The sequence below is a fragment of the Dermacentor albipictus genome, chromosome 7, assembly GCF_038994185.2.
Source record: "Dermacentor albipictus isolate Rhodes 1998 colony chromosome 7, USDA_Dalb.pri_finalv2, whole genome shotgun sequence".
NCBI classification, from domain to species: domain Eukaryota; kingdom Metazoa; phylum Arthropoda; class Arachnida; order Ixodida; family Ixodidae; genus Dermacentor; species Dermacentor albipictus.
This window is the reverse complement of record NC_091827.1, coordinates 8,530-80,618: the sequence shown is the minus strand read 5'-3', so window position 1 is coordinate 80,618 and position 72,089 is coordinate 8,530. Positions and strand designations below refer to the sequence as shown.

Below are 72,089 nucleotides of genomic sequence, written 5' to 3'. Positions count from 1 at the left end.
ATATGCTTTACATTTTGTATTTCTCATGATTTTGGCACATCCACCATGATAATTGATCAAACCCTGTAAGATCACTACCTTGTCTCAGTTTGTATTCGCCTGGTGCCACTTTCGCAAACTCAGCCCGTCCTTTTATTGTGTGAAAGACTGTACACGTGCCCGTGATGCAGGCATTATCGACCACCTAGAAACTTGTCTGATTGATTTTGTTGATACAGATGTTTACAGTTTGTAGGAAAAGTTTAAGCTCATCGTTATACCGGTCAAACGTAAGAAGATGCATAAACATATGCCATGGATGACCGGAAGCATCGTTCACCTCAAGCGTAAAGCGAAAAGATTAAAGAGAAAGCATGCTGACCCCAAACTTATATGCAACACTCTAAATAACCTTGCACATGCGGTCATCACTTTCATGGAATACTATTTCAATGCACCACTCCCAAACTTCATAACAAATGATCCAAATAATTTTTGGAACTATATCAGAAAAACAAAAACAAATCACAGGTTTTTGTTGATGGCTCAATGGCGCCTGATCAGACCGCTGTTGTTAAACACTTCAGTGACTTTTTCCATAGTGTATTTTCAGCCCCTAGTGATTCTCTACCCACCAGAAACCTGGACAGTGCTTTAAATGTAAACTTCATTTCTTTTCCTGATGTCGTTGCTATGTTGCTCGACTCGAAGACTAACTTCTTCCGGTGCCAACAATATACGCAACATATTTTTTCGTCGCTTTGCCGAATCTGTTGCTAAATGCTTATTATTTTTCGTGCCTCTGTTATCACAGGAATTGCCAGATGACTGGAAGTCGGCATGAGTTGTGCCAATATTCAAGAAAGGCTGCAAAATTATCGTCTTATATCCTTAACATCTTTCTGTTGTAAACTTATTGAACACATATAACAGCTCAAAATTTAAATGAATTCTTAGAACATTCAGTTTTATCAAATCGATGGATTTCGAAATGGATTTTCTAGTACAACAAAATTACTTTTTTATTTTATTTATAGAAATACTGTTAACCATCTTCAGGGTCATTACAGGGAGGGAGGACAATCTGCATGCAGATGTTTACACATATGCACACACTTATATACATATGTGTATAAAATAAGCAATACAACCGAACAGCAAGACCATAGCTGAACCTCAAACTAATCATCAGAATCAGTGACATAAATGCCGATCAAGTAAATGCATGAAGTCAGAAACATCATTTGTATTGACCACATATTTCGGGAGGCCGTTCCATGCCTCTTGCATCAGGAAAAAAGAATACCGAAACACATTCATTCGACTGAAAGAAGGCCAAAGCGCTCCTGTATGATTCACCCTCTGACTTTGCTTCCCAAGCAATAGTAAGTAGTTGTTCTTGTTAATCCTAAAATTGTCTTCCATCAATTGAAAAAGAAACTTAATCCTATTTTTAAATTTGCGTTTGTTTAGCGATTCTAAATTGCACAATTTTAACATCCATGTAACTGAGTCATCCTTTCATGTATTTTGAACATATAAAATGGGTTGCAAGACGTATCCTTTATAACTTATTTTTCAATATTTTCTGATGAGAACTCGATACAACACTTGCATATTCAAGTATCGGTCATAGAAATGTCTGAAAAGCAATATAAGCTTTACGTTCCTACTTGTGCCTGGCAGTTCTTTTTTATAAAGTATAGCATCTGTGATGCTTTGGAGCATATGTTATCGATGTGTGCGTGCTACTTTAACTTATGGGTAATTGTAACATCAAGGTACTTGAAACCATCTGCATTCAACAAGGCATAATTTCCTATGTGATATTCAAAGGCAATTATCTTTTCCTTTTTTGAAACGAGTAATTGTTGACATTGAGTTTATTTACATTCCCAAAGTTTCACACGACAAGTGACACTACCACAAGCCTGTAGACACTGGTTAATTTTTATCTGATGATCCCCATTAGCTATTTGTGTCTAAATTAAACAATCACCTGCAACCAGTTTGAGCTTTACAGGAGGCTTTCCTATCTCTGCAATATCATTAATATATATCAAAAATAATAACGGCCCGAGAACTGAGTCCAGCGGGACTCCTGAAAATACTTCTAGTGAACCAGACACGACATCTTCTATTTTCACGTATTGTTTCCTATCTTTCGGTAAGTTTCCATTCAACACAGCACAGATTGACTAAGTCTGGCGTGACTCAGCTTAATCATCAATCTATCATGAGGCACCTTATCGAAAGCTTCAGCAAAATCTACACGTGACACCTAATTGTCGTTGCATATCCAAAGCAGTCGCAAAAACATGAATCGCTTCAATAAGCTGCATTGTAGTTGAAACAGTGCTCCTGAAAGCATGCTGGCAAGAATAAAACCAATTCTTGCTTTCTAAAAACGCGGTCATGTGCTTGGCTGTGTCGTGTTCTAATATTTTGCAGGAAACGGATGTAAGTGAAACCTGTTGGTAATTGTTTGCAGAGAATTAATCACCACTTTTAAACACAGGAATAATGGAAGCTTTGCTGAAGGCACAGGGTACCGAGTTAGTGCAAAGGGATTTTTGTAAAAATTATTTTCAAGTAGTGTGATAACGACTCCGCATAAGCTTCAAAAAAAGGGTGGCCATTTCATCGGGACCACTTGCTTTTTTTGACTCAAGAGACAGTTCAAATATTCCTTGGCTGATAAAGTCTTCAATCGATTCAGATGCGTAGCATGCCGTGCCCATGTCTCCCTGGTTGCTTTTGTGTTGAGCGAAAACTGAGTGGAAAAGACAGTTCAGGCTGTCTGCAATGTTGGCGTTTTTGGTCAAAATTTCATTCTCACATTTTAATTCCGTAATTTTGTCCCACCTATCAGCCATAAAAGCCAAAACTTTCTGGGCGAATGGAATGTTATGTCGAAGTGTATGTAGGGCAGTCAGGCCGCAGTGTTAACGAGCGCCTTAGAGACAATGAGCGATCGATACCATTAGGCGCAGGTTTCCATTTGGCTAAACATTGTAAAATATGCAAGCGCAAAGCCATGTTCCGTGATACTACGATTTTGAAAAAGAGCTGTGATACCGCCGCCCGAGCGTTATCGGAAGCTTTCTTCATACAGTCATTGGGGTCACACTGTATTAATGGGCCTTCTTTAACCTTGTACAGTGCTGAAACTGGTTTTGGGGATTCTGTCACATGAGTGCGCTCTTGTTATCGGATGTTGATCATTCCTGCACATGGTGCTCACTGCGCATGTTCCTCTAGATTTTGCTGTCTATAAAGGACTGACGCAATAAAATGATGTCAGCTGAGAGTAGCGCCTTGTCCTGTCATCTTTCTTGTGTCCGTGGTTTTCCGCTAAACAAAGTAATTATGGATTTGCACCAACTGCCTGCCAATGCATTGTGCTGATGCAAATCTTATGGCCAAATGCATGGAAAATTTAAATTGTAATTTTGGCACAAGTTTAAAGGGACACCAAAGAGAAAATTGATCTTTTATGTATTAGTAAATTACCTCTATCAAACCAAAAACACAACTCTTAGGGCAATAAGATGCTTGGTGAGCCAGAAAAATCGCAAGAACGAAAGAGCGGTGGTGAAGTTTTGAAGTTCCCGCAACTGGTTGCTGTGATGTCATGGATTTTGATGGCACCTTCTAGGGCCTACTTAATTACATAGCAGTACAGATTGACTACATTGTTGTATAGGAACCAATTATTAAACATGGCAAGTTTCGGGAACCTTTACTTAACCCACGCGACCCAAATGCGAAAACATACTTCGTAATCCCTGACGTGACACTGACGTACCGGTGTCGGGGTTGCAGCGCGAAATTCAAATACTGATACTTTGACCTTCATTTTCTCTTCTAATAATCATACTATTATTTTGAAATGACTGCCTGCAGGGTTTGCAAACAATGCTTTATTAGTCTAAGCTGATTTATTGTTTTGCTTTAGTGTCCCTTTAAGAAATAAGGAAGAGTGTTTCTGAGCATATGTTGTCCGTAACCTCTTATGAATGAATGTGCCAAGTATCGGTGTTTCTGGTCCCATACATGATATTTTTTTCTGCAGTCATGCCTGTAGTGCAATGAACGGGACATTGTTTTTTGAGCTCGGTAAGGTATTTATCAATTAGGCCGTATGCATACGGATCATGAATCGGCATTATGTTGTCTTTCTTAGAGAGCGGTTTAGACGGGTGGTCATATGCTATGTTGTATATTATTCTGAGCATTCTTTTCTGCTGAATGTGTAATTAACGTCCTGTATGTGGCGGCTTGGATCAGCTCATTGGAAAGGTCTCTTCAAGACGAATCCAACCATACCTGTTTGGTGGTTGTAGACAAAGCCGTTGGCAAGATACATACAACTTTTGTAGTGCTTATTTAATTATTTCTGTCATATAGGGAGAGATGGTAGTATCATTGATGGGATGAAAATTAAAAATCAGCCACTGTGACATAGGGCGCCGTGTTTGGTATCACATGAAAGGAAATGTTGAGACGAAGTCATTTGAAACTAGTTGCCTTGGGGAAGCACGCATGTGGATGTCGCTCATTTTTAAAATTTTGACGCTTTCAGTGGGTAGATGGAGCTGCAGGGAAGCATTTCACTGCAACTTTGAATGGTTAAAAATACTCGAATATACTGCTGGTTCCGCATGCTGCTGTGGTATAATGCTTGGATGCTGATGCAGAACCTGTGCCCTTGTAAAGTGGAACTTTGCAACAACTCGTCTTCTGAAGTGAGAAATTGTGCATCTTACTACAGAAGGGCTGCCAGAAATGGTAGTCACTAGACAGGAAAACAAAAAAAAAAATCCCAGGGGTCCTTTGCTATCGCTGAGATGCGAAGGCCAGAAACGCTTCCAAAGCTTACTGTAATTCATCCCAATCTACCCTGATTGTCTTTAATCCACCGTAATCGAACGAAATTCATCATTGTCCACCTTCACGGTAATCCACCCTAATTCTACTTCATCTTTATTCTCCCCAATCCATCTTAACCCTTTATAATTCACTTTAGTCCAGCTTAAGTGATCCATCATAATTGGCCTTAATCCACCCAAATCCACCTTAATCCAACCTATCTACCTCAATCCTACTCCATCCTTATCCACCTAATTCATCTTAATTGCCCATAATTGACTTTGAGGCAGCCTAATCCTTCATTCACTTTAACCAACGTTAATCCACCTTCATCTATTGCTATCGTCATCATCAACTTGGCTACGCCCACTGCAGCGCAAAGGCCTCTCCCACACTTCTGCAATAACCCTGTTCATGTGCTAATTGTGGCCATGTTGTCCCTGCAAACTTCCTAATTTCATCCACCCACCTAACTTTCTGGCGCCCCCTGCTACGCTTCCCTCCTCTTGGAATCCAGTGTATAAACCTAAATGACCATCGGTTATCTTCCTTCCTCATTGCATGTCCTTTGCATGCCCATTTCTTTTTCTTGATCTCAACTAAAGTGTCAACTTGCATTTGTTCCCTTGCCCAATCTGCTCTTATCCCTTAACCCTACACCCATCATTCTTCTTTCGACAGCTTGTGGCGTTGTCCTCAATTTAAGTACAACCCTTTTCATAAGCCTCCAGGGGGGCTATTTTGCAAGAGTCCACTTAGCGGACTGTCCTTTTCGGCCGCCGCTGATTGTGTGTAGGCCTATGAATGACGACGACGATGGGCGCACCTAGCTTCCGGTTCCTTTATGAAATGTCAGATTGACGTCAGTAGTGTTGCACTTACTATTCACATTTTGTCTCATAACTGAACATGCTTTGGTGCCTACACGTGATTCAAACAGCCACAGCGCATCAATGGATCTTTCTGCCATTCCTTTGTTTTGAGTAGACTGCAGCACTACGATGGACGTGGGCCTGCTTTAATCGTCTGTGTTGGTACCGAACAGCGCTGGGTGTCGTTTCCATGTACAAGATCAGACATAGCACTTGTTAAGCAAGGTTTCTTGCGGAGCGGCAACATCTGTGAGGTCTTCGCATGCGTGGATGGCACCTACATTGCGATAACCGGCCCGGACCTGCCCCCAGCCAAGAAGCAGACCTACTGGTGCCAGAAGGGATACTATGCGCTGAACACCATGGTCGTAAGCATGCTCTACCTATTATACTCATCATATGTATAAGAAATTTCAAGTCTAAGCATGCTCTACCTATTATACTCATCATATGTATAAGAAATTCCAAGTCCCAACAGCGACATAATTTACTGATGTACTACAATTCACAGGTGTGTGACTCTAACATGCGAATGCTGGCCACCGACCCTTGCTTCGTGGGCTCCTGCCTCGATGCGTACGTGTCAGGGGCGTAGCCAGGGGGGGGGTTATGGGGCTTCAGCCCCCCCCCCCCCCCGAAATTTTTTCGTGCTGTCCATGCACCGCCAACCAAAGTGACCCCTGGCGCCGGAAATCACTCTGGATTTTGTCTAGAATGTCTTTTTGACGCGCGAAAACACATTTAACCGCGAAGATTGCAAACTCGGGCTGGATTTCGTGGCAACGCCCATACACCGGGAGTCACATAACGCCAAGCAGTCCCATCCGAGCACAAAGTTTCAAGGGTGCTTTGATGGTGAGCGGGCTCGCCGCGGCATCTCACTGAGGCCACGGAATCTATGGAGCGCATGGATATCAATTGCGAACCTTTATGGGTATAAATCTCATAAGCTCTTGATGTGAAAGGTGCATTGACATTTCCAAAGTTGTGCTTTAGATTTTCAATTGCGGAACTTTGTGGGTTTAATGTTGTTATAAACATTTGACACCAAAGGTCTATTGACTTTTCTAAAGTCTTACATCGGAACATACATTGAGACAAGCCAAATCAACGCACTAGCAGACGAGTTGACAAAGCAGGCAGCGAGGTCCAATGAGACGAAGCGTTGGGGTGGTTCATTTGTGCCGTCATGTCACATAAAAAATATCAACATTTTTTTTAACCTACGCCAGAACATCCATGTCAAGACACTAAAGCCAGCCAAAGTAAATACGTTCTTATTTATTTTTTCTACTTTGACTTTTATTCGTGAGGACACATTGAGCCTCTTCAATTTTTTATTTTTTTTTGTTCTCTCTACCCAACCCGCGGGCTGCCAGAGCCAACCAGAGCGCATATGTTTTTCTCGTATGGCCCCGACCACCATGCGGTACACTTCGGTGCGAGTTCGGTTTGCTCTGGCCGAGTGGATTTTCACCGGACAGAGTTTTGGACGCTTTCTGGCTAGCAGATGAGAAAAAAAAAACAATGGTCGCTCGCCGCCATCACTGTGGGGACTCGAAGGATTGCACCGCATTCCTTGAGCGGAACCTTTCCGGTAAGTCTTGTTTCACCGCTGTAGGATACTGAGCAGTATGCGTATGGTTCTCAGTGGACCAAGCGTCTCATGTTTTCTTCGGTATTCCTTCTGTAGCCCCATTAGGTGCCCGAAGTAGGCATTAGATTCTGGCCAAGATACTTTCCTATGCGTTTTTTTTTTCATTTCGGTGCCTCCGCCTCACAGAAAAAAAATACATTGTTGCGGCGCAGCGAATTGTCGCATGGTGAAAGTTCGATTTTGATACTTCTTTTGCGGAAAGTAATGGGCGACGGGACGCTTCAGTTGCTGGATACATTTATTATATTATTGCGAAAGCAATTATATGGACACTCCAGGCGCATTCCTGCCATCGCCCTCATGTTTCGTATAAAGTCCAAGGGTGATAACATTGTGACCACGCGCTGCATGCTGTATGTGCGAGTGAAAGCGTAGGAGGGGAGGTGGAATGGGTGAGCCGACGATGGTGGCTCAGTCTTGTGTGCGCAAAGGAGAAAAGCGGGGAGCAAGCGTGCCGCCTTCCGTCGCGCGCAATACATCGGGGGGAGTGGATGGAATGGGGGCGGAATCTAAGATTCTGTGAATCTGTGATTGCGCTACATGTTTATTTGCCTTGGTTGATGCATTATATATAGTGACTTTTTCTTGGAGATGTAGATTTATTGGAGACTTGTACGTATATTTAAATATTTTGCGAGGTTTTGTGTATATGTGCAGTGAACTTTTCAGTGACACTTTTTTGCCCTTTATCAAGCATTTGTATATTCCATTGCATCTTTGCATTTCTAATGAACGAGGGCGAGTTAAATAAAAGTGAGCCTACCCACCCCGCACAAAAATTGTTCGGTTCATTATCTGTGAGGCATGCGCGTAGCACCCAGGCATCTTTCATTTACAAAAGTGACACGCAGATGTGAGGGTAAATGTTGTTTAATGGTCTCATACACTGGATTGAACGTGGTTGCGTGACATAATTGGACACTTCAGAAGTTGAGCAGCGGGGTGCCGTGAGTGTTTTGACAGCTGAAGGCGTTTCCCAAAAGGAAATTATTCGCCGTATGGCTGTTGCGTACGTTGAACATTGCATTTCATTGGCCACTGTGAACCATTGGAGCAAACGGTTCAAAAAGGATGTGAAAGTTGCAAAGGCAATCCAAGACCGCGCCAAAGCCATCGTGCAATCACCCCCAACACAAGTGCGGAGGATAAACATAGATGAACTGGCAGAGCGTGCAAACATCAGTCGGGGTTCGGTTCACACCATAGTTCATCAATGTCTCGGTCATCGGCTTTTGCGTGTGCAATGGATGCCGAAGACTTTGAACCACTGCTAGAAGAAGGTTCTGCACTGCCTTGACTCATCTGATCCGGTATCACAATGAGGGTGACGGCTTCTTGCCTGCATTTGTGATCGGGGACGAACCATGGTGCCACTACTACGAACCTTAAACACGAAAGCAAAGCTTACAGTGGAAACATTTGAACTCACCGCCCCCAAAGAAAGCAAAGGCCGTCATTTCTGGCGGAAAGGTGTTGTTTACTATGTTTTTTTTCGGATCGTCAGGGGCCATTACTGATAGAATTTTCTAAAGCCCGAGAGACTATCAATCCTTTCCTTTATTGTGAAACGCCGGATCGGTTGCCGGTCGCAATCAAGAACAAACGACGTGGAAAATTGATGAATGGGGTCATCTTGTTCCACAACCTGGCTATGGTGTTGGGCTGTTGAGCACGAGGTCGCAGAATCGAATCCCGGCCAGGGCGGCTGTATTTCGATGGGGGCAGAATGCGAAAACACGTGTGTACTTAGATTTAGGTCACATTAAAGAACCCCAGGTGGTCGAAATTTCCAGTCTTCCACTACGGCGTGCCTCATAATTGGAAATTGGTTTCGACCCATAAAACCCCTTAATTTAAGTTTTAATTTTTCCACAATGCCCGTCCCCATGTCGCTGTTGTGGTTAATACAAGACTGGGAAAGTTCAAGTGGGAAACGCTGCAACATCCGCCATACAGCTAAGACCTGTCGTTTTGCGACTTCCACATTTTGGGGCAAATGAAAAAAACAGCTCAAGGGAAACAGATCTGGTCGGATGATGACGTTAAAGAGTCAGTTGCAGATTTGTTGAAGCAGCAACCTAAGCAGTTTTATGAGACTGGAATCACCCGACTCGTTAGTTAATGGGATAAATGTCTAAATGCTCATGGAGACTACATTTAAATTAAGTGCCCCGTTATGTATTCACATTGGCTCACTCATTTGACTCGCCCTCGTATATTTTGCAGAACGTCTTTATATAGGTGCTCTCTGTTGGGACAATAAATTCGGTGAAATTACTAACGATACACAACCGGTGACATCTGCTCCTGTGTAATACATTGGAATAAATGACAGCGTCATTGAGATTTTTCACTGGCTGTTGCATATGTAGAAAAATGTAAACAAGGTTGTTGAATGACTAAATTTCATTACCATCTTTGTCCTCAACTTGTTCATTTCATGGCCTTCACATTTTTCACATCAGTGGCATGCACTGCTTTGCTGGGTTCAAACTGATATAGTTCTAAAGTTCGTGTGATATTTTCTTTACTAATAAAATAAACAGAAATATGGAAACATTGATATCAGTTAGTTCTGGCATAATTTTCGCAACATACGAGTATATTTTCTTACGAAAAAATACATATTTCACTGCTTTTGACACTGTGTTTGCAGCATCTTTTGCAATGGCAGGGCAGTGCAGTGCAGTGCAGAAATTTCTTAAGAGGAAGCTTTAGCTCGGACCCAACTCTGACGTGGCCTATTCAAATACATGTAAAACGCTGAAACGCTTTTTTCTGAGATAACCCCTGGATCACTTTTAATTAAATGTGTTGCATTTGAGAAAGAAAGTTAAGTTCCAGTGTCTGTTGGAAGTGGAATTTCGATTTAGGGCCTGAATTTTGTTTAAAATATTTTGAAAAATTCGCAAGTGCGAAAAAAATTCAACCAAGCCTCGGTTAGCCGGCCTCACTGACTACCAATGAGTGGGAGTGGGAAGATCGAATGGCCAAATTTAACGAAATTACACAACACCATAGATTGCAGAGGCGTACATTCCCGCCGCTGCACCCAAAATTAAGCAAAAACCAGTCTGTCGAATGGTGGCAGTTACAGACCACATCCTATCCAAGTCCAGCTATCATGCACCTAATACACCCAGATTTATACCCAACCGACAAGTGCACACATTGCAACTCTAAAGCCACCCTGGAGCATATCCTATGGGAATGTACGGCTGTAATGCAGGGTAACGGGGATGCAGTTTCAAACAGCGACAGCCTCCGCGCGCGCTGCGAGCCTGCGTTGCTCAGCTCTGACCTGCAGCACCAACTCTGGGCCGTCCAGCGAGCCGTGGAAGCTGCCAAGGACCAACAACCCTTGGCTGAAACCTAGGCGGGGTCCAGGCCCACCCCACCAAATCGCAGGGCTCTGAATAAAGTTATTTGAATGAATGAATGACGTTTACAAACTAATAGCTCTGCATCAAGAACAGATATCACGGTTCTGTGAACGGCAACTATTATAAGAGTCAAAGTCGACAAATTTGGTATGTCAATTGGTATCTTACGTGAAATGGTTACATTGTGTACAAGGATTCTGTGAAAGGTGTATTTCCATAATGCTAAATTTCTTGAGATTCACGTGTAACATAGAAATTTTGTCCGCTGTGGATGTACTATTAGGTCCAATTCACATAATTGTGATATTGTTGTTCATTGCTGAGTTTGATAGTTTATATTTTTGAAAATTTGTGGTTTTGGTGAATTTTTAATAAAGAATTGACAACCTAAATGAAAAATTCGAAGCAGAAGTCAGTAGAATTCAAGTTTTTCTTTTACATGCAACAAACCTCATCAGATTTGGTGCAGTGGTTGCCGAGAAAAACAAATTCACCTTCTACATGTATTTAGATAGGAGCTCCCGAGCTAAATGTATAACAAGTGTAACATGTGTAAAACTAAGTGCATAACAGCTGTGTCTTACCAGTACTCACGTACGGGGCACAAACTTGGATGGAGTCTTACGAATAGGGTTCTACTTAAATTGAGGACGACGCAACGAATGATAGGTGTAACGTTAAGGGATAAGAAAAGAGCAGATTGGGTGAGGGAACAAACGTGAGCTAGTGACATCTTAGTTGAAATCAAGAAAAAGAAATGGGCATGGGCGGGGCATTTAATGAGGAGTGAAGATAACCGATGGTCATTGAGGGTTACGGACTGGATTCCAAGAGAAGGGAAGCGTAGCAAGTGGTGGCAGAAAGTTAGGTGGACGGATGAAATTAAGAAGTTTGCAGGGACAAGTTGGCCATAATTAGCGCATGACTGGGGTAGTTGGAGGAGAAGTATGGGAGATGCTTTTACCTTGCAGCTGGCGTAGCCAGGTTGATGATGATGATAACCTGAGCTAAAACTTCCTCTGAAGGAGGAGGCAAGCTCCAAGTGAGCCCCCCCCCCCCAACAGAATTTCTGGCTACGCCACTGGTTCACTGTATGTGGAGGAGCAGTATTCTTTTATTGATTTAATCTCACGTGATTGCGTCTTTCTAACACAAAAGCGTTACTTCAGGCTGAATGTGTAATATTTTCCTAACCTTCAATGTTGCAGAATTTTCAAAACATGTGAAAGTGTTGCGTACTTACTTTTCTTGAAATAGTTGAAGCATTTTGTAGCCTCCACCGTATATCTAAGTGGAAGGTCCACCTCACGGCCAAGTGAAAATTGTCACTGAAAGTGCAACTTTGGCAAATTTTGGATGTCCACTGACCTTGAAATAGAAATTTTGAGCATACATTCTCTTCTCCACTCTGATTCTTCATGCCACACGATGTGACTAAATATCATTTGGTTTTACTTATCACGAACTTCAAATATTGGTTGCGTGCTCCCAGGCCATGCCCACGGATGTGTAACTTTACACGAGGCGCCCCCCTGTTTGTGATGTCGCACTACACGACCACTTTGTCTACAAATGACGAAGCTACGTCTGTTTTCCATGAGTCGATGGCCAGCAATCATCATTTTGAGAGACGTCACAACTGGTGCTTCTCTTCGTCTACCTGGAGCACAATGCATTGAGATTAGGCATGTCAGCTGCCTTGCACAGTGGCCAAAAAAAAAAAAAATTACCGATGCTGCAGTGCTAACTCTGTTTGAGCAATCGATGAAGGATAATTCGAGTTACCTACAAAAGTTCTCCATGACATCAGGACATATCATCAGCTTGGATTTTTTTCAGCGCATGCACCATGTGTGGTGTGTTAAGAAGCGTTGTAGGTATCTATGTTGAGTTAGTGTAGGATGTGACATCTCCGAGTCATCCCAACGTCATCCCAAGCAGCTACCCCTTTTGGCTTTGGTTCGCAATTTAAAATTAGCAATGACCTTCTAAGCCAATTATGCCATCCCACTGGTAACACTAATGTCAACGGCATTTGCATATGTAAACATCCTAATGTACTTAAACACCAAAGCTTCCTTTTAAAGTACATGCAAACTGTACAAGTGCCTTGCCTGAGTTAACCGTCAAAGCAATCACAATGAAATGTGTCTAAAATTGAAATTGCGGTCTTGCGAGAAAAATGGCACCTGTGTGTAACCTAGGGACAAATGTTATAATAAATCCACTAACATGTAATTTCGGAAAGCTTCACTGAAAGAGGTTCACCATGACGTGAAATGTGTAACACAACACACTTGTATGTACGTGAGTGACACACAACAATGATCTTCAAACATGTGGTGCACTGTATGTAGCATTGCTGCACATTCAGTAAGCTTTGTGATGTGCAATATTAAATTGGCAGCATGTTTCCAACACCTGTACGAACTTGAACTGTTAGCTTTATGTCTGTTAAAAAGTAAAACTTTTTATCAACGGAAACGAAGCATTGTTTAAAAAAGCAGTGTGGGGCGCATCACACGAAGCTTTTTGTTTTTTGGTGCGTTTTGGAATTAGCCAGTCACCACATTTGCTTAAATGTTATGTTACGAGCTATGTTGCAATATCAAGCGTATCTCAGTCTCACCCGCATCGCTGTGACAGAAAGTCTGATTTTTGTGGAATGGCTGACAAAGAAAAGCTTTTTATTACCATGTATTTCCATGTGCTTCTGCAAGGTCATGTTGACTCATGACCGAAACCAAAGATGCATGCACTTTATATGCCAATTCGTAGTTTCCACCTCCTTTATGTCCATGTGAATTATTTATTACACACAGTTTTGGTTTCGATAGCATAAGTCGTAAAGGTATGCACTGCAACGTTTGTGGCAACACTTTGTTGTTCTGTATGCACTGGAAGACATGTTCTGTCGCCTCTGCTGTGACTGTGTTTGTTCACTTGGTTTTGTGCGACAATTCTTTTCATATAATTTGTCCTCCTTCAACGATTGGCCATATTCCTCGTGTTTCTTTTAGTTTGTTGTTGAATACTTCCATATTGTTTCCTACATACGTTACATTGTGACACACATTGCGATTTATTTGTGTTGGAAGTCGTTAATATGACATGAGATTTCTCCTCCGTCTGAGGAGACCAAACAGGTTTACTTTGACATGTCATGCTCGTAGTATGTACTATGAACAAGCGTGAGTGCGCAATACCTCATTACTATTTCCTTTCAGCTTGAGCGTAGGATTTAGCTGCTCGGACCATGGAATTTATAGCTTTGGAATATATTTGTGTAATCTACACGAAGTATACATGATGTGTTGGCAGTGAGGGTGCAAGAATTAGATTAAAGATAGGCTTTTTTCAATACACCAATGCCACAACAAAGTTGTGCACTACCTCTCCACACTTGAAAAGCACTGGAAGTGCATGGTAGTTCACAAGATTATTGCAAGGGTGGGACTCCTTTGTCGATTGCACCATTTTGACAGAAAGGCACATTCCTGTACCATACTGTGCCACAAACATAAATTTGGAGGAAATTGTGCCATGCTACACCACAATGACTGCGGCATATGTGTGCTCCGGCAGTGGCCGCGAACAGAGAGCGAATTCCACACACACAAAAAAAGACTACAGCCGTTCACATGTTGCACACCAAGCCAGCGTGCCTCTCGCATGAATTTTTGCACTCGCAACAGTGGACTTTTCAGCGCTTCCTGCAACTGGTCGGGGCATGTGCGGCCACTTGGGAGGTTGTAATTATAATATTTGAATACATCTTGAGTTCCCCAAATGGCATCGCTGGCTCATCCTCACATGCTTTGACTTGCACATACTTTACAGCATACAGTGCATGGCGATGTCGTTATCACCCCTGCAATTTATCTGGAACATCACACCAACACTGACAGCAGAAATGTGCCTACAGTGTCCATGTAATTGCTATTGTTATAAAAACAGATTGGAATAGCTTTAACTTTCACCAGTCTGGGATTGATCGCGGCTCTCTGCGTCTGCAGTGACATATGGTGAACCAGAAAGTGTGTTACCACGTTGATTGGACCACATGATTTAATAACATTGCAGTTATGAGCATTGGCACCAGAATATATAGTTCCATCATAGTGCCACCAATGCTCTTACCTTTATACAGAAGAACATGCGCAATGCTGCCTGTTGACATACTTTATTGTTCTTTTCGTGTTGTTCTTTTATATTTCATTGTGGTTTCGAAGTGCCCTGTACATTCCATTCCACCATAATTGCCATTGGCCCGCTCCAAACTGCTTCAAAATAAATTTCTCTACCCCAAATTGCTCCAAAATAGAATTTTGTCTGCTCCAAACTGCTCCAACACCCAATGTTACTTGCTCCAAGAATTGCTGAAAAAAAACTTCGGTCAGTTGTAACCATGAGATTGGCACACTACATTACTAATAAACCTTCAAACGTATGCTGGTATTTTTAAGAACTTTTAATTCTGACATATGGAAGGATAACACATTATTTATAAATCAACACTAAACTTGGGTTCCATTCGTTATAAACGAGGCCATGATTGTGGCCAACTCCGAGATCGGCTGCTGTTCCATTGTGTCAGCTAGTCTGCTGACCTGGTGGTTCAGCGTCTGTAACTCACCAGTTTGCTGCAATAAAAATGTTTCGTCAGCAATGCTTCTACACATGTTACTGTGAAAGGCAGAGTTTTGCTGAACGTGTAGTCATCTTAGACGGCAAAACACATGGCCATGCAATGCTACTAGCACTGATACTTTCATCCAAACTTGGGCGCTTTCCTACACATCTACCTAACAAACCGTGCTGTCACATTCTCACTTGCTGTCCTGAAAACATGCAGAGATGTAACCGACAGAGCGAGGCTGCTACTTTCACTCTACTAGCGTGCAGCACCAGTCATTCAGCCTTGCTGCTAATACAATGTACTGCCGCCATCACGACAAGAATATGTGAGGATAAGTGGTAGTGTTGTGAAGCAGCACTGGATGCAATTGCACTGGGAGCACAAGAGTCAGGTTGTGTCAAAGCCAGGCATGCGATACGTGTAGACAGTCTAATGAACCCATAGTGTGGTTGTCACTTGTAAGTAACATCTAAGTGTAAGTAACATGTAACATGCAAGTAACAGTAACAATGTAAGTAACATTGTAAGTGAACATGGCTAGCCTTCACTGGCACAAAACGATGTTTTTTGCACAGGCAGCAATTCGCATGTGATTATTGTGTCAATTTCGGCCCAGCCTAAACACGCCAATGCAGCGTTTGTATACTTTTTCGGCGACTGATCATCTGGTCTGGTGCAGGTGCGACTCGACACAGGCATGCATGTCTGGCTGGTGCCTCTCGGTCAGCAGAATGACAGCTGGTTTCACATACTGCTCAAATGGACTGCATGCCTAGTGGTAGGTTGGCTGCAACCTTGCTCTTGCATAGGTATCATCCAGTGCTGTTTCGCCATGGTGACGTCCCGCGATGTTTGCACCCGCATTTGGGTGAGGTGTCGCAATGACAGCACATCATGTGAACTTGCTAGTGCTTCCCTAATGCGACTCCTACTTGCATGTGTGTGCTCTCAATCTCCGTGCTGCTTGTGTCACTGGAGACACCAACATATTGTTTTGTGTGGCTAAATTGTTGGGTAGGCACTGCAACATATGTCTTATTGTTACAAACATTCTCAAGAGAACAATGCACTCTTATGTAGTGTCAACCTCACAACACACAACATATGCAAGCCTGTATTGCGAAACAAAGCTTCCGTAGCTTTGTTTGGCTGCTCTGTGCTATCTGCCGTTTAGCTGCGGTTTTTTGTGCTACTTCGAGCTTTCTCACATATGAATGCATGCCCATTCACTGAACTATTTCTGCTACTGCACTGTAGCTCTGGATGCGCAATTAAAATCGAATGCATGTTCTTGTGCAAGCCATCCTGCTCTAAAACACAATTTTGCGCCATAACTCCGCCGCGCCGGCCACTTCGATGTTTTACCGTCAAATTTAGCGAAGCCTATGGGTTATGGGTTATTTTTCCTCTCACTGTGGGCTAGCCGATCTGATCCAATCCAATCCGATCCGATCCGATACTTCGTGCGAAGCTGTTTGGTGTTGTGTTTGTAAGCTGCTGCCGTTGGGTCGCCTGCAAGCCTGGACATGAGCAAAAGTAAGTGTATTGAAGCTACCGAATCTAGAAAATGCTACATTATAGCAGTTATGTAACTTAAATGCTCAGCCTTGAGGGCAGCGCAGACGGGATTGTCTAAAAGCGAAGCTGGGTGGTCATGCCTTGTAGCTGCAGTGGACGAAAATGTGGCGCCATTGTTTGATTTTTCGTGATATATGGTATGCAGTAGGAAACAAGCTACTGCCACTTGTATTTGTTGGTCCTCGCTTGTCATGAGGTCAGGTTGTCGAGCATACTAAATTCTCGATTATTTGACCCCCGTTTTCTCATATAATTCGAAATAGCAGCGCGGTCCCAAACCCTATGGTGTCGGACGCTCGCTAGTTCGCACATGAGAAGGTTCCCACCCGCGACGTCAGTGATTGACCTAATAGACCTCACCGAACCTGTGTAGGGAACAGTGATGCCCGCACACCTCAGGCGCGTGTGCTATGGCAGGCGCGACGTCTATCGGTAGTCCACCACTGCCGAAGTATAAATCAGCTGCATATTTTCAGTTCTGCATCTCTTAAATTCAAGCCATCCCTCCGCTGCCACCGGGCGTGCGCATCGGCCAGTCGCTCCGTTTCGGACATTGCGCGTCACGGGTCGTGTAGTTTTATTTTGTATACTTTGGGATGGCCAGGTCACGGCGTTCTAACGTCTACGCATCTCTCTCTTGCGTCCACGTGCTCTCTCCGCTCTTCGAGTATGTTAAACCGCCGGGTTTTGAGGACGCTTCACCTCATCAGAGTTCATGCGGTGAAGCATCCTCAAATCGTGATGGGGCCATTTGTGAATAGGCACCACGGCTACTGCGTCACACTGCGAAAAGAGCCGCGGAGGCGCTTATGATTCTGGAGCAGTTGTACGACGTTCCCGACAGTGTGCGAAAAGCAAAAAAACTTGACCAAACTGCAAAAAATTGTCGCGGTCACTTTGTTTCCATCTCAAATTTACTGCAACAATATTCCAGGTGTTCATTTTATAAAACTGCTGTGATGCAAACTGTTTTCATCAGTTTTTTTAGGGCCATTCGATAATTTGGACTTTCAGATAATTTTAACATGGTTGCTATTTCCTTGAAGGCTGAATTGGCTAGATTTTACTGTACTTTTACCTGCCGGGTGGTGTAAGGCCGCACGTGAGCTGGAGCTGTATTCTCTTAACATTCCACTGGTCATTTTGGATCCATTTGATCTTGTGGCATTTTACCACTTGCTCCACAGGAGCCAGCGGTCCAGTTGCTATCCACAAATGCTTGTAAGCTGCGGCTTCGTCACCCAACCTGTGCCAGAGGACCAAATGGATCCGACATAGAAAATGGAATGTTGAGAATACGCCCCTGGGCAGTATTTAGCTGTCTCGTGTGCAGTCTAAACTTTCGAGAAAAAAAAAAACCGCTGCAAAGTATTCTACAAACACATGCGGACATCACAAGACATGCGGACATCAAGGATCTCCAACAGAAACTTGGATTGCCACAGCTGGAGTTCCTGCGGCACGTAAGCAGCAGGTGGCTGACACTATTACCAAGTATACAGCGTGTGCTTAAGCTGTATGATGCTTTGAAGTCTTTCTTTTCCAAGGCTGCAGAACCAAGAAAATCCTCATCTATAAGGCACAATCGCCTCGCATCTGCATTTTCTGACAACACGCTCCGAGCACGACTCCTTTTTGTTCAGAATGCCGCCCAGCTCTTTGACAAGTTTCAAACCTTGTTTCAGAGCAAAGAGCCTCTTCTTCATTTATTTTATGATGAAATAGTTGCTGTGGTCAAACAGCTGATGGGCAGATTTTTTGCGGCAGGAGTCGTTTGTAGATGTAACTGGTTTCCATTTGAAGAATGTTCAAGTTGAATCGCAAGCTAACTGGAAAGTGAAACCTGAGCTTGGCTTAGATACTGAGAAAGAAATGGAGCTTTGGACACCAACTCAGAAAAAGGCTTTCTATGTCAAGACCAGAGCTTTCTATATATCCAGCACAAAGTACCTCGTCTCAAGGTTACCTTTGGACAACAAAGTGCTGTTCCACAGTAGATTTTTGAAGCCTGGTGTAGTAGGAGACCACTACACAACGTCACTGCGCTACATCGCGAATGCCCTGCCACAAGTCATGCCACCCAGCGAAGTATCATCTCTAACTGACGAGTGGTTGCACCTTTGCTGCGAAATTTCTGACTGGGATGTTTCAACAAATGTTGTTGAACACTGGGTTAATGTGTTTGCACTAAAAATGCCCACTGGCGAACCCAAATACCCAAGACTGGGAAGGCTCGTAAGGGCTGTTCTTTCCTTGCCGCATGGCAACGCAGACTGCGAGAGAGGATTCAGCGAAAACAAGCAGGCGCTTCACCATGGAGCCTCTTTGTCAATAACAAGTGTGTCAAGCCTTCGTCAAACGAAAGCATACTTGAAGCGTTATGGGGGTGACGTCACAAAGGTGCCAATCACTAGAGATCTCCTGAAGTGTGTTGGAAAGTCGTACAGTGGTTATCGCAAACGTGTTGAAATGGAAGAAGAATCAAAATCGCGTAAACGGAAATGTGACGAGCCACTGACAGAAAGCAGTGAAGAAAAAAAGCTGAAAGAGGAAAAGGCCACCCTGCAGTACCGTCTATCCACCCTGAAGGCATTACTTACCAGTGCCGAGGAACTCATCAGCACAGGAGTAAAATCGAAGGACATGGACAAAGTGGAAACTGGAAACGTTTTGCTCGTTGATGTGAATTCCAAATTGCCGGCGGTGCTTGAGCGCATTAGAATGATAGATTCCACGCTGGAATCTAACAAGTAATTCTAACATGCAAATTGCACGCTGAATAAAATGATTTTCTTTGCGTTTTTTTGTATGTCAGTGTGAAGTTGCAATTATTACAAGTACTTTACTCTAGAAACATGCTCCAAAACACAATTTTTGTGCTCCAAAACATAACTTTCGTGCTCCAAAGCTGCTCCGGAATGGCATTACTGCTCCATGAGCTGCTCCAAAATGCTCAAGCCTGCTTCCACCATTGTGGATGTCATCTGATAACCCAATCCTCAATCTTTCCTTTTTGAGGATCAACTGTATGCAACAGGATATCTCTAATGCACCACTGTAAACCCGTTGATCACTAGACGCTTGGCAAAGGTCCAAGCATTTGTATTGACAAGGCAATTTAGTTGGGAAATATCACCTGCAGCCACACGGTAAAATGCAATTGGGTGAGACGTCTGGCTAATGAATGTAACAGTCTTGGTAATTATTGGCTATGTTATATGTTACGTGCATGCTTAGGCAACTTCATGTTTCAACCACACTCACCTGAGGAGCAGAACGTTTAGCTTTCAGTTTTAGTTGGAGTGGTGAAGTCAAACTGAATGCATACTTCATGGATACTCTTGTTATTGAATGGTAATGCTACGTATCTTGTGCATAAAAACTGCATCTCGATGCTGTAGGGTTTACGTAGTTTGGATATTTAGTAATGTGGCAGTACATGAATAAAGAACATAGCCATGAATGATTTTAACTGGCGAGCAGAACAAAGGTCACTGTGAAGACCTCTTTGAGGGTATGTAGTGTCACTGGTGGGTTGACAAACCTAAGGCATGGGAGATGCCCACAAAAAGGTAGCAAAAATTGAATGAAGGCAACTACAACAGCACACTGAATGCATGCCTGCATGCTATGTATTCATTGCACGTTTGAACAAATATTGCACAAACTTTCAGTCATGCATGTGTGATTATCTAGTGGCTTGCTAACAAAGCTTGCCTATGTATGAAGCTAGGAGTGTATTCTAGGGGGCCAATGTCACCTTTGTTAACTGGCAGAGCTTCATATGGCAAAGTCATTTCGGACAACTTCCACAAATTCGAAGTGAAATTGTTATGAGGTGAATGTGACAAATGTATTTATGCAAATGCCATGTCACACAACAGATACATATAGTCAAGCCAAATCAATACTTGCGTGACATCATGTAATGTGGTTCTTGGCTGAGCACTCGTGAATGGCTGTTTGTCTATATCAGTGGTATGGAAATTAAAGATTAAAATAGACCAAGAAACTTCCTATGCGCCTGAATTGTACATGCTATTATGGACTGCTGGGGACTGGGATTTTGTGGGAAGTCGATATATTACAAGGTTAAATGCACAATGCAAACACTTCACTTCACATAAAAGAAACGATGAGCTGCATTAGTGGTGCGGCTGTGAAAGGAACTGTAATTTCCAATTTCGCACGTTTCTATAACGATTTCAAGGTCTATGCTCCTCAAGTGAAAACGTGAAGTATTCCTGTTTCACTGATGAAAAAAAAAAAAAACATTTCAGGTATGAAATGTATGTACAGTCAAGTACAACATGAAACCCCATGCAGATGAATACTTGTGTTGCCTGTTGTTATTGCTGCCCTAATTGCGCTGCTTATCCTTAAACAGCATAGTTACAGTTCGTTAGTCGTGCAGCTTAGAAGCTAGTGTGCTTCCCAAATTATGCAGGGCCTTCAAGACCTACATCAACAAGAGGCTGCCTCTCGCAGCAGGCTGTGGGTGACACAGCCAGAAGGGTGACCCTTGCAGCTGCAAGGAATACGTTGGCAGAAAAGTGATTGGAGGAGTACTGCAAGGTGAGATGGCAGTGCTGATAGTGCGTACATGTAATTAAACCTGAGCGATTGAATTTTTGGCACGGCCGAGTAGGTGTATTTGGTGACTAGAAAAGAAATAAGGAAAAAAGTTCTTGGAATTTAGCGTGTTAAACAAAACAGTAATTCTCACCATTCACACGAGTAACTCAAATGCAGAGACACAAGGAATATGCAGTGTTCTTCGTTATGTACGTAACGTTTGACATGAGAAGTATTACTTGACCCTTGTCTGGGGGATTCTGGAATGCGTTGCACTTTTCCGACGGTATGAACATAACTTAATGCGCAAAACAACGTTGCATATCATATGCGAGCTTATGTCCTAAAAAGTGGCATTGAAGTCTTGCAAGCTGTAAGGTTCTCATGCAAACCCACGGTTGATTTCTTTTCCTTTGAGACAGCTCTTTTGAGCCATTCTTCCTTAGTATTTCGAGATTGAAACCTGACTAGTATTGGCTGTGTCTTTCCTTGTTTAGCTGGAAGTCTATGAACAACATCGAGTTCCCTTGTAGTGACATGCTGCAGACCAAGTTCACTAGCAAAGATGCTAATCTTGCTGAGCAAGTCCTCATTCTCGGTGAACCTTATGCCGTGTATTTCCATATTGTGTCGTCCATACTGCTCAAGGTGATTAAGGTAATTTCTCAGTTTTTTTGTTTCTTCACAGTCCCCTGATGCTTCAATGGCGGCAACTCGTTTCTGTGAATGTAGTGTAATTAATGTAAATCCACCTTGATCCAGTCACTAATCAATAATTAACTTTGCTAAGCAATAATCTCTCATTCAGCTGTACATGATATTGTGAGCTGTCAGGATTGGGGGCTCAATCCCATCGTCCGTGGTCCTTTGCCAAGATTGGAGTACGGCATGAATTCGAAGGTAGCTGGCCCATGCCGTCGTCCAACTTATTTACGCTGAGATCGTTGATGAAGTGAAGAACTGTTTCTCATCGAGAACGAGGAAAATGGGTTTATTTACAGAAATTAAATCAGTCTAACATGACTGCTTGAGAAAAAGAGTATCAGTCCAACATGACTGCATGAGAGAAGTGACTCAGTCTAACATGACTGCTCAAGAGAAGTGTGTCCAGCATTCGCACAACCACAGTTTTTATACACTCGGTCCGCCGGCCATACGAGGCGGCGACTGTTCGTTTACTCATCACCAACTCGCCGCTGCTCCGCAGATCAGTTTACAGACAAAGGCACACACATTCCGATGCCCAAACGACGGCGTTGGAGGGGTGCCGTTCCGGGAAGTATCGGTGCCAATCGAGGGTAGCTCGTCGTTTTGCGTCACGCCGAAGCGTGAGAAGCACCAAAATACGTCGTTCCCGCAGCAGCTTGTCCATGCGTGTCAAATCAGCTCCGCGTTGGGGAACTCTGGAACCATTGTTCACACACCGAACTCGTTCCGTCACAATGTCGATGGGGCTGGTGGAAGGAGGCGGTTTTCAGCGCAAAGGCCGCTTCTTCGAACGCCTCCTAGCTGTAGCGACGGAGAGTGCGGAATGCGCGTCTTGCCCCCCCTTGTCGTAATTGGGTGGCAATTTTGCCTTGCAGCCCGCCATTCTTAACAGAGCGTGTGGCCTTGTTTGAGTCACGTCATTTTTCCCGTACCTGAGTGCAACCTTGAAACAGATCCCAGGCTTTCACCATTTTAAGAGAGTATACTAAGTGTGTGTGCAAGTGTTCCTCTGGATGAAGATACGTAGGTCTTGGTGCTCTACTATATAGGGAATTTTGTGATAGACAATTTGGCACCAAAGAGCCCGTGTATTTCCTATGGGAAGAACTTGTGGCACGACACCTTGGATTACATACAGCATTATCCACTTCAAAGGAAGGTTGCAAAGAATGCAAAAAAAGGAAAGCAACGTCGATGCTATAAACGAACTTTCGTAAATGATCAGAGTGGAAATTTCTTCTGGAAGGAATTTCTTCACAAATATGCTGACCAATTTTATCACACATCAGCCAAGACAGTTCTGGCGTTACATGGCGAAGCCGGGGGCTTCGATCAAACAAATGGAAATGGAGCCGTTACAGATGACGAGAACTGTATCGCGAATGTCTTTAATCACTATTTCCAGTCTGTGTTCACTCGTGCTTCTACCTCAGAATTCAATCAAGCGGAATACCATTCTCTCATGCCCGATCTTGTCATAACAGAATGCGGCATTCTTAACTTACTGCTACAGCTTGATGAAAAGAAATTGCCTCGGCCGGATGGATTACCCAATGCTTTTTTAAATCATTAGATGCAACAACTGTCTCTCCTTCAAAAAATGTCTCCTTACCTATAGAAACAGCATCTGTGCCCGCCAACTAGTTTTGTGTAAAAGTGGTCCCGGTGTTAAAAAAATGGGAATAGGCTCTTAGTAAGCATGTATAGACCTATAACTAACCAGCTCTTGCTACAAGTTAGCGGAGCATATAATTAACAAAGCAGTCATAATCTATCTGGAAAGCAACAAGCTTTTATGTGTAAAGCAGCACGGCTTTAGGAAGTGACTATCAACAGTTACGCAATTACATGAAATTACACATGACTTCATGGCTGCTAGTGCTTGTTGACTTTGCGAAGGCCTTCGATTCTATCCCACATCGTAAATTAATCGAGCAGCTTCAAATTATTCGTATTAATTCAAACATTTTTCTGGATTGCAGCTTACCTCAGGCCGTACTCAATACGTCGAAATAAAGAATGCCAAATCCAATAATGTAGACGTTTGCTCTGGTGTTCCCAGGGATCGATATTAGGACGCATACTTTTTTAAAATCTATATAAATAAGTTTTTCCTGTGTCACTCCAAGTGTACTGAAATTATTAGCAGATGACCTTGTGTGCACTGTGATTCGTTCACAAGACGACCAAAATAATTTGCACTTGACACTGACTAACATTGACTGTTCGTTTAAAACGTGGCATATGAAAATAAATGTAAGCAAAGTGTCATCTGTCACCATAACAATGGAAAAAAACGGCCATTTTTTTACTTACCGTTTATCAGGTTCTGCTGTGACACATAATAATGAAGCAAAATACTTCGGGGTAACACTTACTGAAAAATTGAGTTGGGAATCCCACATAGATGACATATGTACAAAAGCATACCGACAACTTGGATTCATCCGATGGAAATTATCAGCTGCACCCCCCATGTAAAACTAAACGCCTATAAGACTAGTAAGACCCATTCTTGAGAACAGCACCATAGTTTGGAACCCCCATCAGTCTTATCTGAAAAAGAAACTTCAAAGAATTCTTTCAAAGCCTAGCACTCCGTTTTATTTATTCCCGTTACTCCCGCTACGATAGCGTGAAACTTCTGCGTAAAAGGGCTAGTATCTTGACGTTAGAATGCCGACAACTAACTGCATGTATGAAATTTCTTTTCCTGTTAAGATTGCATCAGTATAACTAAAGATGCGTACCTAAAGCCGCCACCACACCACTGCTCCAAAAGAATCAACCACGACATGTGCATACAACCATTTGCTGCTAGATGTGACTTATTCAAATTTTCATTATTGCCTCAATCCATGTCCAAGTGGGCTGACCAAAATGGATTACAATCAACCCCCACAAAAGTTCTTGCGTTCTCTTCACAAGTAAGAGAGGTCTGGTCCCAGATTGCGTAGAACTGGGCGGACAACAAATACCTGTGAACAACGAACACAAATTCCTAGTTGTAATACTTGACTCGAGGCTTACTTTCATCTCGCACATAACATGTCTTAAAGCAATATGTCTAAAAACTATGAATTTACTTAAAATCCTATCCCATACGACATGGGGTAGCGACAGGAAGTATTTACTGAATCTTTGCAGAAGCCTAGTTCGATCAAGATTACATTATGGTGCGGTAGTATGTCACTCTGCCGCCCTGAGCGTGCTAAAGATGTTAGACCTCGTTCACCATCTTGATATCCGCCTGGCCACTGGCGCATTTAGAACAAGCCCTGTCGAAAGTCTATACGTCGAGTCAGATGAGTGGTCACTCCAATTTCAAAGAACATTCATCAGCTTATCATATTTTCTCAAGGTTCGCTCTAATAAGGAACATCCGTGTTTCACGACAGTAAACAACTTGATGTGTGAAACACTTTTTTGGAATAGATCCTTCATGAGACTTCCTTTCTCACTGCATGCAAGAGAACTTAGCAGGGAAACGGATTTCCCAGTTCTCGAACATCGCCTAATGCCTCCAGCTGAGCTATTACCACCGTGGGAGTGGCAGGTGAGACTGTCACATATCCTTTGGAGATGTCACAGAGCATGCTCCTGACCTCGAAATCGCTATGCACTTCCGTGAACTTCAATTGAAGTACTCCTGCAGCGAATTCTACACAGACGTGTCAAAATCACATGTTGGCGTATGTTACGCTGCTCTTGGTACCTCTTTTTCTGAATCTGACGTGTTAAACCCCCAAACAAGTATCTTCACTGCAGAATCCTACGCGGTACCGTCTGCGGTAAAACACATAAAGAAGCTTAGAACGACAGAAAGCTGAGCTAGTTGGTAAGGATTCATTATGCAAACTAGAAGTGAGGCGTGCAGACAGGACACAAGAGTAGAGAAGTGGACAACATGAACGCCGACTATCAACTGAAGGGAGCACTGAGGCGAAAAATGAAAGAAGACACAAAACTCATCTGCGCATGCTCAGGAATACTGCTCCGCTCTCAATGTAGCCAAAAATAAATATTTTTCCCAAGACCTTCCTTCACTACTCAAATCTAATCCCAGCAAGTTCTGGCAAATTTTATCTCCTGAACGCAATACTAATGACATCTCGTTACACAATAAAGAAAACAACATTCCTATTCCTAACAGTGAGTGCGCTCAAGTTTTATGCGAAGCATATTACGAGAGCTCAACCCAGCTCCTCAGGCGCGGCGGTGTCGCCTTGAAACTACGTGACACCGTGACGTCACGACAGAGGAGAAGTGGCTTTGGCTCAACTCTTGCAAGACGGGCTGGGTGGGAATCGAACCAGGGTCTCCGGAGTGTGGGACGGAGACGCTACCACTGAGCCACGAGTACGATGCTTCAAAGCGGTACAAAAGCGCTTCTAGTGAATGCGGTGTTGCCTTAGAAACGAGCTGTTTCTAAGGCGTGCGTCTCTTGCTCAGGCGCACATTTCGTTGCCGCGCCGAACGCTGCTTTCCTCGACGCTCACCGCGTCCAATGCGGGGCGCGTAGTCGCTGCCCTGTAGCCCATTGTCTTACACCCCTTGGCGGGTCGACGGGAACGCTGTCGCGTTCCACTCTTGAAGGCGAAGCAGTAATGCATGAGTTGTTTCTTCGTCTAGCCGAACCAAATATAGCCAAGCAACAGCAGTTCACCAGGCTAAACAGTGGTTCAACAACTAAAATAAAGGCTAGTATGCTTCGCATCCTGGGCTTAACCTTACCTAAGCCACAGCCATTTTTTAATAAATTTTTCTCATCCGTATTCACAAAAGAAAGTATTACTAATTTGCCCATTGTTGCCGAACTAGATTACCGGTACATGGAACCTATTAACATTACTATTGATGGTATTGTTCAACTTATTAATAACTGGAAGGTTTCATCTTCAGCAGGTATTGACAATATTAATTCTAAATTACTAAAAAATACAGTATCAATATCTAGCAAGTTTTTATTTCACATTTTTCATCAATCATTAATGACAGGTCAGATACCCCAAGATTGGAAAACAGCCAAAGTCATACCCATTTTCAAAGACGCTGACAAAAACTTAACTGAGAACTACCGACTGATATCACTAACGTGCATATGCTGCAAAATGATGGAACATATTATTGCATCTCATATTTACCAACATCTAGAATCGAACAACTTCTTTTTTCATAATCAACATGGTTTCAGGAGAGGTTTGTCGTGCGAAACGCAACTGCTTGAATTTACGACAGATTTACATTTTAACATAGACTTAAACCTTCAAACTGACAGCATCTTTCTAGATTTTTCTAAAGCTTTTGACCGCGTAGCTCATTGTCGCCTGTTTTTGAAGTTATCATCATTAAAACTTAATTCACTAACACTATCCTGGCTTCGAATTTTTCTTTCTAACAGGCAGCAGTTTACTTTCGCTAACAGCTTCTCCTTGCCCCTTTCAGATGTTTCATCCGGTGTACCACAAGGAAGCGTTCTTGGTCCCTTACTCTTTCTGATATACATTAACGACATACCCAATAACTTATCATCATGCAAGCGCATTTTCGCTGACGACTGCATTATCTATCGTTCTATTAACGCCTCCGATGACCACCTGATCCTCCAAAATGATCTTAACGAAATCACTAATTGGTGTGACACCTGGCTAATGACTCTAAACTCATCAAAATGTAAAGTGATGTCCTTCACCCGCAAACGCAATAACTTGGACTATTCTTACTGTATTAAAAATGTCCCATTATCTCGGACCTCATCATTTAAATATCTAGGAGTTAATCTTTCAACAAACCTCTCCTGGACTTCTCACATTACTACCATCTGTGCCAGTGCTTCTCGATCACTGGGTTACCTGCGACGTAACCTTCGGAACTCGCCTCCACTTATCCGCAAACTGGCATATGAAACATTTGTTCGCCCTCGACTTGAGTTCGCCGCTCCAATCTGGTCTCCCCATCAAAATTACCTAATTACCATGCTGGAATCAATCCAAAATAGAGCCACACGTTTCATTTCCCGAAATTATGACTACCGTTCTAGCGTAACTCAAATAAAGATTCACCTTTCACTTCAGCTACTAAGTAATCGTCGCGACATAGCCCTTTTGTCATTATTTCATAAATACGCCCACCACACTAACAAACATTCCTTACACCTAGAAACGTCATCACACACGTCGCACAGATTATACAATCATCATAGCTTCACGCGCATCTATGGTAAAACAGAAGCATTTAACTCATCTGCAATTCCAAGTGCCATTCGGCTCTGGAACAACCTTCCCGACAACATAGTTTTGGAAACTGACCGTGATAAATTCAAGTGCTCACTGAACTCGCTTAACCCATGTTAACCATTAATAACACACTCACTGCTCTGTATTATTTCTTTGCCTTTTTCTTGCAGTGTTATACGTTGTTACTAACTTATATTGTTCCTTTTTATTGTAATCATATGCAGCTTTATGTAGCTAATATGTTTCATGACTTTTAGGCTGTGCACTTGGCTGCTGTTTTCATTTGTTATTGTTGTTAATTGTATGTACTTGATTGTATGCCCCCCTTACTCAATCCCCAAGAAGGGGCCTTGTAAGGTATTTTACAAATAAAAAAATAAAAGTATAACTGAGATGCTGCCAAATTAAACTGCCTCTCCAATTGCACTCTGCTACTGTAGCCCCTCTTCAACTAGTACTCCTGCTCAACAATGAAATGAATGAAACTTTGACAGTCAGGCAGAGGTTGTTTCTGATACGTCCGTGTGTTCTTCTCTCTCAGTAACTGTGCGACCTAGCCACTCGTTTGGACACGTGAGGCTTGGGACCTTCAGGAATTTCTCCCACTAATTCTCATAAATCTAATAAAAACAGAGTGATCACGACGAGCAGGATGCCTTGAGTTCTGCATTTAAGACTGGCTAAGCATCAGTAAATGTTCAATGGAATTGGCACTCTAACTTTTCTGTTTATGCTGCCTTTCTTTACCTCTTACACAAACTAATTACAGATGTTATTTTATTTCAAGGATTATGGCTTGCGCCACATCAAAGACTTACTATTAGTAACTTTCGAACATGTCGATTAGATTGCCCAGGTAGAGGCGGTGGGCTGCTGGCATTAGTCTCATGAAAAATGTATCATAACGTAACAGTCACCTATGAACATGTGCGTGAGACTGCGACATTCTTGGATTAGATTTTTTGCTGCCTGACTGCATTGCGTTTATAGTGGTTAATGCGTATTTGCCGAACGGAGTCAAGAGCACTGATCAGCTGTACTCGCTGTGCCAAAAATGTTCAAATGCAATCCTCCTGGCATTAGATTCTTAATTATCATCATTCTTCTTGTGGACTTGAAGCGGATGTTTGTGGGAAAAGGTTGCGAAATTGGACGCAGGACAACAATTTTCAATGTCATATTTCAGGTCGAATTAGTTTTCTAAGTTGACGATTCTCTTCTGCGTTAGACCTGACTTTGTCTTCTCATGTCTAGTATTTCATCTTGGGACACCTTCGACAATGGAACAAGTAGCGATCACTTACCCATTACTTTTGGAATTGTGCTTTCACATCAGGCCCCTATTGTATGGAAAAGATGGCTCATTGATCATAAAGCTTATAAATCTGCTATAAATTCTGGCTGATCCGCGTTGGCCACTTGTGATGAAAAACGGAGAGCTAATTAAGTGGTATCGCTTTTGAAATGGCTGTGTCAATGAGTGGTTAATTATCGGTAAAACCTCGTTTCCGGCTTGTTTAGAAGTGTTAGGTGAGCTGCTTAAAAGACTTTCCTTCCTCTGCAGAAAGACCATAAATAGCAGAAATTTCATATTTACAGTGAATGTGGACAGTAGCGTACCAAGTATTTCTCGAGTAAGGGGGCAGACTGCTAAAGATAAGACCTTCTGTCTCTCTCCATATATGTGTGTGTGTGTGTATATATATATATATATATATATATATATAATATGATTACTATTACAATAGGTTAAAGAGACTGGAAATATGTCTGCCATTTATACTTTTAACAGACATAGACATATTTACTGATCACATGTGGTCAACCATGGTGGCGCGTAAAATTATTTGAATTTGCTTTTATTTCTTGCAACAACATAAAATCTCAAGATGATATATGGGCAAAAGGCAATGTGGTCGTGGGTCCTGCCCAGTAGCAGCAGTACAGCGCACATAAAAAATGCGAATTTGCTACGAAGAACTTGAATAATTAAATAGATTTGTACTTCATGTTAAATCGGCAGCGTAAATGTATCGAGGTTATACGCAACGAAGTAAAATCAACATAAATTACTTGCAATATCCACAAGAAAAAAAAAGGCAGCAGATGTGTGCGACCTTGGGAGAATTACAACCCGATTTCCAGCGAAGTGATTACTTTTGAACAGTTGCACTAAGAGTTTCAGTTTCTATTGACTATATCAAATACTAATCAAAATATTAAACTGGGAAGGCTTAGTAGTAAGGATAGAAGGCGAATATCAGCAACTTTCTGTTTGCCGATGAGATTCTTCTATTCATCAACAATACAGGTGTGTTACAACAAATGATTGAGGACCTTAACAGAAGGAGTGTAAGAGCGGGGTTGAACATTAATATGCAGAAGACAAAGACAATGATAAATAACCGGGCAAGGCAACAGGAGTTCAAGATCGCCAGTCAGCCTATAGAATCTGTGATAACTACCTACAGAGAACATGCAGTAGTATCACATACTTCTTCAAAGTACAGTCTAATCCCCTACATCGTTGCTGCACATACGTTAAGGAAGTAGCATGTGCTACACTGTTGTGTGATCAATTTTCAGAGACACAGTCTTTCGTAATGCAGGTGAGAAAACTTAGTTATGAAACGTGTGTCGCAATCCTCGAACATTGCCTAATGGCTTCAGTAGAGCTGTTACCACCATGGCAGTAGCAAATTATTGAATGCGAGACATCATTTGTAGATATTATGAAGTACGCCCCTGATGTACAAATACATGTGCACTTTCGAGACCTCCAGTCGAAGTACGCCTGTCCAGAGTTTTACAGAGATGTGTCAAAGTCGCAAGCCCGCGGCTCTTATGCGGCTAGTCGGCCCATCTTATTTGGAATCCGATGTTCTAGATCTTGAAACCAGTATGTTCACGGCTGAGGCCTATGCCATACTGTCGGCTACTAAACACGTTATGAAAGCAAAGCTTCCAAAGGTGATCATATTCACAGATTCTTTGAGTGTCGTCAACTCTTTACGATCGTTACGAAAACAGGAAAATCATCTAAGAAACGACCTCTAGTCACTGATGTGCAATACTTACGCATGTAACCAACAGGTTATAATGCATTGGGTGCCTGGGCACAGGTTTATGAGGTCGTAGTTGAAATGGCAACTTCCATAGCAAGAAAGCCTAGACATCTGGCCATACCCGTTCCTGCCACAGACTTGAAGCCATTCCTACGCAACACTTGTGGGATGTGTAAACATTGAATAAGCTGCACACAATGAAGCCACTTCTATGGAACTGGCCATCATTAACAAAGTCGCCATGACCTGCAGTTTTCTTCTGCCACCTCAGAATAGGGCAGACATAAGCTACTGATTGATACGTTTTAACTGGAGCTGAACCTCCCCTTTGTGTTAGATGTGGAAGAACGTTCTTCACGTCTTGCTATAGTGCCGGGATGCTGAAGCAGACCGAATGATGTTTTTTTTGCATACAAAGAACATATCTTCTCACATCCGGCACTGTTTCTGTGTGCAGAACGTTTGTTTGCAACCAAGGCAGTGTTTAACTTTTTAAATGATGTTCTGCTTCGTGTTAGTAGCCCGAGGGATTCGTAGCCCATACTGCTGGAGCTTACTTTTTAGCATGTTACTTTTTTAGAGCAGGTGCCTCCAGTCGCTTGTGTTCAAGAGCCTTAGTGAGGCGGTAATTTATTTATTTTATTTATTTTTTATTTTATTGTGAACCGACAAATTTTTTTTCACCTTATTAAAATCCAGGGAAAAGAGAGGGAAGAGAAAAGAAACAAAATAAAAGGAAGAAAAAGAAGACAAATAAAGAATGAAAAATCAGTAAGCAACGAAATGAAGTGTTGTTGCCTATAGCTTGAAATTTAGCATAGCGAATACATACTAAGGTTCCCTTTGAAATGTTTATGCCAAAGGGTTGCGATCTCTCGAACCTATGGATAAGGCACAATTCTCTGTCTTTCCTTTCTCGTTCAGAGCGGAAATGTGACTGAAGTTCTGGAGTTTAAGTTCATCAAACTTATGATCTGTTTTGTCGAAATGCTTGGCGACTGCTTTGGGAAGCTTATCAACTGTGTCCGCGCGATATCCGTTTGATCTTACGTTCATTGATTGTCCCGTTTTGGCGCTCTATTGCTTTTTACAGAAGGAACATTCAAGCATATAAATCGCATCTCAACTTGTATAATTAAAGCTAGTTTTGACTTCGTGTGTGTAATTGTTCGCAGTGTTTTTAATTTTAATGTCCCTTTGAAGGTGCCTGGAAGTTTTGCATCTGGGTGAAAATAAGCTTTCATTATGGGGGAATGATGTTGGGTAATTTTTGCATGCACTGACATGCCTTCAAAGTTTATGTTGCGGCGATAGGTAACCTTTGGTGCATCCGGGAACGCTTCGTTACTGGATAATACTGTATGGTTATTTCGTAGGGTGTTTTATGTTTGGGAGTGCATTAGAATATTTTTGTATAAAGGCTGGCGGTCTGTCAGATTCCGGCATAGGTTGTTTCTTAGCTAATTCCGCCTGTCTCCCCAATCTTCACGGGACATCAAAAGTTGAGCAAAACGAAAACAAGTTAAAAGCGGAAGCCAACGTTTCAGCAAGCGGACTTGTCGTCTTCAAGACAACATATGCTTTCCTCAGCACATTTTCATTTTAAGATGGGTCTTATGGTGATCGCTCACACGAATTGTCCTTGATACTATTTAAGCGCAACGAGCTAGGACGTGGTGGCGGAACCAGCGTCCATGGTACGCGCGCAAACGTGTCTTTGCGGCGATGAACCGCAGCGTTTCCGAATGCAGGAGCTACGCAGCAGGAGACATACAGTATGCGTTGTACACTACTTGGATGATGCGGCACTCTGAAACGAAGTGATTGTAAATGGCATGCTAAGCTTTTAACCGACTGCCAGTTACAGCTTCGAGTCACGGTATGTCAGGGATGGATATCGGCTGTTTCGCAGATAGTATCGTAATGTACGGCGATAGGTAGCGCAGTTTTCAAGCATGAGCCAGTTAAAGCTGTCAGAGCGCGACACAGGGAAATTACGTTGCTAGAGGGTCGTTTCACTCGTATGCCTGCAGGGCTGCTTTTGTGTTTTAGCGGTGGCCTCTCATTGTGCTCATATGCAGTGTGCAATATGCAAGGACATGTGGTAGTTTTTAAGGATATTCAACCTAATGGGATCCCAGTGGTTCTCATATAGGTGGTTTCGTTTCATGCTGCGACAACTACGCTTGCATGGACAGGGATTGATGAGATTCAAGTCATGTTTGTGCGTGCTGCCACCGAGTGTTGCAATCGAAAGAACGGCGGAGAGTACGTGGGTACTTCCGGTAACTTGGCTGCCGAGAAATGTAGTTACACTAGGAGTTTGTTACACTACATTACACTAGGTTACACTAGCACAACTGGCAGGAGTTTACTGCGGCATGGCAGTGTTGACATGGCATTCTAGTGACACTGACACTAGGACGTGTATGATTTAGCACTCCGTGTCTTGCTGGAATTCCGGGAAGCAGAAGCAAAGCAAGTGTGGCATTTTTCTTTGGCACACAAACAACATGTATTACTACACCCAGCACTTTTTCTTCGTCTAGAACCTTTGAAACCAGGGCAGTGCTCAACTTTTTAGGTGATGTTCTGCTTCATGTTATTAGCCAGAGGGATTCGTAGCCCTTGGGCTAATATGCAATGCAATACACCAGCTGTGTACCCTCTGTCTAGGGTATATAACTGCGAGCTTACTTTTGGTAGAGCACGTGCTTCCAATCCCTTGTGCTCAAGGGCCTTAGTGAGGTAGTAGTGCTAGTCAATCGACACATTTTTTAATGGTATTTCATTGCAAAATACAGTCGAACACGGATATATCGAACTCGAAGGGGATCGCGAATTAATTCAATATATTAAAAACTCGATATAAAAATATACAGGCCCAGAGGCTACCTGTGGTGCACGATGACCTACTGATCGTCGCATTCAAAAATGACTACTATTTCCGCACACACGACGCAGCGTAATGCTTTATTTGCCTGAAAAAAAAAATTGCTCATGTTGGTCTGCTTCTTCGCCTTGCAAATGAAATTAAAGACTTCAACCTCGATCTTATCGAGGCTGTTCAAGTGCGAAAGCCCGGTTCCTTCCATGTCGCCGCAACGACGACGAACCAAGCTGAACGAGGCCGCCACTTCAGCGGCGGAGTATGAGCGTGTAGCCGCCCCCTCGTCCGGACAATCTTCGTTGCCACGAGCTGTCGGCCTGGGTCCCTGCGACTGCAGCTACAATGTTCTCGTCGGCGAGGCTCGCAACAGCCTGAACATTGCTGTCGCCGTTCACAAAATCGTCAGCAGACACTTCGGCTGGAACGGCAGCCGGGAAAAGGGACGACAACGCAAGAAACGCGTCGTCCATGCACTCGTTGTCGCCGTCTTCGCAGGTTTCGGGAAGTTAGGCCGCCACGAGGCCTGCCTTCCGGAAGCAGTTGGCCACGGTATCCTGCTTCACGTCTCTCCAGGCGCCCGTCATCATTTGAATGGCCCCCAGCAGGTCAGCCTTAAGCTCGGTGCCCATGCGGAGGTTCACCAAAAGCCTATCAATGAGTTGCCTCCTGTAGCCGACTTTGAACGACTTAATGATGCCCTGGTCGAGCAGCTACCACTTCGCTGTCGTGTTCGCCGACAGAAACTTGAGCGCGATGTTTTCGAGCTCGCAGGTGGTGTGATGGGCCGAGCAATTGATGAGAAGGCAAGCGTGACGCCCCGACTTGCCCAGTTCGGCGTCCCACGCTTGCAGCCATTCTGTAAACAGCTGACGCGTCATCCACGCCTTATTGAAGGCGTAGCGAACGGGGAGCTGCTTACAGTTTTTAAAGCAGCGCGGTGCCCTTGCTTTGCCGATCACAAAGGGCTGGAGCTTTTGTGAGCCATCCATGTTTGCAGCGAGCAGAACGCTCGCGCGGACTTTGCTCATCTTGCTTCCGTGACACGTGCTGCCCCGGACGTCGAGCGTCTTGCTGGGCAGCATCTGCCAAAACAACCCGGTCTCGTCGGCGTTGAAGATTTCCGCGGGTGAAAACTTCGCGCAAATTTCCGGCCATTTCTTCGAAATCCTCTGCTGGATATCCTGGCTGATGACGGCTCCGCTTTCCCCAGAAATGGTTTTGCCAACTATCTTGTGGCGGTTCTTAAACCTCTGCAGCCACCCTGTGTTGTCGGCGAAGTTGTCGTCACCGAGTGCAGCGGCAAACCATTTAGCCATTAGCATTAGGCCATGCACCGGAATGTTCTTAGCCCGCACCTCTAAAAACCACGCATAGAGGGCCTTTTCAACTTTCTCGTGGGCAGGAGCGCGCACACGACAAGCTCCGGACGTTCGTTGCTCCGCTGATTTCGACAATGTCCACCTTGTTTTTTAACAAGGTGCTTAGAGTGCTCCGAGGAATCCCGAAGTCGTCTGCCACCGTCGCACTTTTCTCGCCCGCCTCAACATGGCTTTCAGCTTTGTCGCAAAGTCCAGGTTCTTGCGCTTCTTGACGCTGCTTGTGCTTGCTGCGGCCATTGCTTCCGCGTCAGCCCACCACGATCCAGTCACGCGTGTCGTGAGACGCACGCAAAACAATAATGAACACGAAACACAAGAACGCGCACAAAACACAAGAATTCACGTGCGCAGCCTCCGCTAACAAAGCGCTCGCGATGGCCACCTCCAACATAGAGTTTCCTACAAAATTACTAGAGGGAACTCTGGCGCTGCAGTCGTTGTCCTACCATGGGAATGATGGGAAGTACATGGATTTGTCTGATCTTCGTACTTATGGATTCAGACGTTCTTATGGCTTTGTATGTTACGCTATATAAATCTTATTGTCGTATATTTCAGCGCAATCTATATTCTTCGAAGTGCAGAAGACGCCGCGAACGCGTAGAATTGCCATTAATTGCGACAATTGAGCTTGTCTATGTGCCCAAATCGAAACGCGCCAAGCGTCTCAAAGCACTGGCATGCCCGCGATAACTTCATAAGTGCGTTTCATTCGCTTGTCGATACATGCATCCGTGGCTTAATGGTTTCAATATCAGGCTTCTGTGCTAGAGTCCCTTTGTTCGAATCCTGCCGTCGGGCAATTTTAATGATGTTTATTTATTTATTTATTGCGCAATAAACTATTAAAAGGCCGGCGTTGCGCGTACCCGGTGCTTCGAACGGGTGCGTTGCGTTCACCCAAATAGCCAACTTGTTACTGATTTGGCTTAGCTCCCGTTGGATTTTTAAAAGGCGGCAGTAGTGCGCTTTGGACATTTCTTGTGATTTCTTGAATTTCTTGTGAGCGTCTGTGAAACAGGGTACCCGCCGTGGTTGCTCAGTGGCTATGGTGTTGGGCTGCTGAGCACGAGGTCGCAGGATCGAATCCCGGCCACGGCGGCCGCATTTCGATGGGGGCGAAATGCGAAAACACCCGTGTGCTTAGATTTAGGTGCACGTTAAAGAACCCCAGGTGGTCAAAATTTCCGGAGTCCTCCACTACGGCGTGCCTCATAATCAGAAAGTGGTTTTGGCACGTAAAACCCCAAATATTATTATTATTATTATGTGAAACAGGGTGTAACCTTTCTCTATGGTGAAACCTTTTCGAGGTGTTTCTGCGTTGTATTTTCGATTTAAGTGGTATTCGCTGCCGTGGTTAGTTTGTTTGGCTGGTTAGTACATGTGCAAACGGTCTTTTGCGATGTTCTGGAGTTGTGGAAGGTCGTCGCCCCTATTGCAAGTACTTGCATTGTCGCGACATCATTCGAACACTATACGATCAGAGCAGAAACAAGTGCTATAACCTACCTCGGTGGTTGTGTAGGCATCAGCTCTCGAAGTATTGGGCAATGCACGGTGGGAGCCCGTTTTATCTGCGAATGTGTGCTTGCACCAACTCTGACGAAACTCTGATCATTCGGGACCTATGAAAGCAGTGCTGTGTTGTTTTTGTTCCCTGCTTAGTTCGCCTGTTTACATACTCGCCTGAATGTGTGCTATTGTGATTTGTAAGTTTTCCCCCGTCGGTCTGTACCAGATACCTCGCATTGAGCTGCTTGTCACCTGTGGTCGTTTTATAACTTTGCTGCAGAATATTGTCCTTAAGTCGAATAAACTTGGGAAGGAAATCGTGAAGCTTTACTCCCAAAAAGCGCTTGTACGTCCATAGAATTTACAGTTCAAATGCAACACATATCCTCATTTAAATTTTAGAAGAATTTATAATTTCAGTAAATTGAAATTGCAGATAAACAGAATTCAATAAATTGAAGATTTCTATATGCACACCAAATAAGTTCTGCAAAGTAAAACGGTTTGTTACATTAAAGTTCAATATATGGAGGTCTAATTGTACAAAATTGATTGATATAGGGGTTGATTGGATACAGGGTGTGCATATTCACACGCCTGGTTCCTTAGCCAGTCGTTCCGTGCCGGTCTACTTGGGCAATAAACCAAGCTACAATGTTAATGTTTTCGAACTGTTCATATATCGGGAGCACACCAAGAAGGTGATCTAAAACCTCCAGGCATATGGTGACTTTCTGTTCCAAAAGAAAAAAAAGTAATAGTAATAATGTGTACAGTGGCATATCAGAGTAAACAAACAAAAAAGCTGTCTTTTTAAGACAATGCTACATTTTTTTTTTCCTAATTGCAGCAGCCGTGCAAGGTGTTCTAGATCAGTTACAATATTTGAAAATTTATTGTGATGGGCCAGTCTGCTTCCCTTAGTGTTATAATGGCCTCATATTCTTGCGAAGTTAATCATATTACTCCTGTATCCTTACTACATTGAACTCCTGAAATGTTTTATCCCAGCCACTGCTTCTCATCCACCATGCTGCTTCTGCTTAATAGTTCTCAAGGCAATTATATTGCCCTCCTCCCCCTATTATTCAGGCAGAGAAACAGATCCACATGGCCATCACAAACTAATTTTCACTTGCACATGCCCTGACGTTCAAAACATTGCAGTTGAGCTAGAAGCTAGAATCAAGCTAGAAGCTAGAGGGAAGCTAGAATTAGCACTAGTGAAATGTGAAGGTTGTTGGCAAAGGTGCCCACAGTGTGTGAGGCCACAGTTTATGCGAAGATAAAAGTTTTGAGAAAAATTATATAAATTTTGCAGTTGATATTGTTGTTTTAGTAATGCTGCTCTTGCTTTAGTTATCCTTTTTTTTAGTCACCATATGTGTTAAATGTCACAGCATTTGATATTATAGCATTGACATATATCAGTGGGGTGGGGGGTCCTCATCTGGATAGTTCATTTCTAATGCATACACTTTGCATGGCTTGTTCGCGTTGCCAACACCTACTGTATTACTTTGCAATTAAAACCTTCACAATTGTTTTTCGCACAAAAATAAAACAAGCAGTCTAAAAATGTTCCTTTGTCTCATGCAATATAGCGCTCCTCTCACCTAAAGCTGTATGTTCTCGAGACACAAGTAAACAGCTACATATTAGCTGCAAAACCTCTTAAATTTGCAACAATATCGAATATATTGAGACCAAAAAAATATCTTGGTGAACATATTGCTGCAGATGCTGACCAGCACATGAGTAGTGCTTCTTTTATTACAAACATTTAATCACATTGCAGAGAGTGTGTACCACTTAAATCACAATCATTTTATTGAGATATTTTTGTGTCATTTGCACGTGGGAGAAGCAGGAAATAGTAAGCCGACTCTGCCTTAAAGCAAACATATGCATGAGAGAGCGCTTAAAGCATTACTTGTTCAAACCGAGGCTTTGGTGTCTAGACTTCACGACGAAGAGAGTAAAATGTGAGGTCACTTACCCTGTATTCTGAAACCATCTATGACTGGAAGCTTCATTCCACTGAGCTGAGTGCAGTGCCACCCCTAGACTGAAGACGACGCTGTGTTTCACAGTAATTGACATGAAGTTTAATTAAAGCTAAGCAACCGCTTCTGTCAAGGAGCGGGGCTGCTGTGCATTTGAATCCAGGTGGAGTGTTGAGTGGAGAATGCGGGAGTTAGTCATGTTTACCTATCCTCGAGCCTCTTAAGAGATTTCCTACAACATTTAAGCTCAGCCTTTCTGTTTTTTCTTACAGCATGGTTATTACAGGTGGTACAAAACATTCCATTGTACAGTTTATATAATTCTTTGGGAAAGCATCCATCACCTCACTAAACAGGAATAGGCTCAGTAGGTTCACTGGTATCATCTATAGTGTTTCCATCCAAGACCTATTGCTATTACAAGGCATTGCACACATTCAGTGACGAAGCCAGAAATTTATTTCAGGGAAGGGTTCTCCACTGGCCACTACCACTCCCCCATCACCTCTCTCTCTCGCACTATATAAACGTGTGGAGGGTTTAACATCACACCAAGACAAACTCCTAGCACTCCCCGGACAGGAATGCTTTAGCAATGAGGATGCACATTTTTACGCTGCCAAAACAACTTTGCTTAACTTCTGACAAAAGTTTTTCATTGCTAAGGCATGCAGCCACTACGCCTAAGATTATGCTATCATCCTTGTGCTGTTTTTAAAAATGACTATATTAAAAATAACATTTTGTTTACAAATTGATGTATTTATATAATGTATATTATCACCTTGTTGGTACATTACTTAGGAAAGCGAGCTGTGCTAAAAACATGACAGCGCTGTCTTGTGTCTTCTTGTTTGCTGCCCAGACTTGTTGCAGCCCAAGTAACAGTGGAGGTCAGTGTTATTTTCTTACCAGATTTGCTAGTGAGTGGTTCAGCCATGGCTGTGTATGGAAGAGAGCAGGCACTATTTTGCAAGTCGCCTATTACTTAATTGCAGGCATTATGGGCATGCTTCCCTGACACCTGCCTATTCTAAAGACTGCAGAGCAGCAAGTACAGCACATGCTATGACAGGGTAGGTGAATCTCGGCTAAGGCAACTGGCCATGGCTATCTGGTGTTGAGCGATCGAGCAGTGATGAGACAATCCCCCTATGTTCCATAATTTTTCACTTCATTCTTGATGCCCTTAATGCGTGTCACCACCCTAGCCTCCTTACCGTATCCACCTCCCCACTCCCTGGAGCTCTCTGAAACTCTTTTCAGCTAATTACTGTCCCACTTTTCAACATTCACGGGGTTGTTGAATGACACAGCATTCTCTAACATGCCTATATTTATGTTTCTGTGTGGACATCGAAGCCATTCACCTAGCTCCCCTAGTTTGTTGTGGCGGCTTCTTAGCTTCCCTGGTCCAGCACCCTGTCCTTGATATAAATTGCCGTGCGCAAATCAGCATTCTGTAGGCCTGTCTTTCTTGTCCCGTTTTCTCTCCATTTTTTCATTCTTAGCAGTGTGTACTAACTAGCCTGAGAGCAAGCTCTTATGAAGTTTATTAACATAATGAAAGTCAGTCAATGGAAAGTAAAAGAAGAAAAAAAAAAGGTGGGGGGGTGTTTTTTATGAGTTTTCTAAACAAGCAAGTTGTAATATAAGTAAGTTGTATAATAGCAAGCACCAAGTATGAAAGAATAAAAAACGCATTTGCACTTCTCGTCTGACGAAATTTACTGTGCTTTTACAGAAATGAAAATCATTGAAAAGGAAGTTAGTGTCTACGTTGAGATACAAGCACGTAATCTGTAAGCCTCGTAAGCTTATGTCAAGTAAAACAACATGAAATCCTGAGAGATTGAGCTTCTTAAGTACACGTGTTATAATAGGAACACCAACCTTCTTCAGGATGATAAAAGCACTGTAGATCAAGGTTCTCCACGTAGTGGAAACATTGTTAAATCTGTTAAGATGTGAATGTGGGCAAGTTGGTAACAAATTTCTAACTTGCTAAGGCACATTACTGTCCTCATCAAACTAATAACTATAGTTTCTTGTACAAGTGTCTTGATCACATTCAGCACAACATTATGCATTTTTACCTTTCTTTAATACATTCTGTAGCCCCTCGATGGATTCAAGATGCTAGAAACCTATGTTGAACTGCAAAGTGCTTGCCATTAGAAAAGACAAGAAGTCAGTTCCTGTGTTAGAAATATTTATTAGTTAGAGAAAGGCTAAAATTTAGTATGAACATTAGCCATGTCTTGAAGTTTTCATCCTACTCATTTTACAGTTGAAGCTAGCTTGCTTCTCAGGTTACTTGTGCTTAGAATTAAAGCACAACAAACAGATGAATGGCTTGCCGAAGCATTATTCACAGAAAGTGGTCACATTTCTCACTCTCACTGTAGTGTTTGGGCTATTGCTGGTACTGTTGGCAGCATAGCAGCCAGTGCAGTGCCACTGAGTGTCGTGTGCCGATGTGCCAGTTTTTCTTAGCATGTGGACACTTCTCCCACGAGTTTCTTTGATTTTGTCTTGACGAGGGCCGAACAGTGAATGAGCCAGTTCATCTTGAAATGTTATCATTGGCGTAGAGTTTCCTTCAAGCATGCCACGAATGTTCCACGCATTTATAATGGCATTTCCAACCAGCAACTCAACAGCTACCTTTCTGTACCACTTGAGTCCTTTTCTAAGGCAGTTGTGGTATAACGTCATTTGGTCACTATAGTCGACGCCCTTTTTTGCTGCATTGTAATCAAGACCGGCCTGATGTTTCATGATTGGTGTGCCGTCCCTTGTTTTCTTCCCACTGTCCACCAAAGTTGCTTCATATTTGGCGACATATGTGAGTATCAGAACAGGCCTCTTGTCCACCCAGTTCAGTGCCTTCACTCCATTTTTGGATTGAAGTCCGGTAACACTGCCATTTGCAACCTTTACTTCAGTGAGATCTTTTGCAGCCCTTTCCTCACTGAGCGAACTGTGCCACGAATGAAAGTGTCTTCCTTTAGAAGGCGAAGAGTGAGCGGCAAGCTCATGTAGAAGTTGTCTACGTACAGCGGGCACACGACTTCCTTGTAATTTTGCAGGAGTTTCAAGCATACATCTTCGGCATGTCCGACGCCAACTGTTCAGTCACACTTTCCGGCATATACATCAACCTTTAGCCTGTAACCGTCTTTGGTACATGCCTTGAACAGCCTGACTCTGTAAGAACGAAAGTCTGCCACGCCATGGCACTATTGTTTCATCTATCACAACCTCCTTTCCCGGCTCAAGCACAGTGGCAAATATTTTAGTTCAATTTCTCTACCAGAGGATGGATCCTAAAGACATGATCCTGCAACTCTGCAACCAGTTAATTGTCCGCAAAATGCCGGAACCTCAAAAGTAGGGAAAAGGCGGTCACGGCTCATATTTTGACGAATGAGTTCAACACCATACAGGTTACTTTTTGCCCAGTAGTGACTCAGATAGGAAGATGGACGAGATTAATACAAATTGGTATTCCAACAAATGCTTTCGTTTGTTGGAGATTGGTTTCCATCCAATTTTTCAACTTTGATTTAGATTTGGGAGTAGGAAGACAGACCTAGAGGAGACCAATACAAATCAGTATTCGAATAAATGCTTTAGTTTCTTTGGCATTGGTTTCCGTCCTATTTTTCAACCGTGATTTAGATTTAGGAGTAGTTGACTTCCACACTTGTTGTGTGAACCTGTTTTTTTCATTGACCATCATTTGCCAAATGTCATCCGTAATAAACAGTGAACATAAAGATGGGGCATAACGGCTAGATGGCAACTGAATGATAGTGGGCGGCCTAGAGTGTGGTGTCACACTAAGCGAAGTGGTTGTTGCCGGTGTCCATTTCTCTAGAGATGGGCTGAGAGAAATGAGAGCATTGTATCCTGAATCATTTACCTCAGAAACATCAGTCAGGTCTGACTCTCCATTCGACATGCTGGCTGAGGTCTGTGATGGTTCGTAAACACCATCTTTCTCACTGATTTCACTGTCTGTCCACTGCTGAACATCTGACACTGAAGCACTTGACTCATCCGCTGGTGATCGCGAAGTTGCTGGTGCATTCTTCTGGCCCAAAACGAAGTTTATTTGTTTCCTCTGCATTGTGCTTTTTTTTTTTTGCATCCATAAGGGGCATGAGGATCTATCTATGAGACACGCTGAAAAGTTTGGGAGTAGCAAGAAAAATGCAGGTACTTATTCCAACGGCACGTATTTCAAGAACTGCGGCGAAAAGTTTGCAAGAAACCCAACTGAGAAATGTGCCGCCACTCCACTCTCCGAAACAAACATGCCACCCCATGTCCAATGCAGTAAAAAGATATATTAGTTGCAATTTCAAACCTTAGATGGCAACACAAGAGCGAGAATTCTTGCGTGTGGGTCACTGGTGAGTCACGCTGCACACAGCATAAAAACGTTTTCTTTGAGTGCATCGTGGATTGCCACTGGGTCATAGCATTTAGCATCAGACAAGTAGCCTACTGGCTATCTATAACCTCACACAACAAAAATCGTACCTCTGAGTTCAAGTGTCATAATGTTATCGCAGCAGCAAGCAGATGAATGCCCGTAACTTTGCTGCTGCATAGGAGCACAGGCTGTGCTGTGATGGCACTCAGAGTAACACGTGACTTAGATTCAAGGCAGCATCAGTTATTTGTTGAATCTGTTGCTTCAGTCGACTAATTAAAGTTTAGAGAAATAATGAAAAATACAACCCGAATGTCTGGGTGCGTTTGTTTTACTTCGCACTGTAGCAAGAGAGATGAATTTCCGTTTCGTCTCCTTTTTCCGACGTTTGCACGCGCGCAGAGAACGAAACTATACGTCATTGTCTACTGTGTTCCAGCATATTGCGATCATGCTCTTTCATCCTGTCGCGTTTGCCTCAGTGCTGGGGCACTGACTTATACCGCTAATCACGTGTTCTCGTGTAGAGTGCGCATTATCGTCCGCTACAGGAAACGAGACAAGCGCAAGAGCTCGCGCGACACCGTCACCGGAAGTGTGCCGGTGACGGTGAAAAAAAAGAAGACGGCAAGGTATACCCGCCGCGCGACCCCTCGGCTCCAGTATGGGAGAACGCACTGAAGGAAATTCGCTTACACAGGCGAAACGGGAAAAGTCGAGAGAGTGTTTATATAGGCGGCGACGCTTGCCTCCTGAAATCATGTGTTCGCGGCACTTCAATCATTCTCTCTGCTGTTAATGACCCAATTTGAAAAATGCTTGCGGTAGAACACTTCTTAGAGGGCACGTAACAACTTTCAGTGTATAACCAAAATTTGTTATGTAGCCTGTGAGGGGCCCTTTAAAACAAACTCGGTAAAAATCGGGTGTACCGTGGGATGTTGTTACAGCTGCGTCGAGCTTCACAGCCCTCTACACAAGTATTGCTGTGAAGCCTGTGGCATAAATAGTTTTATTAAATCAAAGGACTGCATAGAGCGCGCTCTCGTGTTGTGCTACGTGAATTGAATCATTCGTTTCCTGCCTGCACAAACGTTTGCATCTCGAGTGGATTTCGAGCACACCGTATAATAATGTGCAGTTCCGTCGTGCTTCGCAGCACTATGCACAAGCGCTGCCGTAAAGCTAGTGGCAAACGTACGATGTCATGAAACCAGGTCAATGCATATACCACGCTCTTTTGGTGCGCTGCGTGAATGGAAACATTGCTTGCCTGCCTGCACAAACGTTTGCATCTCGAGTTAATATCAAACAAACCATATAATATGTTAATATATAATACGCATGCAGCGCTTCACCGCACTGCATGCAAGCATTGCCGTAAAGGCTGTAGTATAAATAGGGTTTCATGAAGTCAAATTAATGCGCGAACCTCGCACTTGTGGTGTACAAGGTAAACAAAGAATTTGTTGCCATGTCTCCGCAGTAGTTGGTCACGTTGATTTGTGTGAGCATATAGGTTCAAGTGCCCCATCTACCTCTGTGATGAGAAAATAAGCATATCAGCTGCTATGTGTCGATGCATATGCTTTTTATTACAAAGTGTAGGAGCAGTACATCTTACTGCATGAGTAAACCACTCATGGAAACAGTACGTTCCTTGAACATTGTAGCTATTTAATAGCCTAGGAAGCGCGCTATATTGGAAGTTGCAATTTTTTTTCTGTTCGCAAAATTCAATAACTCGATGCTTTTTCTAAAAGCAAAAAATTATAAATTTCGCAATGATACGTATGCTGCGTCAGTAAGTTAAGTAGGCAGCACATAATTAGGCTAAACCAGAGGAATATCTGCAGGTAGGGATTTATACAAATGTACAAAGTATTTTTAAAAAATGTTTTCTCAAATGTTTTCAGTGTGGAGTAAGGAGTTGCATATGCGTCCAGCGCTGATTTCCAGCGCTTAATTTTTGTTGAACCTTGATGTAACAAAGACCTAACACTCAGCACTCTACATTGTTACATCAAAATTTTTTTTACAATGGAACACTGCATTCTATTATACGTGCCGCTCATACGCCCCAAAATTTTGGCCCCTCTAAGGAAGTCACTGTTCTCTAAGTTTTGTCCGAAACTTAGATATCTCTACTTCCAACACTCGTGAAACCAGCAGCCACGTCGGCTTGCCGCCTTTACACCGGCCGCAAATTACTTTTAAAAAATGTGGCACGCGCGGGCCGTGTATAATGCACTCTGCTGCGCGCGGACAGCCATATGCACGGGCACGGCCGGGCAAGAGACGTCGCGCGCTCTCCTACCCTAGCGCGCGCTTAATCACGGGACGTGGACAGCGCGAATAAAGCTGCCATCCTTCTCGGCTCACCCTCGCACCCTTTCATTCTCAATTAACCCCAGTATGTGGGATGCAACGGGGCACTATAATTTTTGTCACACTTGGACTTTAAACCAAACATCAGGGCGATGTCGAAAATTCGCTTGGGGTGTCCAAAAACTGCTATCGCAATAATACACTATGGAGAAAGGTATTATGGAAGTTATCTGTGGATGGGTCGAAACCCCCTAATTTCCCAAACACGCACCCATCCACTGGCACGCTGCACACATGGATCCCGCACGGCACGCTGCATCATTAAGGCGTATCGTTCTTCTCTAGCTCTATGATCATTTCTGCAGTAGTCACTTGGCGAGAAGCTTAATTTCCAACCTATGCGCAAGTGTCCTACTTGAATTTCGAAAGTACACGGATCATATATATGTTGGCAAAATAATTGGAACTCCCTATCTAGACTCGCCAAAATTATACTTAGCTGCTCACTTCAACTCATAAGAATATACTACTCAGCCGAGCTCACTCGGGCTCAAACTCGCCAAAATACTGCTCAGCTGGGCTCACTCAGACTTATGGGATGATCTGAGGGAGTTCACTCAACAGTGAGTTTGCCAGCGTATGATGTGTGCTGAACCACAAACCTGGCTTTCTTGAATAAAAACAGTTGGTCGCTGCAGCATATAGGTGCACACAAGTGTAATTCAGAGAGCGCGGCATTGTAAAGGCTGCCACAGTTACCATGCCATGCTGCAGCTCATTTCAATCATGTCAAATGCAATACCCCTGCCAGCTTTTAGTCAGTCGATCAAATGTGATTGCTATTTATCTCATCACAACACCTCATTTTCCTGCCTAAGGCTTTGGGTGAATTTTCCTTGGCATCCATTTTGTTACTCTTTTGTTACAGGTTACCAGTTATCTGTTGCCTATACGAAATTTGAAGTTGTGCACATGTCATGTGGACTCCATGCCAAACTCGTAGTACTGCATGCGTTTTTGCAGTTAGGTCTAGAGTTACAGAATCGCATGTGGGAGTTACTTTAGTTAGCAACTGTAGCTTTGGAACAAACATGTGCATGAGAGGGTGCTTAAGTGTTACCTGTCAAGACTGGGAGCACCAAGGCAACTTGTGCAGTAAAGGCATGGGTAGTACGAGCCCACAAATTTTACCAAGTGTGGCTGAGGTGATGCGTCTAGACTTCACTATGAAGAGAGCCAAATAAAAGGTTGCCTATCCATCATACCTATTCTGGAGCCTTTCTTGAGCTTTTCTAAAACATTAAGCTCAGCGTGTACACTTTATCACAGCATAATTATTACATATGATATTGACACGTGTACTTATCTTTATCGGGCGACCACGTTTCGCCGCTTAACAACTGTAATCGCACAGCGAGGGACGCGCCTGAATGCATCCGATGTTTCTGGAAAGTTATCGATGCTTCTACCTGGCTGTCTGTTGTCGCCGAACCTTGGGTTATCTGATTTCATCACGTAACGCGAATGGTGTAGAACTTTGTGGAAGGCACACGGGTCCGAACGATTAGTCTGGAACATTCAACGACTGCTCTATAAAAGCCGACGCACTTGACCCGCTGATCAGATTTTCGACGATCGCCGACTGTGTTCGCCGCTATCGTTGTGCTTTAAGCGTATCCTGTTTTGTGGGCACAGGTTCGCCCAATAAAAGCTAGTTTTGTCTTTCACAGTACTGCTACTGTGTTCTTTCTTCACCGTCACTACCACGTGACATCTGGTGGAGGTGCTAGTGCGTTCATGTACCGAACGCCCCCGCAAAGCCGCGATCCAAGCCCGAAGCCCGAGGACAAAACCGACACCGCCCAAGACCAGCGTGCTAGCCGCAGACTGCATGGATTGCCCCCAGAGCACGGACTTCTACCTGGGGCGACAAAGAAGATCGTGGTCAAGACAACCTCAATGGCTGCCCCAGCGTCCCCCGTTATCTTACAACAACCCCGGGACCCACCGACCTTCCATGGAGCAGCGACTGAAGACCCGGAATCCTGGCTGGAGACCTACGAGCGAATCGCGACATTCAACAACTGGGACTCCGACTACAAGCTGCGGCATGTCTACTTCGCCTTAGAAGACGCCGCCAGAACGTGGTTTGAGAACCGGGAGTCGACCTTAACGACATGGGACCTCTTCTGTAGCGGCTTCCTGCGCACCTTTACGAGCGTCGTGCGCAAGGAAAGGGCCGAAGCCATGCTGGACGTCCGAGTGCAGCTACCGAACGAGAACATTGCTATCTTCACGGAAGAAATGAAACGTCTTTTCCGCCACGCCGACCCGGATATGCCCGAAGAGAAGAAAGTCCGCCTTCTCATGCGTGGTGTGAAGGAAGAACTTTTCGGCGCAGTGGTACGAAGCCCACCGAAGACCGTAGAAGAGTTCCTTCGCGAGGCAACCAGCATCGAAAAGACACTCGAAATGCGGAACCGGCAATTCAACCGCCGTACGAGCTCTACCCACTACGCAGGAATTCAATCACTGGCCACAGACGATCTGCGCGAGAGCATCAGGGCCATTGTGCGCGAAGAACTGCACAAGGTCTTGCCTTCGTCGCAGCCTCAAGTGGCCTCGATCGCCGACATCGTGAAAGAAGAGGTGCACTGATCCCTTGGAGTTCCTGAGGTGGAACCAGAATCACCGCAGCCGGAGGCAATGAGCTACGCTGCCGCCGTCGCCCGCCGTCAAGGCCCCCCTGCGCGACCGCGCCAGGGTCCTGCAACGCCGCAGTTCCGTCGTCCGTCGCCGCAGCCAGCACGCCAATACGTCGCCCAGCGCACCTACGCGAGGAAGACGGACATTTGGCGAGCCCCCGACCACCGCCCACTCTGCTATCACTGCGGAGAAGCCGGCCATGTGTATCGCCGATGCCCATACCGCGACCTGGGACTGAGAGGGTTCGCCGTCAACGCGCCGCGTCCACAGCTTGGCGAGCGCCCACGTGAAATCGCCGATTACCTACCCGCCACTCAGCGGAACTCTCGACGACCATCCCGTTCACCGTCACCAGGCCGCTACCTGTCACCGCAGCGCCGACCGTACACTGGTCCAGCTCGGGGCCGCTCTGCGAGCCCATATCCGGAAAACTAAAAGCAGCAACCGATGGAGGTGCGGTTGCTGTTCGTCGAACTGACGAAGATCCTCCGCCGCCGACGAAGTCGATGAAGAAACCATCTCGACGACCTAATGACGACATGCCGCCGTCCCGACGAAGTCAGCAAGCCAAGACTACACCGACGAAAGACGACTTGACGACGCGACGTTCCAGTTTCAGTTCAACACGACGCAGCCGTGATCCGCCTTAGTGGACACCGGTGCTTATTACTCCGTCATGAGTGGACACATCGCCGCCCAGTTGAAGAAGGTTAAGACTGCATGGGAAGGCCCTCAAATTCGCACCGCTGGAGGACATCTGATTACGCCGACTGGAATCTGCACGGCAAGGATAACCATTCATGACCGGACTTACCCTGCCACCTTCGTTGTCCTCCAACAGTGTTCTCGAGACGTCATTCTCGGTATGGACTTCCTGAACCAACACGGCGCAGTCATCGACCTGAAGTCGAAGTCAATAATGCTGTCAGAAGATAAAGCGATACCGCCGGAGAGCCCTCGTAGTCACCACGCCTTGAGTGTGCTCGAAGACCAAGTGAGCATCCCGCCCCGCTCCAGCATTGTTATTTCGGTCGGCACCGAAATACCCGCTGACGTAGAAGGTGTCATCGAAGGCGACCAACGCCTCCTGCTAGACCGTGAAATTTGCGTCGCAAGAGGGATCGCTCGACTGCATGGAGGGAAAACTGAAGTGTTGCTGACAAACTTCAGCCCGGAGTTCAAGCACCTCAACGAGGGCACGACGATCGCGTACATCGAGGAAATTGTGGAAACCAGTAATGCGTTTGTCCTCTCGGATTCCGCCACATCTACCCCGACGACCACGGTTCCCGAACCAGACTACGACATTAATCCAAGTCTCCCAGTGATTAAGCAACAGCAGCTGAGAAGTCTGCTCCGACGATACAAAGACTGCTTTTCGACGACATCGAGGATTCGACAAACACCAGTCGCCAAGCATCGCATAATCACCGAGGAGTACGCTCGACCACTCCGCCAAAGCCCTTACCGAGTTTCGCCGCGAGAACGCGAAGCTATAAGAGAACAAGTCGAGGAAATGCTGCGCGACGACATCATCCAGCCGTCGAAAAGCCCGTGGGCATCCCCTGTTGTCCTGGTGAAGAAAAAGGACGGAACCCTACGTTTCTGCGTCGATTATCGTCGTCTGAACAAGATCACGAAGAAGGACGTATACCCCCTTCCACGGATAGACGATGCATTGGATCGGCTTTGCAACGCTAAGTACTTCTCCTCGATGGACCTCAAGTCTGGCTATTGGCAAATAGAAGTCGACGAAAGAGATCGCGAAAAAACCGCCTTCATCACCCCAGACGGCCTCTACGAGTTCAAGGTTATGCCATTTGGACTGTGCTCGGCGCCTGCAATGTTCCAGCGCGTGATGGACACGGTTTTAGCGGGATTGAAATGGCAGACCTGTCTCGTTTACTTGGATGACGTCGTCGTATTCGCCGGAAATTTCGACGATCACCTTAGGCGGCTTGCCACAGTACTAGGGGCCATCAAGTCATCAGGGCTCAATCTGAAGCCAGAAAAATGCTGCTTCGCTTACGACGAGCTTCTGTTCCTAGGCCACGTCATCAGTAAATCCAGAGTACGCCCCGACCCGCACAAAACGGCTGCCATCGCAAAGTTCCCGCAGCCCACCGACAAGAAGGCAGTGCGTAGATTCCTTGGCATGTGTGCCTACTACAGGCGCTTTGTCAAGGACTTTTCACGTATCGCCGAGCCGTTGACACGTCTAACTAAATGTGATGTTGAGTTCAAGTGGGAAACGCCGCAGGCCGACGCATTTGAAGAACTCAAACGACGCATGCAGTCGCCGCCGGTACTTGCGCACTTCGACGAGTACGCCGATACAGAAATCCATACTGACGCCAGTAGCCTAGGCCTCGGTGCCGTTCTACTCCAGAGAAAAAACGGAGTCGAACAGGTGATATCTTACGCTAGCCGGTCGCTGTCAAAAGCGGAAGGCAACTATTCTACGACCGAAAAGGAATGCCACGCCATCGTTTGGGCTAGAGCTAAATTTCGCCCTTATCTTTATGGCAGGCCATTCAAAGTCGTCAGTGACCATCACGCTTTGTGTTGGCTAGCGAGTATAAAGGATCCTTCAGGACGACTGGCGCGGTGGAGCCTCAGACTACAAGAATACGACATCACTGTAACCTACAAGTCCGGACGAAAACACTCCGATGCCGATTGCCTATCACGTGCCCCCATTGACCCGCCGCCGCAAGATGACGAAGATGACGACGCCTTCCTTGGCATGATAAGCGCAGAAGACTTCGCTGAGCCGCAACGGGCAGAACCGGAGCTTAAAGGCCTGGTGGAATATTTGGAAGGGCACACCGACGTTGTCCCCAGGGCATTTAAGTGCGGACTATCTTCCTTCACGCTTCAAAACAATCTCCTCGTGAAGAAGAACGTTTCACCAGTCCGCGCCAACTACCTTCTTGTTGTCCCGTCAGGACTTCGTCCAGAAGTATTGCACGCCCTACATGACGATCCGACCGCTGGACACCTCGGTTTTTCCCGGACACTCTCGAGGATACAGCAAAAGTATTATTGGCCGCGCCTGACCGCCGACGTCGCCCATTATGTCAGAACATGCCGAGACTGTCAGCGACGTAAGGCACCGCCGACAAGGCCAGCCGGATTACTACAGCCAATCGAGCCTCCTTGCCGACCATTCCAGCAGATCGGGATGGACTTGCTGGGACCCTTTCCGACGTCAACAACCGGAAATAAGTGGATCGTCGTGGCGACAGACTACCTCACCCGCTTCGCTGAAACTAAAGCACTGCCGAAAGGTAGCGCAGCCGAAGTGGCGAAATTTTTTGTTGAAAACATCCTGCTTCGACATGGCGCCCCAGAAGTTCTCATCACCGACAGAGGAACGGCCTTTACAGCGGAGCTCACCCAAGCCATTCTGAAATACAGTCAGACAAGGCACAGGAGGATCACGGCCTACCACCCGCAGACGAATGGCCTTACGGAGCGGCTGAATAAAACCCTCGCTGACATGCTAGCGATGTACGTCGACGTCGAACACAAGACCTGGGATGCCGTCCTGCCGTACGTAACATTTGCTTACAACATGGCGGTGCAAGAAACAACACAGATCACGCCGTTTAAGCTGGTTTACGGCAGGAACCCTACGACGACGCTCGACGCCATGCTGCCCCACGTCACTGACGAAGAGAATGTTGACGTCGCTAGCTATCTCCAGCGCGCCGAAGAAGCCCGACAGCTCGCCCGCCTACGCATCAAGAACCAACAGAGGACCGACAGCCGACACTACAACCTCCGACGACGCTTTGTTGAGTACCAGCCCGGCGACCGTGTTTGGGTTTGGACACCGATACGCCGACGAGGACTCAGCGAGAAACTACTCCGACGCTATTTCGGACCCTACAAGGTCATCCGACGTATTGGCGCTCTGGACTATGAGGTCGTGCCAGACGGCATTTCGCATTCACAGCGGCGCCGCGCACGATCTGAAGTGGTCCACGTGGTGCGCCCTTAAACCCTTTTACGGACGCTGATGAAATTCCTTATGTTTTGTTGTTGTTTTCTTTGCTACGGGTGTTTTTATTTCGCTTGTATGTAGCATCGGGTCGATGCTTTTTAAGAGGGGGGTATTGACACGTGTACTTATCTTTATCGGGCGACCACGTTTCGCCGCTTAACAACTGTAATCGCACAGCGAGGGACGCGCCTGAATGTATCCAATGTTTCTGGAAAGTTATCGATGCTTCTACCTGGCTGTCTGTTGTCGCCGAACCTTGTGTTATCTGATTTCATCACGTAACGCGAATGGTGTAGAACTTTGTGGAAGGCACACGGGTCCGAACGATTAGTCTGGAACATTCAACGACTGCTCTATAAAAGCCGACACACTTGACCCGCTGATCAGATTTTTGACGATCGCCGACTGTGTTCGCCGCTATTGTTGTGCTTTAAGCGTATCCTGTTTTGTGGGCACAGGTTCGCCCAATAAAAGCTAGTTTTGTCTTTCACAGTACTGCTACTGTGTTCTTTCTTCACCGTCACTACCACATGACAATATAAAACATTGTATTGTGCAGTTTCTCCAACTCTTCGTGAAGGCATCTATCCATAGATTAAACAGGAATAGGCTCAATGTTGACATATCTCCTCAGTAGCATCTCCAGGACCTCGTACTGTCACAATGAATCACAGACATTATTTAAGTGAACTCCAGAAGTGAAGCTCTTCGTTAACGTTGGCTAAAATTGTATTTTTATATAGCAAAGTGATCATGCATAAATCTGTATGTCATGGCAGAACACATCGTTTCTCACAGACTTTAGTTTACAATTGTTTTCAAGTTCAGGAAAATTGTGCAGTGGGCTAGTTGGTTCAACATACTTAACACTGTTGTGCGGAGTGACGAAGGGACAGGACTTGAGCGAGAAAACAACACACGACACCTGAGCACAAACTATCAAGTGATGATTATCACAAGACTATGATTCTGCTGAAAAGTAGGAACCAAAGGAAAAGAGAAGTTGTGGAAGCATACAACCTCAAGGTGGACCCACAGGGCTCATGTGTCAGGCCGCCATCTATTTCACTCAGCAATAAAGAGATTAGCATAATCGCTGACAATAGAGGGTGTAGGTAGACCGGGAAGAGGACTCCTGTGCATGCGTGTAGGCTTTATGTACTCTTCACTTGCAGAAAAATAAACCAGTTCATAGTTTGTGCTCAGGTGTCGTGTGTTGTTTTCTCGCTCAAATCCTGACCCTTAATCGCTCTGCGCAACGGTGTTAAGTTTTCAGGTTGTTCGCTATGTGATGTAGGAAGGGTAAAATTGATGGGAAATCCCAATATTCTCGGGCATATCGCGAAAAATATGGCCCAAGTCAAGTGTCATTTTAGGCTCCACTGTCCCCTTTTATAGGGCAAATAGTAACAGTTTGAATTCTATGGACGCTGGTTGCTTTTTCTGACTTAACCTAGGCGGTGCTCAGCTCTCAGTTGAAAGGAACAGGTAAACAGGAGGACTTGCCACATAAGTAGGAGGTAGCAATCCAGACTTAAGCTTAATATACTGCGTGCTTCCATAGCCCTAGGGGGCTAGTCTGTAAGTGTTGACTAAGTGGACTGTCCATTCCAGTACACGCTGAATGAATAGAGCACAAGAGCCCACGGTGACGATTGCCACCTGCTCTACCAGCTTAGAGCTCTACCTAATCAGTGTGTGCTGAAATAGTCCACTTAGTGGATCCTTACAGAATCCTTCCCTAGACTGATGTTTCTGTTGGTAGGTTGCAAGTATTGTACTTTCTTTCCTTTCATGTGGGTAGTTCCCACATATGGATGTAATTTAACATATTGTATTCATATTGCCTTTGGTCTATAAATTTCTAATTCATGCTTATAACCAGGCCTACCAGCTCCTGTCCTGCATATTTATATAGCCTTCTCATTTCTGCATCAACACTGCACATATTTATAGCAAATTGGAGTCATTCTCCATTATACCCTCAAGCACTTGAAGTAGACACTGCAATAACCCCAAGGGAGGGGGGGCAGTAACGCAAAAACCTTATTGGGCTTGTAGTGCTGCTGAAGGATGCACACATACCATTTATGCTAAAATTCTCGGCAGACATTCCAAAGTTTGCACGAGTTCGACTTTAGCTGGCTAAACTGAATGATTCATATTGAAGGCAATTCTTGCAACACTTGGTCAAACTGAATGAAACTGGACAGCACAATTGTGTTCACCTACCATTTATACGACTGCTGCCCCGAGCATTTTTCCTGTTACTTTGCCTTTCGTTTCTGTACTACCGAGTTCAAGTACACATGTACTTTATCACTGTAAAAGTGAAATGGCTTCAAGGCCTTTTCTGGGCATTCAACAGTCACTATTTATTCCTATAAACATTCCTGCATGTGAAGGCAAAATAAACTTATTAATTCATGCTGGAAGTATAAAAAGACAGTTATTTGCACAGAAAATGTTTATTTTGAGCACCGAGGTTCTTGCTGATGTAGATATGGTGCTGGCTCCCTCCTTGCCCGAAGCATGTGCTTGCTGTACACAGCACCAGATGATGGCTTCCTAGGTCAAAAGATCAAATTGAAATAAGAGGCATTTTGTTTAGCTCCGGAAAGAGAAAGCAGGATTGAGACATTAACATGTATAAAAAATACTTGCCCCTAAAGAAAAATTAATACACAAGCAAATTCACTAAAGAGGTTCACTTTCAAGAGCAAAAGTATGGTTATGATGAAAATTACAAGGAAGCTTCACTGCTCATTGAGGTTTCGGTTCAGTAGTTGTTGAGCCACGAGGGTTAGCATGCTACATCTTGCATATTATGTTTTGTTTGTAGAACAATATTGTGCTTTGAACAATGTAGTGCCTATTTAAATGAACTGACAAGGAACGCTGAAACTCCAGGCTAGTTGGGTCTGCACAAGATATGATACACACTGTACTGCATTCATTTAGTGTTTTTGTCACTGATCCCATGCACAAAGGTCATTCACACCTATCCTACATGAAATGCAGTTACTTCTTTGAAGCTTCATCTAGTCCTTGAATTTGCTGCATGCTTATGTCTAAGGGAGTTTGTTTGGTTCCTGTTAATGTAGTACATCTAAGCAACTGCTATCAAATGCCCATAGTGTTCCCTTGCATACACAAAGCATTTTTGGCCCTTTCAATGCACAATACTGATTACATTTGACACTTGGGGCTCGTGCAAGGCGCCATTTAGTATTATATGCTTGTCTACATCTGATAATACCTTCATAGCTGGGTCATTCCCATGCCAAATGCCTTGGTTATTACTGTGACCATCTCACTCTTTTCCTTTAGAATCTTCTTGTCCACTTTTAAGGAAGCATCCCACGACACAATGTCTCCATCCTAGTGGTGCTATGGAGTTAACTTATGTGGTAGTTGTAGCATATGACGTCAACTGAAGGCCACTGAAGATAAAACTCTCTGTGAGAATTCCTTTTGCACAAAAAAATGCAAACAATACAGGATAGTCAAAATGTGGTTATCTGGCAAGACTGCCTGCATCCATCATCTTTGGTGCAATTCTGAGGTGGCTCCATGTTACAAGACGTTTGGCGATTATTGCCATGTGACTGTTTGGGACTCTATAAAACACAAGAATTGCCCTACTCCGGCTTTTCTTTTTGTGCAGCGGCCAACGTTATTATTCGTCCAATCGCACCGTGTACTGTTCGTGTGTCCGTAGACTACATTCTTCACCACATTGCTTTTGCGGTATTTCGTGAGTGACCCATGAACTCATCTTGGGGTGGGACTTCTTATCTTTGGCGTTCGCTTCTATCTCTTGTCGTCAGAGCCTCACACAACTGGATGCCACTGGCAATTCTCTTCCTAACCTCGAGGAACGCATTCGTCTCGTCACCTCTTCCGATTACGTTCTTTGGCCACCTAGAGAAGAGATTATAGGTGTCAACTCCTGTAACATTGTGGATGGCGGCGTATTCATTCTACACTATGACCATACCCTATCTCGAGCAATTCTGATTACCCCTGGCCTTATTTGCTTCTCTGAGGGGTCTGCATTGCTTACTGCAATAAACCAAATCGAACCCCAACTGTTGCCTCGTGGATCAATTGTCATTTGAGCTGTTGACACTCATGTCGTTACAATTGTCACGAAGACAGCTCAGTGTGTTCTTGCGTCTATTACCGTGCGCTGAACAAAGTCGTGCGCAAAGATGTTTACCCCGTGTCACGGATGGATGATGCACTAGATTCACTCCATGGTGCTGAATATTTTTCTAGCCTTGACTTTAGACCAGGCTACTGGCAAATACCGATGTCCAAATCCGACAAAGCAAAAACAACATTTGCTACCCCTTTGGGCTCTACGAGTTCAGTGCGATGCCTTTTGGACTCTGCAATGTGCCTGCCACATTCGAATGCATGATAAGTCTTATGTAGCTTGAAATGGAAAACCTGTCTGTGCTATCTCGACGACATTGTGTTTTCAACCATGTTCTCAATCATTTGCAACATCTTGATGAAGTCCTTGCCTGTCTTGCAAATGCTGGTTTGCAGCTCAACACACGCACACGTGCGCGCGCACACACGCACACACATGCACACACACACAAATGCAGTTTGGCCAGCAAGGCCATCAAAGTTCTGGGGCACATAGTCAGAAAAGAAGGTATTCGACCGGACCCCGAGAAGCTTACTGCCATCCTCGAATTTTGTGTCCACTGCGTCAAAAAGACATGCACAGTTTCCTTGGACTTGCTTCTTCCGGCACTTCATATGCAACTTCGCTACTTTTACGTCCCCGCTCCATCAACTCCTCGCCAGTAATGCGCCCTTTGTTTCGTCCGACGAATGTGAACATGCTTTCCTGCTTTTGCAACATGCCCTGACGTCAGACCCAGTACTGTGCCACTTTGATCCGACTGCGCCCACCATCTTTCACAACGACGCTAGCAGTCAGTCTCGGTGCCATTCTACTGCAATCTGACAAGACATTCCGAGAACGAGTAATTGCTTATGGTAGTCGTGCACTAACCAGTGCAGAAAATTACTACAGCATAACTAAGCAGGAGTGCCTTGCTGTTGGGCAGTGCAAAAATTTCACCCATGTCTTCATGGCCGCCATTTCACAGTCGTTACAGACCATAACACACTGTGCTGGCTTTCATCGCTGAAGAATTTATCAGGTCACCTGGGTTGCTGTGTGCTTCACCTACAGGAGTACGATTTCAATGTCACCTACAGGGCTGCAAAGAAGCATCAAGACACCAATGCTCTCTCTTGCTACCCTCTGCCGAATCATGACGATTCACCATAACCTCTCCGTGATTGTGTACGTCCTGAGTCCTCTTCATCGGCTTTACCCATTGTAACCCTCGAATGGCTAAGACACGACAGCCCATCTGTCCTTGTGTCCCACTAACGCATCGACCCATACTGCTGAACTATTCTCCAACGCATGGAAGATTCTTCGTCACCTTCAAATGCCTGACTTCGTCGACAACTTAATCAATTCAAGCAGCACAATGGGGTTTTACATCGAAACATTTATCAGATCGATGGCAACAAATGGGTCCCGGTCATACCATGTTCTCTGCAATGTGAGGTGCTTGAAGCCTTTCACGATCATGCGACGACTGGTCATTTAGGCTACCACAAGACTTACAACAGAATATGAAGTCGCTGCTCCTGGCCTGGCCCATCTTCAGCCGTTGCGAAGTATGTTGCACCCTGCGTTCATTGTCGAAGCAAACCCAACAGCTCCTTCTGGCTCTTTACAACCTCTGCCTTGTCCCGCTTCGCCTTTTGAAGTAGTTGGAATAGACTTGTAGGGTCCTCTTCCCATGACCTTACATGGAAATTGTTGGATTGCAACGGCCATAGACCATCCAACACGCTATGCGGAGACAGCATCTCTACCATCCGGGACTGCTGCTGAAATCGCCGATTTCTTTCTACACAACATTATCTTACACCGCAGCGCTCCGTGCGTTCTCCTCAGTGACCGCAGCAGTCTTCCTCTCTTCTATCCTTACCGAAGTTCTGTGCACCTCTAACACAATTTGCAAGACGACTTCCAGTTACCATCCGCAGACCAACAGGTTGACGGAGTGTTTTCACCATTCCCTCTCTGACATGATTGCGATGTACAGTCACGTGCAATATGAATTGCAATACCGGTGCCCGTGGTCAAAGGGGCTCCAAGGCTGTACGGCTGTGCAGACACATGGTAAGTTCCAGACCGAAACACAGCTTCAATTAGTGGTGTCTATTAAACTGCTGTTTCACTCGTCAGAGCTGCTGCGCAGCCGTGGAGCCCCTTCAACCATGAACAAGAGTGTTGCAAGTCATATTGCATGCGACTGTACATCCACCCTGGCCGCACGAACGGGGATGCAATCCTGCCGTTCATGACATTCGCCTATAACATGGCTACGCAACGTACTACTGGCTTTTAACATTTTTTCTTCATCTATGGCTGTTCACCAAGTTTCATTCTTGATGTATCATTCCTTTCGACTCCTGTACCCCCATCAGTTCCTTTCTTGGAACAGTTTGTGTCTCGCCTCGCAGAGTGCAGACGCCTCGCCCCGCTTAACACCGGCGTCTTCCAGGACGCTCGCAAGTTTTGTAACGACTCGACCCACTGTGCTGTGACTTTTTCTCCTGGTGACGAAGTTCTTTGGACTCCCGTATGCGTTCCTGGCTTATGCAAAAATTTCTCGTGTTTTATTCGACTTTCCACGGTCATTGAGCAGACATCACCTGTCAATTACCATGTCTCGCTTGTTAGAATGCCACCCGATTCCCGTTGCTGTGGCACAGAGATAGTGCATGTCGCCCGCTTAAAACCAAATATTTGACGCATTTTATAGTACTTACGCGCTGCCAGGCGGCCGCTTCCACAGCGAGAGAGAATTAGCATGGGCACAACACATGCCTGACTTTCAACTTCATCATCTGCACATCTTTTCCATCTGCATATATCATCACCAGCAGCACAGTTTAATCCTCGAGGTAGTAGTCCGAGCTCGGCTGGAATAAAGCGGTTCCTTACGATATATATATATATATATATATATCTTGCACTTCAATAAACTTCGCTTGACCTCGAAGACTTGAGCACTGAAGTGACGGCGCTAAGTATATACAAGACCTCATAGTAGGAGACAGTTCAATTTCACAGCCTGAGTCCCCTTGCTGGTGTAATCTTCCTTCGTGTAATTGTCGCATACTTGGCTATCACTAACACTGCTTCTCCTTTCTGCAAAACTGCAGCCTCTCTTTTTTTTTCTGCTAGTCCGAGCATAAGTGCTGCCGCACATGACTGCTGTTGAATCCGATTTCGAGCGAATCTGGCTTGGCCTCATTACGGTTACTGAGTGAAAGGCAGAGAGGTTAACCAGACGCATGTCCGTTTTTCTACCCTGCACTGGGGAAAGGGGTATAGGGATGAAGAGAGAGTGTTCCACAGCTATCATGCACTAAGAGGAAAAAAAAAAACAGTTCCGTTACTCGAAGAAAACCTAGTGCATATTGTTTCTGGTAAAGCGGAGTAGCAGCCAGTAATTTAATTTGGTAATTACAATTATCTAACTCGAGAAGTACTCTCGTAATTTTCAAAGTGTCAATGAGGCATTTGTTGGCATCCCAAAATGACATCTAACTGCAGTGTTTTCAGCCACATACTAATTGCGTACAATTTTATCGACTGGAAAATAACCTCACGAACTATGAAAAACACCATGTGAGTGAACTCTCACCCGCATCATAAAGCAGTGCCCTCAAATAAGCTGATTGAAAGTAACTGCGCTGCCTATCGCAAACCCGAAGAGACAGTGCAATATTACGGAAGGAGCCCCAACAGCAGGTTTCGCAGCTACTCTTTTCTCTCTACGTCACACTTATTATCTCTCTCTCAAGGTCGACTGATAAATGATAACAAAAGCCCCTTGATAACGCAGCCAAAATGCAGCTCTGACCACACACGAAATGTGAAGAGCAATGTAATAGGCACAGAATGTTTCAAAATCTAGACTTTGCTCGCACCGCATCGAAAGAGTGCGGGCGAAGTTACATTTCACACCAGAAACTTGCTTCGGACCAAAGCCAATATAATGTGAGCGTTTTATTTTTCATGAAAGTGTATACGTGCTGCAAAAACAGGTTCGTGTCAACAAATAAAAGCGAAATAAACACACTGGAAAGCGACCAACTTGTAGAGAAAAGACAAAACCAATGCGTTCACGAAATTAAATATACTGCTTCTATGAGCCGAACTGGCAATCAGAATGTCGGCATACACACACACACAGACAAAAAAAAAAAACTGTGTGCTCTTACTATCTATTAATTCGTAAGCCCCGTTGAACATCAGAAAAAAAATTATGCGTTAAACTGAGCCACTTACCCTGAAAGGGCTGGTACATTACGACGAGTCCATGGTCACTCACTGTGGAATCATAGTCCTCACTAAATGGGCCGAGGTCCACGAAGCCGCTCAACTTGCCAGAGGCTTTCACACTAATGTTTTCCGAGAGCTTTATCTCATCGAAGACAATGCCACCGTGGCAATCGCATGCATCCATTTCATCAGTTTTCTTTTTCATGGCCTCAAAAACAGTAGCATTGAATCCAAAGGAGCTCTTAAATCCAGCCATGTGTTTGTCTAGGCAGGACTTGCTGGGGAGTGCAAGTATCTCATGCCTTCTTACATGTTCATAAAGCTCGGGACTTTTCATGCACATGAGTATGCACTCCAACACCCATGTTTTGTCATACAACATGCCCCTCGTTGACTTTCTAGTGGCCGCCTCAAAACATGCTTTCACAGCGAGGCGTTGCGTTGGAGGAAGACCTTTGATTCTTTCGTCCAAAGTTGTGGAAGAAATATTCTGGTTGATCGTTCTAAGGTCTTCTACACTCCTTTGTGCTTGCGCCAGTCTTTTCTTTGTTCGGAACAATTGAAGTGATTTCCTGGCCATGCGACGCTTGAAATTTGTCTGCTTGCTTTTTATTCAATCTATACATTTGGTTTTTAACAAGTTTCCTGGTATACTTGCAGTGCAAACAGGGCTTTCCATCGGGGCTGACCACACGGCAGTTTTTTGCGAAGTGCTCTGAACCAAACTGCACGCACAGACCGCCGGTGACAGGCTCAATGCCACATCCTGGACAAAGTTGTAGTTCGTCGACCTTCTTCAATGCCTGGGCAGCATTGCACTCGTTGTTTACACTGAACTCTTCTGTCTTAATGCCGCGGCAAAACACGGTGCAAATATGAGAATTTTGCTGCGTAGCAGCAGCTTCTGTGGACGTCGAAAAAGTAACGTGTTTTACGACACGGACATCGCCGGGCTGCGTGCCGGTGTGCCACGCGAAGCACAAAACAGTGGCATCACATGGCAGCGAAATCTTGCTGCAGAATGCCGACGGTAATTCGATTTCTCCCAACGGGCGCGGTCTTTGCGGCGTTTCATCAGTGCAGGCCTGTGTTTCGACGGCTTCAGCTTGGTCGTTGTTCGGAGCCTTGCGTTTCGCTGGCGGGGCATCGCTGTTGGCCATGTTTCTTTCTGCTCTCTTTTTCGGTAGTTGCTTCGTGAAATAAGGTGGTGCGTCGGGAAAAATAGTAGTAATGGCATCCTCAGTAAGCGCCGGACGTTCACGGTCGAGCTCGACAATCTCGCCATTAATTACGTGCTTGAACTTCCTTTGGATGAACCGCTCGTCGAAGTGGCGAGAGCACACAACACAAGTTTCACTCGGCACTTTGTCGTCTCTCTTGATGTTCCTTGCCCATGCCTTCAAGCGAACAGGGTCGGATGGAGCGCGGAACAACGACACCTTTTCTATAGACGACTTGTAACCGCCCTTACAAAGGGGAACAAAACATGTCCTCTCTTTTTTTGAAGGCATTATCACAGAAGTTCAACGTCGCATCGCACCAAGCCGTGGCACTACGGTGTCAACGAAAATAAAGGCTGCAACAAACTGAACTACGTCGGTACACGTGCTACCCAAAACTGACGACGACTTGTTGGACTTGTGTCTGCATTCCTTCGGCTGGCGTCAGTAACCCGCCACTAGTTACTGTATATGCTACCGCTACCTTTGGTAGCATATACAGTAACTCTACCCGCCACAGGAGCGCAGCGCCCTCTTCGAACTACTCCGCCAAGCATCCAAACTGGTTTCTCCGGCGCTTCGGGAAAGGGCGCCCGCTCCCGACACTAGGATAACCTTCTAGCCTCTATACCCATGCTGGGACAACCGCCCCCATTGTAGCTCACGTAGACACTAGCGCCAGAGTTCCCTCTAGTAATTTTGTAGGAAACTCTATGACCTCCAAGGGCGACAGCGACGTACGAAAGGCACGAGCTGTGGTTGGCTGAGCAAAACTCGTGAAAAAGCAACAAGAAAAAAAAAAAAGGCAGGAGGAGGAGGTCGTCGGCGCCTTCGTTCCTGGCTGTCTTTTCCGAGCCGATCACTAACGCGGGGGAAGGATGAGACATTGGGAGAGAGAGAGAAAAAAAAACAGTTCCGCAAGTCGGAGAGCGTGCGCAGCGGGAGTACAGTCCGAGCCTCCCTTCCTCTCGCTCTCACATTTTCCGAGCCTTCCGGGGGAGTTGCGGAGCTCGCGGGTGCAGCGGGTGCAGAGATCGCGCGGTGTTATATCCAATGGTGGGTGAAGATATTGTTCGATATAAACGCACGAATTTCCATACTTTAACTCAGAATTTTCAAGGAAATAATTTACGAGTTCGATACAGACAATAATTGGATATATGTGGGTTTGATATATCCGTGTTTGGCTGTATATGTGGTGGTCATCTGTCACATTACACGTCCTTGACAACATTTAAACACTTTCATAGTTTACGTACCTTACAGGGAATATTTTCGGCCTTTATCTAGCCTCGTTACATCTGACACTTGTCACTCATGGCATCATTGACTTCTACACACCTCTGGCACTCTTTGGCCATCCCTGACCGTTGGGACAAAAAAAAAAACACCATACATCATCAATAACAAAAAACTTCGGTAAATTGGGGAGATCAATATTCCAAATATTTGTGCGAAGTTGAGTGCGTGCATCACAGATACTTTGCAAACAATGAATACTCGAAGTAGTGTTCGGGGTGATCAGCTGTGCGACCTTGTGTGTGCGCTTTGTGAAATATCAATAAACTACCCCAAGGAGAAGTTAACGTAAGTATTCGCAAGTGACGCACTGCCATCATCGGCTACTACGTCGCGATGGAACTCCGCCTTACACAAATGGTGGGCATCTCTACTTCCATGCTTCGCAAAAATATACCGTTTCTGTCTTCAATAGAAGCTTTACAAGTAATTCGCGGACACGCTTTTTGTCATATTTTCCAGGGGTCATACAATGTTTTGCGGGTGTTCTGGGCGAAATGAAAAGGTACGTCATTTATTTGGCGAGATTGAAATGATGCGCACGCGAATTATAAAGTGCCTGGGTTATATGTAGCCTTTGCATTAAATTACAAACGCAAGAGCTCCAAAGCACTCTTTGTTTTACGAAACGTGCATAATTTAGCCCGCTGCCTTGACCGAAGTACAGACTCCGACAAGGTCAAGTTTATGAAATATGTAGGGAAACCTATGGCAAATTAGTGTGAAAAGGTAAATGTAAATGGCGAAGTTAAATTTTTGTATAGAAAGAAGGCAATTCTTAAACATGCGAATGTCTGCGCTATGCTGCTGAGCGTCTCGAGCTGCAGGATACACGAACTTCACATTTTGGTAAAAAATCAGGCTGACGTCATCAGTCATTTGCAGGCTAAACTGAATAATGTCCTTAAAATATGTAATATGGAGCACTTCAGACTATATGTGATTGATGTTTACCAGCGATGCGATATTCCGCATTCAACCGTGACACAACTACAAATGCAACCAAAATTAGACTTAGCAACGATGGCCGCGCATCTATGGAAAATATGTGCTTAAATTTATATGGGCGTGGGTTAAGTACAACTTTTGCGAAAAGGCTATTAAGCGAATGTCCCACTGACGTTATCAACTACGTATTCTAATGTCGCGGAAGTACTCAACGTCTGGATCTGCACGGCGAAGTTCTTAGTTGCGAGCCTTTCTCAGGAATCGTTACCAATTTGCGTCAGATAACCATTGACTCATTTTTGTCAGCCGAATCAGAGCTCCGCAATAAGCCCGCCGCTCAATCTCATTTTAATGAATGGCTTGCCCATCATGAATTAACACGTTTTCCATCAGTCTTACTGCTGATGACTGCAGAATCTCAAGACAAAATGACAGTGATGTAGATGTAGCTAACCCGTATTTCGATGTTAATCAAGTTTACGAATGATGTCGTTTATGTAGCCTAAAATGAATCAAGTTTATGCTGAAAAGAGAGAAAGAAATGGCCGCAATTAAGTTAAAAGGGAACGTCTTATTCAAGAAGAGGCTGGTGTCGTACTTGACAAAGAACACCCCCTTGTCGGCTGCAGCTATTTATTTATGAAGACCATCCAGGCATTGCAGGTAGGCTCACATCTCGCTTCCCTCTGGACACGCCGCACATGAGGAGCCCGTGTATCGCAGGTTCGATTCTTGCTTGAGGGAAAGTGTAGGATTTTGAGATCGGCCCATGAAAACATTGAGATAGATCAGAGAACAGGAAAGAGAACTAGTCGGACATTCTATGTTCGCACCAAATGAAAGTGTTAAAAGCGGACGACCACAAACGGGAATATGCGAGTTGCGGCTTATACTGTAGCATTTGCAGCACATTGGCAAACGATCAGAAGTCAGTGGTGAAACATTACTTTGCCTTATAAGAATATTTAAAAAAAATATTGCGTTGGGGGAATATCAGAATTCGCGGATACGAGTATTCAAAAGCAGGCGAATTTATTCGTGTGTTCTTAGGTAGCACGGCGAGACTGACTAGTGAAAAAAAAAAGACGGCTTGTGATCGACTTTAAACACAGAATCGCTGATTCCTGATTTAGAAAACTACGAAAGCTCCCGAAGAATGAATGTCTACTGGGCGACCAGCTTTGCAAAACAAATGAGTTGTTACCAAGAAAACATGACTCGTTGTGGCGTCAGGTATGATACTCCTGCATGATTACACCGCCAAAAACACCAAATGACAGATTACAAGCAAACAACGGCTTCCATAGCAAAACAGAAAACTTCTGAATAACCATTTGCGTTCACATTTGAAAACTTGCGATGCGTTAACAATGGCTTGCTACGAAATCTGGTGTATATTGACGTGTAAAATATGCACGCGCCCTTGATAAAGTTATTCTCAGATTTAAAAGAAAATGTGCAGGCAGGTGTGTTACTTATGGGGTCGCGGGAATTGGAGCCGTATTCCGTGTCAGCGCTACGAGATGCCGCCCTCGCCAGCTCAGCCAGGTATGTGCAGCCTTCTGCGTCACCTTTCGCGGCGCGTTTCCTTTAGTTCTAGCGAAGCGAATACCGTAAAGTTAGCCATGAACATGACAGTGCTTGGTACTTGAATGTCGCTAGCGTGAAGACGCGGGACGAATTGCGCAAGTCGCTGCTGCAACAGTATCTGTAGGAAATGGGCCAGCATGCTTATGTTCAATAATTTAAGCATAATGTTGTACTGAAGCTGGCGGCAGCTTTCCTCTGCAACTGTATACCCTTTGTCTGCCATTCTCGTCTTTTTGTTTATATGAGCCAAATAAATGTTTCCTGCGTTACAATATGTTGCCCAGACACTTCATAAAGAAAGTTCCAAACAACCCAGTAAGTAGAAGGTACCCCGCCAATAAGTAAATTAGTTTGGTGAACACTGGCCACTCCCAGCATACATGCGGGTATTTAACTAACACCCGAACGTAGCTGTACGAAACATTTAATGTCAACCAGTGCAGGAGTTCTGTCCTGGAACCACTTTCAGTGCGATTGCTGGCGCCAGCAGAAGCAGGTGAGTGCAGCCGTGTTCTTCACGGGCGTCTTTCGTGGTGCGTGCACCGTCGCGCTAGGTAAAATTAAATACCGCAGATCTGTTCATAAACATGGCCAGTGTGATTCATACGTTTGCGCTAGCGCTATACAAGTGTTTCATGGACGAAAAACAAAACAGCGCGAAAAGACAAGCCTCGTTCTGGTGCTTGTCTTTTCGCGCTGTTTTTCGTCCACCATAAAACAGCTGTATGGCGCTAGCGCGAAAACCAAGCGATCAGGAAATAAAAATTTGACCTTGAAATAAAAAACAAATCCGGGCACCTGCCCTTTCGGGTACCCGGGGGACGCTAGAGGAGACTTTGTGCTAAAAGCACAAAGAATCCCCTTGTCCCCCGCGCCGTCCAAGTGGCGGACCACGCCGAACCCCTTCTGCTCTGCAGCTCGTCGCTGGCTGCAGAGCAGGATTCCAGGATTCGAACGTGGGTCCTTGCGAGTGCCGGCTCGACACTCTACCACTCGGCTAACGGCGCGGCATGGCAATCGCCTTACGAAAGACGGCAAGGCTGATGCAAATTCTGCTATCGCATCGGCCGCATCACGCTATCGGCCGATCTGCCGACTACATCATCGCCTGCGTGTTCGAGCATCGAAGATGGGAGCGCTCCCGCGGTATCTGCAGCAGGCGAGGACGCTCGTTTAATTCGCAGGAAGGGGCGGTTTGTGCATGAGCGAGCCACCTTTAACGGCTATACATGTGCGAATAGTGGAAGAAATGCAGATCGCATAGGAGGGGCTTATAAAACGAAACGGCGTATTCCGACGGGCCGTACGGATGCTTGATTTTTGTAAGAGCTAATCAACATGATTTGGGATTATGATGCAGCAGCCGTTTTTCAAATGCGGTAAAATAGTGGAAGTAAAAATATAGAAGATGGAATGTGCTACAGTTAGAATTCCTGTGCCTTCCCGTGCCTTTTAAAAAGTTCAAAGTATCTCCTTATGGCACAAGTGGTTCATCGCTCAATAAGAACATGGGATGGAAAGGGATTATTTTTTCACAAGAAAATAGTAAAATATATTTGCCTCCATTTTTATTTCTGGCACATGTTATTAAAATCTAACACGTATGAAAATTCGCCGCATGTTCGTTGTGGTTGGTTATATTCAGTAACTATGAGCCTTGTGTGACCACTTTTCAAGCAACATAAAATAACCTCGTAAAATGTTTTTCTTTGGCGAGAACTCCGCCGTTCTCGTAAAACAGGTTTTATAAAATGTTTCCATTCATTTCTGCCAGTATTTTTCAACTGCTATTTCTAAAGTGGCTTTATAATCTTGCCAAGGTAGGCCAGCATCATGCAACTCCAAATCTTTGGCATGGGCTGCCATAAAAGCTGCTCGCGGCTATTCGCGGGAATTCCTACATGAGTAGCAGCAGGATCCAACAGAAACTGACATTTAAAGCTCTCTTGCGCCATTTGGTGTATTGATCCTATATTTTCTGTAGTAGATGCGTTTCTAGATGCGATGAACAAGGCAACCTACGTTATAGCGTTATGTACACGTCTTGTGTTACACGTTACGGCAAATGCGTGTTTGATTTCATAGTTACGTCACGGTTACGTCACATATCACATATTGTGTGTGGTACACGTGATCGACTGACGGCCAGAAGCAGGTGAGTGTAGCCGCAATCTTCACGGGTGGCTTTCGTGGTGCGCGCACCGTGAATGAAATAGCGCCGCGCTGGGTAAAATATAGAATACAGCTACTCATGGCTGTGTTCATGACATGGCCAGTAGTTGCATCTGAGTCACGCTTGCGGTAGCGTCATACGACTGCTTCATGGTGGACGAAAAGACGGTGCGAAAAGACAAGTCCCTTCTGGTGCTTCTTTTGCCCACCATGAAACAGTTCTATGGCGCTAGCGCAATATAAACGCGGTTCCTGCGGCTCGGATCGCAAGCTCGCACCTGTCACGAATGAGTTAGCGAGATGAGAGGCGCACGCCTCATTGACAGTGTTGCATCCGTGGCGGTGCGCCCAGCGCGATTCGCCCGCGCAAACGCTTTGCCATGTTTGGCTTCAACAGAGCGAGGACGCTTATGCCTCAGGCTATGCAATGTCAGGCGACGTAAGGAATTTACTCTGCGTTCTGCGCAAAGCGGCTTACTCCGCCCGCTTGGATGGGTAGCTGCTAGCACATAAAACATGAAAGCAACCAATGCACAATACAGGTGCCGTGAGTACACACTGTACAAAAAAAAAAAAAAACGTAGAAATCGTTGAAGATATTGACGCGTGTAGACCTCCCTGTACCTACGCCAGATGAGTGACAGCCATTCCTGCTAAACGCAACAAAAAATAGGCGCTCAAAAAAACTTTTTTCAGTTTCGGAGAGGCACAGATCCTGAGCATGTCAGAGGGGGCGTGGCTGGATGCTGCCTAGGTTTCGAAAAGTCTCGATATTGAGGTAAATATTTCGCGTGCGCGCAAATGAAACACTGGGCCATGTTAAGGAAAGAATAGATTTTAAATTACACAAAAACAAAAAATAGATTTTTTCCGGAAATTTTGCCTACCCTGTTCCCTTAACTCGCTCCGAGCCCGTAAAAAAATTCTCCGGGAGAACACGCGCTCTTATTCCACCGTATGTCTGCTCCCTCCCCCTTCACCTTACTAGGGCAGAGGAAGTGCTGAGGAGGCTTGGAGCTGAGGTGGCCCTTACACTGGCTTATCTCAAGGTGGAGCTGGTCGCTACGTGTCCATACCGCTCTGTTCGTGTGATGGAAGCAGATACCACCTAATATGGACATGTACTGGTTTAAAATCAGAATGCTCGCGTCTTCTACTGCAAGCGGGCCTCTGCTACACTGACAAACAGCTATGGCCGCGGGATACATGACAACAGATTCTGCAAACACTGCTTCAATTTATTAACACGGCTCACAACACATATAATACACATACACACCAAGAATTTTGCCTTAAGGGCAAATCCTTATTGCAATAATAAATGTGCCACATTGGCGAGACCAACGGGTATAGTTCGATGCATTGGCGGTTTGACACACTAGTGTAGCCACCATAACTAGGTCCTGCTATGCACTCTGTCGTGCCTGGCATCGAGCAACGCTCGCCCGTGCACCCATATATTAGGCTAAAATGCACTTGAAGGGCATACTGGAAGTTGTTGCATGTCTTCTAGGAAGCGTTTTGAACGCACTGAAAGGGCACATTTTATGCACTGGAAGTGTCTTCTTTTGGCTCTAAAAATTTTCAGGTGGGCTCATTAATGGCCGAGGTAGAAATATTGCAGTGCCATGAACCCAGATGTCAGCAGGTGGGCTCCACTGTCATGCAAGGCACTCTCCTTGCATTTGTCTAGCCTTCGGAGATGAAATTGCTTTCACGAGTTCTCCGATACCAGACATTCGAGAATCGCATGGTGGATCTGTTGCAGGCCCCGCCTTTATTCATTAAGAGATTCAGCTCTTACGTTTCTGTTCCTGCTGCCCGCACGCTTGAGCAGGAACTTTTTAGTTTGAGAAATTCCAGATGGCAGCCCCATGGTAAGTCGCTGTAGCAACCGAATGGCTCATTGATTGGTAACCTAACCAAGGAGGGGACCAATTGATGATGTCGCCGATAAATCAAAGATGGCGGCCCACTGTAAATCAATAGCAACACAATTGATGATTGGTAACGTGATATTTGACATCATAATCTAAGACGGCTGCCTAGTTCTGGTGCTAGTGATGACGTAATGCAATAAAGTGGATAGAAACGAATCCACAGGGTCATGACATCATAGTTTAGGAATCTGAAGTTAGTAATGGCGACCAAATACGGGTGCCAATGATATCCCACATGCCCATATGGCTGCTAGAAGTAACCCCATATGGCTGCTAGTACTAAATCAAACAATTATGACAAAATGGAAGCATAGTTTCGAAATCTGAAATGTAAGATTGCGGCCAAATGAGGTTGCCAGTGAGTACGTAATGCTCCAATATGATGGATTGAGGTGAAACCGCATGGCTATGACGTCATGTGACGAAGTGGTGCCATAGTTTCGGATTCCCAAATCTAAGTTCGCTGCTACCCGAGATCACGTCATTCGTTTACTTCGGTTAGGTTAAGTTCCAGATGGCAGCCCCATGGTAAGTTGCTTTAGCAACCGAATTGCTGATTGATTGGTAACCTAACCAAGATGGAGACCAATTGATGATGTCGCCGATAAATCAAAGATGGCAGCCCACAGTAAATCAATAGCAACACAATTGGTGATTGGTAATGTGATATTTGACATCATAATCTAAGACGGCCGCCTAGTTGTGGTGCTAGTGATGACGTAATGCAATAAAGTGGATAGAAACGAATCCACAGGGTCATGACATCATAGTTTAGGAATCTGAAATTCATTATGGCGACCAAATACGGGTGCCAATGATATCCCACATGCCCATATGGCTGCTAGAAGTAACCCCATATGGCTGCTAGTAGTAAATCAAACAATTATGACAAAATGAAAGCGTAGTTTCGAAATCTGAAATGTAAGATTGCGGCCAAATGAGGTTGCCAGTGAGTATGTAATGCTCCAATATGACGGATTGAGGTGGAACCGCATGGCTATGACGTCATGTGAAGTGGTTCCATAGTTTCGGATTCCCAAATCTAAGGTGGCTGCTACCCGAGATCACGTCATTCGTTTAGTTGGGTTAGGTTAAGTTCCAGATGGCAGCCCCATGGTAAATTGCTATAGCAACGGAAGTGCTCATTGATTGGTAACCTAACCAAGGTGAAGACCAATTGATGTCACCGATAAATCAAAGATGGCGGCCCACAGTAAATCAATAGCAACCCAATTCGTGATTGGTAATGTGATATCTGACTTAATCTACGATGGCAGCCTAATTCTGGTGCCAGTGATAATGTAATCCAATATGGTGGATAGAAGCAAATCCATAAGCGACATAGTTTAGGAATCTGAAATTCAAGATAGCAACCAAATACGAGTGCCAATGATAGCATCATAATCCCATATAGCAGCTAGAAGTGAACCACATAATTATGACAAATGGAGGCATAGTTTCGCGATTTGAAATCGAAGATGGCAGCCAAATGAGGTTGCCATTGAAGACGTAACAATCCAATATGTTGGGTTGAAGTGGAACCTCATGATTATGAAGTCATGTGACAAAATGGTGCCATAGTTTCGGATTCCCAAATCTAAGTTGGCGGTGCGGTGTGACATACACGAGATCGCGTCATTGGTTTGGTTATTCATGTGAGAAAATGGTGCCATAG

At 44.6% G+C, this 72,089-nt stretch overlaps 1 long non-coding RNA gene across 1 annotated transcript; it reads left to right on the top strand.

Moving 5' to 3' along the window:
• The first annotated feature begins 16,865 nt into the window (after positions 1-16,865).
• On the top strand, positions 16,866-69,814 carry LOC135896260 (uncharacterized). The gene is made up of 3 exons (XR_011507280.1): positions 16,866-16,938; positions 21,428-21,555; positions 69,463-69,814. It is a non-coding gene; the product is annotated as an uncharacterized lncRNA (long non-coding RNA).
• Positions 69,815-72,089: the final 2,275 nt, after the last annotated feature.